The 56,164-nt window shown below is 53.8% G+C and overlaps 4 protein-coding genes across 5 annotated transcripts; 1 reads left to right on the forward strand and 3 right to left on the reverse strand.

Annotated features, from left to right (window-relative positions):
• Window positions 1-9,730: 9,730 nt before the first annotated feature.
• On the reverse strand, window positions 9,731-17,306 carry CD320 (CD320 molecule). Its single transcript, XM_016934928.4, has 6 exons — window positions 17,288-17,306; window positions 15,836-16,099; window positions 12,654-12,779; window positions 11,459-11,692; window positions 10,381-10,584; window positions 9,731-10,209 (listed from the first exon to the last, which is right to left on the reverse strand). Exons 1-6 carry the CDS (start codon window positions 17,304-17,306, stop codon window positions 10,067-10,069), a joined length of 990 nt encoding a protein of 329 aa, XP_016790417.3. The 3' UTR covers window positions 9,731-10,066.
• A 1,894-nt stretch (window positions 17,307-19,200) lies between these two features.
• Window positions 19,201-29,067, reverse strand: NDUFA7 (NADH:ubiquinone oxidoreductase subunit A7; the record flags this gene model as incomplete). Its single annotated transcript, NM_001079926.1, is given in 4 exon segments — window positions 19,201-19,291; window positions 24,205-24,354; window positions 28,554-28,603; window positions 29,005-29,067. Coding segments are annotated over 4 exon segments (354 nt in total), but the record flags the coding sequence as incomplete, so codon positions are not given.
• Window positions 29,068-29,184: 117 nt separating this feature from the next.
• RPS28 (ribosomal protein S28) lies at window positions 29,185-30,095 on the forward strand. The gene is made up of 4 exons (XM_003953343.5): window positions 29,185-29,266; window positions 29,353-29,400; window positions 29,652-29,790; window positions 29,971-30,095. The coding sequence occupies exons 1-3, from the start codon at window positions 29,228-29,230 to the stop codon at window positions 29,772-29,774; spliced, it is 210 nt and encodes a 69-aa protein (XP_003953392.1). The 5' UTR covers window positions 29,185-29,227; the 3' UTR covers window positions 29,775-29,790; window positions 29,971-30,095.
• Window positions 30,096-30,282: 187 nt separating this feature from the next.
• Window positions 30,283-51,017, reverse strand: KANK3 (KN motif and ankyrin repeat domains 3). 2 transcript variants are annotated; one of them, XM_513032.6, is made up of 11 exons: window positions 50,970-51,017; window positions 45,575-45,636; window positions 42,205-43,497; window positions 42,025-42,124; window positions 41,615-41,821; window positions 41,429-41,513; window positions 40,719-40,935; window positions 32,652-32,797; window positions 32,331-32,531; window positions 32,150-32,248; window positions 30,283-30,621 (listed from the first exon to the last, which is right to left on the reverse strand). In XM_513032.6, the coding sequence occupies exons 2-11, from the start codon at window positions 45,606-45,608 to the stop codon at window positions 30,538-30,540; spliced, it is 2,466 nt and encodes an 821-aa protein (XP_513032.2). In that variant the 5' UTR covers window positions 45,609-45,636; window positions 50,970-51,017; the 3' UTR covers window positions 30,283-30,537. The 2 variants fall into 2 exon arrangements, with proteins under 2 accessions (XP_513032.2, XP_009432825.1); XM_009434550.4 differs by lacking the exon at window positions 50,970-51,017 and adding an exon at window positions 50,796-50,962.
• Between the last annotated feature and the right edge of the window lie 5,147 nt (window positions 51,018-56,164).

Raw genomic sequence — 56,164 nt, forward strand, 5'->3', positions numbered from 1 at the left:
CACCGCACCCGGCCCAGAGCTGGTTTCTCCTGAGCCCCCTTGCTTTGTCTTACAGAGCCGCGGCCGCCTCCTGTGTGCCCTCACATGCTCTCTTCTCTGCATGCACCCTTTGTATTTCTTAGTGTCCATATTTCTTCTTCTTGTAGGGACACCAGGCAGATTGGATGAGGACCCGATGTAGCAGTGTATCCAGAATTGGTGGGGTCTTGGTCTCACTGACTTCAAGAATGAAGCCACAGACCCTCGCGGTGAATGTTACAGTTCTTAAAGGCAGCGTGTCCACAGTTTGTTCCTTCTGATGTTCGGATGTGTTCGTAGTTTCCTCCTTCTGGTGGGTTCGTGGTGTTTCCAGCTCAGGAGTGTAGCTACAGACCTTTGCAGTGAGTGTTACAGCTCATAAGGGCAGTGTGGACCCAAACAGCGAGCAGCAGTAAGATTTATTGCAAAGAGAAAAATAACAAAACAACCACAGCGGGAAAGACAACCCAAGTTGCTACTGCTAGCTGGGGCAGCCTGCTTTTATTCCCTTATCTGGCCCCACCCACATCCTGCTGATTGGTCCATTTTACAGAGAGCTGACTGGTCTGTTTTACAGAGAGCTGATTGGCCCATTTTGACAGGGTGCTGATTGGTGTGTTTACAATCCCTGAGCTAGACACAAAAGTTCTCCAAGTCCCCACAGAGCACTGATTGGTGCATTTATAAACCTTGAGCTAGACACAGGGTGCCGACTGGTGTATTTACAAACCTTGAGCTAGACACAGAGTGCTGATTGGTGTATTTACAATCCCTTAGCCAGACATAAAGGTTCTCCAAGTCCCCACCAGATTAGCTAGATACAGAGTGCTGATTGGTGCAATTACAAACCCTGAGCTAGACACAGGGTGCTGATTGATGCATTTACAATCCCTCAGCTAGACATAAAGGCTCTCCAAGTCCCCACTAGACTCAGGAGCCCAGCTGGCTTCAGGCAGTAGAACCCGCAGGGGGTCAGAGGTAGAGCTGCCCACCAGTCCCTTGCCACACGCCTGGACTCCTCAGCCCTCTTGGCTTGGGCAGTCGATGGGACCAGGCGTCGTGGAGCAGTGGGTGGCGCTCATGAGGGAGGCTCGGGCGGAGCAGGAGCCCAGGGCGGGGGGAAGGCTCAGGCATGGGGGGCTGCAGGTCCTGAGCCCTGCCCAGCTGGGAGGCAGCTGAGGCCCCGCGAGAATTCGAGTGCAGCACTGGCGGGCCGGCACTGCTGGGGGACCCGGCACACCCTCCACAGCTGCTGGCCCGGGTGCTAAGCCCCTCAACTGCCTGGGGCCGGTGGCACCGGCTGGCCGCTCTGAGTGCGGGGGCCCACGCCCACCCGGAACTTGCGCTGTCCCACGAGCCCCTTGCGCACAGCCCCGGTTCCCACCCGCGCCTCTCCCTCCACACCTTCAGCAAGCAGAAGGAGCTGGCTCCAGCCTCGGCCAGCCCAGAGAGGGGCTCCCACAGTGCGGTGGTGGGCTGAAGAGCTCCTCAAGCGTGGCCAGAGTGGACGTGGAGGCCCAGGAGGCACCGAGAGCAAGCGAGGGCTGCCAGCACGCTGTCACCTCTCAGCAGCTTCTTTTTTTTTTTTTTTTTTTTTTGAGACAGGGCCTTGCTTTGTCTCCCAGGCTGGAGTGTAGTGGTGCTAACAGCTCAGTGCAGCCTCCTGGAATCAAGCAATCTTCCCACCTCAGCCTCCTGAATAGCTGGGACCATGGGTGCACACCACCAAGTCCTGCTAATTAAAAAAATTCTTTTCTTTTCTTCTTTTTTTTTTTTGAGACGGAGTTTCCCTCTTGTTGCCCAGGCTGGAGTGCAATGGTACAATCTCGGCTCACTGCAACCTCCGCCTCTCAGATTCAAGCAAGTCTCCTGCCTCAGCCTCCCAAGTAGCTGGGATTACAGGCATGTGTCACCATGCCCAACTAATTTTGTATTTTTAGTAGAGACGGGTTTCACTATGTTGGTCAAGCTGGTCTTGAACTCCCGACCTCAGGGGATCCACCTGCCTCAGCCTCCCAAAGTGCTGGGATTACAGGCGTGAGCCACCACGCTTAGGCTTTTTTTTTTTTTTTTTTTTTTTGAAACAGACTCTCACTCTGTTGCCCAGGCTGGAGTGCAGTGGTGGGATCTTTGGCTCACTACAACCTCTGCCTCCTGTTCTCAAGTATTTCTCGTGCCTCAGCCTCCTGAGTAGCTGGGATTCAAGTGTGCACCACCACACCGAGCTAATTTTTTGTATTTTTAGTAGAGGCAGGCTCTCCCTATGTTGCCCAGGCTGGTTTCAAACTGCTGGCCTTGTGCAATCCACCCACCTCAGCCTCCTGAAGTTCTGGGATGACAAGTGTGAGCCACCACACCTGGCCTTAATCACCCCTTTAAAGACCCTGTATCTGGCCTGGCATGGTGGCTCACGCCTGTAATCCCAGCACTTTGGGAGGCCAAGGTGGGTGGATCACCTGAGGTCAAGAGTTCGAGACTAGCCTGGCCAACATAGTGAAACTCTGTCTCTACTAAAAATACAAAAATTAGCCAGGCATGGTGGTGCACGCCTGTAATCCCAGCTACTTGGGAGGCTGAGGCAGGAGAATCACTTGAACCTGGGAGGCGGAGATTGCAGTGAGCCAAGATCATGTCACTGCACTCCAGCCTGGGCGACAGAGTGAGACACCCTCTCAGAAAAGACCCTGTATTCAAATACAGTCACATTGTGTGGAGATGAGGACTTCAACACAGAAATTCCTATGCCTCGGCTGGACACAGTGGCTCACGCCTGTAATCCCAGCACTTTGGGAGGCCGAGGCGGGCAGATCACGAGGTCAGGAAATCAAGACCATCCTGGCCAACACGGTGAAACCCCGTCTCTACTAAAAATACAAAAATTAGCTGGGCGTGGTGGTGAGCGCCTGTAATCCCAGCTACTTGGGAGGCTGAGGCAGGAAAATGACTTGAACCCGGGAGGCGGAGGTTGCAGTGAGCCGAGATCACGCCACTGTACTCCAGCCTGGTGGCAGAGCAAGACTCTGTCTCAAAAAAAAAAAAAAAGAAATTAACCGCTGCTCACAGCTGTGCTAGCTTACAGGAACAAAGGCCAAGTGCCAATAACCACAAATGAGCCACAAGATGAGAGCTGACCTCAGCAGTGCTCCATAGGCCTGATTCCTCACTCCACTGGCATAATAAAATCTCCACAGCCAGGGTGCACTGGCTCTCAGCTGTCATCCAAGCACTTTGGGAGGGTGAGAAAGGCGGCTGGTCTCGAACTCCTGACTTCAAGTGATCCCCCACACCTCAGCCTCCCAAAGTGCTGAGATTACAGGCGTAAGCCACCACGCCCGGACTATAACATCCATTCTTTTAGGGAGCCCCAGAACCTGTGAAATTAATCTCTGCTCTGGCCGGGCGTGGTGGCTCACACCTGTAATCCCAGCACTTTGGGAGGCTGAGGCAGGTGGATCACGAGGTCAGGACATCGAGACCAGCCTGGCCAACATGGTGAAACCTGGTGTCTACTAAAGATACAAAAAACTAGCCAGGCATAGTGGTGTGTGCCTGTAATCCTAGCTATTTAGGAGGCTGAGGCAGGAGAAATGCTTGAACCTGGGAGGCAGAGGTTGCAGTGAGCCGAGATCACACCATTGCACTCCAGCCTGGGCAACAGGGCGAGACTCTGTCTCAAAAAAAAAGAAATTAACCCCTGCTTACAGCTGTGCTAGCTTACAGGCATGAAGGCCGGATGCCATTAACCACAACTGAGCCACAAGATGAGAGCTGACCTCAGCAGTGCTCCATCTGCCTGAATCCTCACTCCATGGGCAGAGTAAAATCTCCACAGCCAGGGCACAATGGCTCCAAGCTGTCATCCCAGCATTTTGGGAGTGTGAAGAGGGAGGACTGCTTAAGTCAGAGAGTTCAAGACCACCCTGGGCAACATGGTAAGACCCTCTCTTGGCCTGTAATCCCAGCACTTCAGGAGGCCAAGGTGGGCAGATCACGAGGTCAGGAGTTTGAGAGCACCCTGGCCAACATGGTGAAACCCTGTCTCTACTAAAAATACAAAAAAAAAAAATTAGCCGGGTGTGGTGGCACGCGCCTGTACTACTCAGGAGGCTGAGGCAGGAGAATTGCTTGAACCCGAGAGGCAGAAGTTGCAGTGAGCTGAGATTGTGCCACTGCACTTCAGCCTGAGCGACACAGCGAGACTCAGTCTCAGAAAAAAAAAAAAAGACCCTCTCTCTACAAAAAATAATGTAAAAATTAGCTGGGCGTGGTGATGCATGCCTGTAGTCCCACCTACTTGGGAAGCTGAGGCAGGAGGATTGCTTGAGCCCAGAAGGTCGAGGCTGCAGTGAGCTACGATCACACCACTGTACTTCAGCCTGAGCAACAGAGTGAGGTGCTGTTTCAAAAAAAAAAAGAAAAAAAAGCTGGGTGCGGTGGGTCACACCTATAATCCCAGCTACTCAGAAGGCTAAGGCAGGAGAATTGCTTGAACCTGGGAGGCGGAGGTGGCAGTGAGCTGAGATCGCCCCACTGCAGTCCAGCCTGGGTGACTGATTGAGACTGTCTCAAAAAAAGAAAAACCAAAAAAAAAAAAAGTCTTCAGTGGGGAGAGGTGCACTTTGCTAAGCACATATAATGCCAGGTACAAAAGAAAAGAAAGGCTGAACACTTCAGTGCCCCCTAGAAAGCCCCACCTCTTTCCAGGAATCCCCGCCCCCAGTCTGCATCTACATGCCCTAGGAAACTTTAAAACTCCCCTCATCACACCTGCAGGGAGTAGGCACTTTGAACAGGAGTTCCTCCCTTTCTCCATTCATTGATTGACGAATAAAGTTTCTATCTTGCTTTACTGAACCTGGTCTTGTTCTGTTGGTGCAAATGGCAACCCGCAGAGAAAGGACTCATTAGTCTCAAACAATCCCCTTAAGAGTGGGTAACAGCGGACACCATGGCTCACACCTGTGATCCCAGTGCTTTGGGAGGCTAGGGTGGGAGGATCTCTTGAGCTGAGGAGTGAAGAGACCAGCCTGGGCAACGTAGAAAGACCTCATCTCAAAAAAAAAAAAAAAAAAGGCAGGGGGGAGGGGGGGCAGGCGTGGTATCTCACGCCTGTAACCCCTGCACTTTGGGAGTCCAAGGCAGGCAAATCACCATAGGTCGGGAGTTTGAGACCAGCCTGACCAACATGGAGAAGACCCGTCTCTACTAAAAATACAAAAAATTAGCCAGGCATGATGGCGCATGCCTGTAATCCCAGCTACTCGGGAGGCTGAGGCAGGAGAATCACTTGAACACAGGAGGCAAAGTTTGCCGAGATGGAGCCATTGCACTCCAGCCTGGGCAACAAGAGGGAAACGCCACCAAAAAAAAAAAAAAAAAAAAAGGCGAGGGGGAGGAGACTTAAAAAAAAGAAAAAGAAAAACAGTTTTTTTTGGCCAGGCACTGTGGCTCACGCCTGCAATCCCAGTACTTTGGAAGGCTGAGGTGAGCGGATTGCCTGAGGTCAGGAGTTCGAGACCAGTCTGGCCAAAATGGTGAAACCCCGTGTCTACCACAAATAGAAAAAAAATTCGCCTGATGTGTTAGTGCAGGCCTGTAGTCCCAGGTACTCAGGAGGCTGAGACGGGAGAATCGCTTGAACTCGGGAGGCAGAGGTTGCAGTGAGCGGAGATTGCACCACTGCACTCCAGCCAGGGAGACAGAGCAAGGCTCCGTCTCAAAAATAAATAAATAAATAAATAAATAATGTTTTTGAGACAGTCTCAAAAGGGTGTTCAGGCCCTTATGTGTTCCCCCCACTCACACACACACACACACGCACACAGGATCTGGGCTGACCTGGACTCCACTGAACCCACAGAATACAGCATCGGCAACATTGACCCAGCAGTCTCCCTGCTTTGTGTGTTGGGGAACCCCAAGTCACCGTGGCAGGAGTGTGGCCACCTTGCTCAGGAGTCCACGTGGAGAGGCCACATGGAGAGGTCAGCTATCCCAGACATGACAGACCTTCTGGATGGGACATCCAGCCAGCCCGGCCCCCAGATGATGGCAGCCACTGTCACATGGAACAAATGAACCCCCAGTGAGCCTGGTCAGCCCAGAGCCAGGAGAGAGGATGCGACAACAGGTGTTTGGAGCCAGTGGGCATGGGGCGGTTTGCTCCACTGAGAACAAGAATGCATGACAGTCAGGACGGTCCAGAGCCTAGAGGTCCACTTAGGTGGCATGTGGCACCCACACCAGCCTCACAGCCGGGCACACATATCCCTGACATACCCTGTTGTCCGCCGAGGCTGACTCGTGACAGAGAAAACGTTAGAGAAAAAACCTGGCTGGATGCAGTGGCTCCCACCTGTAATCCCAACGCTGTGGGGGGCCGAGGTGGGAGGATTCCTTGAGATCAGGTGTTGCAGGCCAGCCTGGGCAACATAGCCCAACCCTGACTTTACAAAAATAAAAAATTAGCTGGGTGTGATACATGTGCCTGTAATCCCAAAACTCGGGAGACTGAGGCAGGAGGATTTTTTCTTTTTTTTGAGATGGAGTCTCGCTCTTGTCACCCAGGCTGGAGTGCAATGGCAGGATCTTGGCTCACTGCAACCTCTGCCTCCCGGGTTCAAGCAATTCTCTTGCCTCAGCCTCCCAAGTAGCTGGGATTACAGGCGCCCGCCACAACACCCGGCTAATATTTCTATTTTTAGTAGAGAGGCGGTTTCACCATGTTGGCCAGGCTGGTCTCGAACTCCTCACCTCAGGTGATCCGCCCACCTCGGCCTCCCAAAGTGCTGGGATTACAGGCATGAGCCACCGTGCCCAGCCCAGGCGGATCTCTTGATCCCAGGAGTTCAAGGCTGCAGTGAGCTGTGATCACACTACTGCACTCCAACCTGGGCAACAGGTCCATCTGAGTCCATCTCTAACGGTCCCAGGGAGGTCACTCCCCTGCAAGGAGGCTACTGTGCCCCCCAACATCCCATTCAGAGATTCAGAAGCTGAGGATAAGGGAGGAACTTTGCCCTGTCACCCAGAAGTCAGGGTGTGAATTAACTTTACCGGTCACCAACCTTTTTGGCACCAGGGACTGGTTTCATGGAAGACAATTTTTCCACGGACCAGGGGTGGGGATGGTTTCAGGATGATTCAAGTACATTACTTGTTTTTGTTTGTTTTTTGAGACAGTCTTGCTGTGACACCCAGGCTGGAATGCAGTGGCCTGATCACAGCTCACTGCAGCCTGGACCTCCCCAGGCTCAAGCAATCCTCCTACTTCAGCCTCCCAAGTAGCTGAGACTACAAGTGCACACCACCACCCACAGCTAGTTAAAAAAAAAATGTATAGGCCGGGCACAGTGGTTCACGCCTGTAATCCCAGCACTTTAGGAGGCCGAGGCGGGCCGATCACCTGAGGTCGGGAGTTCAAGACCAGCCTGACCAACATGGAGAAACCCCTTCTCTACTAAAAATACAAAATTAGCCAGGCGGGGTGGCACATGCCTGTAATCCCAGCAACAAGAGCGAAACTCTGTCTCAAAAAAAAAAAAAAAAAAAAAAAAAAAAATTGCAGAGATCCCTGATGCCCAGGATGAATAATAAAACCTTTTTTTTCTTTTTTGAGACAGAGTCTCACTCTGTCACCCAGGCTGGAGTACAATGGCATGATCTCGGCTCACTGCAATTTCCACCTCCCAGGTTCAAGCGATTCTCCTGCCTCAGCCTCCAGAGTAGCTAGGATTACAGGCGTGCCCCACCACCCTGCCCCCCACAGGCTAATTTTTGTATGTTTAGTAGAGATGGGATTTCACCATGTTGGCCAGGCTGCTCTCGAATTCCTGGTCTCATGTGATCCACCCACCTCAGCCTAAAAGCTACATTTTAAAATAAGGTAGAGGGATTACAGGCACCCGCCACCATGCCTGGCTAATTTGTTAATTTTTTTGTAGTGACAGAGTCTCTCTATATTGCCCAGGCTGGTCCCAAACTCCTGGGCTCAAGCAATTCTACTGCCTCACCCTCCAAAAGTGCTGAGATAACAGGCATGAGCCACGGCACCCAGCCTCTATCTTGAGCCTCTCTCTCTTTTTTTGAGACAATCTCTGTCGCCCAGGCTGGAGTGCCGTGGCGCAATCTCGGCTCACTGCAACCTCCGCCTTCCGGGTTCAAGCGATTCTCCTGCCTCACCCTCCCAAGTAGCTGGGATTACAGGCGCCCGCCACCACGTCCAGCTAGTTTTTAATATTTTTGGTAGAGACAGGGTTTCGCCATGTTGGCCAGGCTGGTCTGGAACTCCTGACCTCAGGTGATCTGCCTGCCTCGACCTCCCAAAGTGCTGAGATTACAGGCATGCGCCACCACGCCCGGCCGAGCCTCTCTCTTAAACCAGGAGGTCAAGGCTGCAGTGAGCTGGGATCATGCCACTGCACTCTAACCTGGGCAACAGAGCAAGACTCCAGTCTCAAAAAATAAATAAAATGAAACGAAATACAGGCCAGGCTTGGTGCTTCATGCCTGCAAACCCAGCACTTTGGGAAGCCAGAGAGGGAGGATCACTGGAGCCTAGGTATTCAAAACTAGGCTGGGCAACATAGTGGGACCTTGTCTCTACAATTTTTTATTTTTTTATTTTTGAGACTAAGTCTCACTCTCTCGTCCCAGCTGGAGTGCAATGGCACAATCTCAGCTCACTGCAACCTCTGCTTCCCACGTTCAAGCGATTCTCCTGTCTCAGCCTCCCAAGTAGCTGGAATTAGACATGTGCCACCACACTTGGCTAATTTTTTGTATTTTTAGTAGAGATGAGGTTTCACTATGTTGGCCGGGCTGGTCTCAAACTCCTGACCTCAGGTGATCCACCCACCTCAGCCTCCTAAAGTGCTGGGATTACAGGCGTGAGCCACCACGCCCAGCCCTACAAAAATAATTTTTTAAAAATTAGACTCAGTGGAGCAGGCCCCATAGTCCCAGCTACTCAGGAGGCTGAGGTGGGAGGATTGCTAGAGCCTGGGAAGTCAAAGCTGCAGTGAGCTATGATCACCCACTGCACTCCAGCCTGGGCAAAAGAGCGAGACCCTGTTTCTTTCCCTTTTTTTTTGTTGCCCAGGCTGGAGTGCAGTGGTGCAGTCGCGGCTCACTGCAACCTCTGGGTTCATGCCATTCTCCTGTTTCAGCCTCCCGAGTAGCTGGGATTACAGACGCCTGCCACCACACCCAACCAATTTTTTGTATTTTTGGTAGAGACAGGGTTTCACCATGTTGGCCAGGCTGGTCTCGAACTCCAGACCTCAGGTGATCCACCCACCTCTCGGCCTCCCAAAGTGCTGGGATTACAGGTGTGAGCCACTGTGCCCGGCCAAAACACAGTCTCTAAAAACATAATTAAAAAATAATTAAAACAGGGTGAGTCTGAGACCATCCCAGGAAACCTGGCTTCCACTGCACTGAGGAGGAAGCCACAGTGGGTGGGGGTCCCCAGACCTGGGAATGGGAAGACACTGCCCAAGCTCTGCTCTTCTTCCAAGAATCCTGATGTTAACGCAGACTCCCCACCCCAGCCCTGCTGCCCCTGCTCCCAAAAAGCAAGCAGCACAGTAGCTGCACACAGGGCTGGGTGTCCACGTCCCACCTTCTCTGGGCTGGGCTCTCATGGAGGAGGGGCTGCAGCAGAGACCCCAGGCTGCCCAGGCCAAGGGAGACAGAGACCCAGAGGCAGGCGGAGGATGTGAAGCAACTTTAATTGCCACCCTCAGACGGAGCAGCAGGAGTGTCTTAAGCACGGGGCCGTTCTACCCCCTGGGAGCTGCCTGGGGCCAGCCCCTCAGTTCTGGCTGTGGCAGGTTCCCCATCCTAGCTCCCCGGATCGCCATAGGGAGTGTCCAGGGACCCTCAATCTCCAGGGCCACTTCTGCAGGAGCTCGGGTTCGAGGTTCCACGTGGCCAGAAGAGCTCAGGTCTCTGACGGCTGGTGTGCCCGGGTACCCATCCACATCACTGCTCTCCTCCTGCCCGGCTACGCCCAGGGCTGGGTGACGGTGGTGGCAAGTGCTTGTCCTCAGGGCAGCGAGGTCTTCTGTTCTGACAGCAGCAGGGACTCCTTCATGGCCACCAGTAACCCCAGCGGGCGGAGGCGCTCCTGGGCTCGGAGCCAGGACAAAAGGAGGAGGGTGGCGGTGACCAGGCTTGCACTGAGCACCGCTGTGGGGAACAGATGGACAGAGGAGTAAGGAAGAGGAAGGCAAGAGCCCCCACACCCACCAAGCTCCATACACATGGGGATGGGAGTTCTGCAGCTCATCCCTCCCCACCCACCTCCCCTGAATCCCCGGAGCTCTAAGCCCCCAGCATGGGAGGGTAAGTCCCTCTTACCAGCAGCTGCAATAACCCCATAGGCAGTTGGGCTTCCAGACTGGTCTCCGGCAGAGGAGGACGTGGCATTCCCAACAGAGGGGACACTTTCCAGGGTCACAGGGGGCCCCATGGTTGTGGCATTCCTGAGAGAGGTGACACTCTCCAGGGTCACAGGGGGCCCCATGGTTGTGGCATCCCCTTCCGGGAGGATCTCATTGGTTCCTGCAATAAGCCCAGGCGTTCAGTAGTTGAGGAGAGAGCACTGAAGGCATGAGGGGGCCAGATGCCCAGGGGAGCCCTTGGGGTTTATCCTCAACCAACCAGGCTGGGTGAAGCTGACTGCTGCCTGTAATTATGTCTTTTTTTTTTTTTTTTGGAGAGGGAATCTGGCTCTGCCACCCAGGCTGGAGTGCAGTGGCGCAATATTGGCTCAGTGAAACCTCTGCCTCCTGAGTTCAAACAATTCTCCTGTCTTAGCCTCCTGAGTAGCTGGGACTACAGGTGCGCGCCACCACGCCTGGCTAACTTTTGTATTTTTAGTAGAGACGGGATTTCGCCATGTTGGCCAGACTGGTCTCGAACACCTCACCTCAGGTGATCCGCCTGCCTCGGCCTCCCAAAGTGCTAGGATTACAGGCGTGAGCCACCGTGCCCGGCCTTTTTTAAATTTTTTTGAGACAGAGTTTTGCTGTCACCCAGACTGGTGTGCAGTGGCCCAATCTCAGCTCACTGCAACCTCTGCCTCCCAGGTTCAAGCGGTTCTCCTGACTCAGCCTCCTGAGTAGCTCGGATTACAGGTGTGTGCCACCATGCCCAGCAAATTTTTTTGTACTTTTAGAAGAGACAGGGTTTCGCAGTGTTTGCCAGCCAGGTCTCGAAATCCTGACCTCAGATGATCCGCCCACCTCAGCCTCCCAAAGTGCTGGGATTACAGGCGTGAGCCACCGGGCCCGGCCCCTAATGATGTCTTGATTCCCCTACAGGGATAAAGGCACAGGCAAAGGCATGTGTCCAAGCCCCCAGCCTGGCCACGCCACAGCAGGCAGTGGGTGTCCCCATCTACCCACGAGTCCACCCCAGCCCCGCAGGTGTGTACCACAGCCGAGCTCGTCGCTGGAGTCGGGACAGTCTGGGTGGCCGTCGCAGCGCCACGTGAGTGGAATGCAGTCATCGCTCAGCGTGCAACGGAGCTCGCCTGCTGGGCAGGCCAGGCGGCTGCAGTTGCGCAGTTTCTTGTCGGTTCCCCCAGAGCAGTCACTGACGCCGGTGCAGGGGCAGGGGAGGCCAGGGGGCGGTGGGCATTGCCCTTTCTGGGTACACGGCTCAATCCCTGGGGCACAGGGTTGGTCAGGTCCCAAATGCCCACCCAAGAAGGCCCAGGTACTCCCTGAAACCCCATCCCCTGCAAGCCCCACCCTCTAAGAACAGCTGAGCCCAAAAAATGCTCCCTTCCTAAGGCTCCGCCCCCTGCAACTGTTAACTCCACTTTCTAAGGACAGGCCTCCCTGCAAGCTCTTCCCCTGAGACCCCACTAGCTCTACCTTCCTACAAGCCCACTTTATTCTATTTGTTTGTTTGTTTCTTTATTTTTTCTTTTGAGACGGAGTCTCCCTTTGCCGCCCAGGCTGCAGTGCAGTGGCACAATCTCGACTCACTGAAACTTCTGCCTCCCAGGGTCAAGTGATTCTCCTGCCTTAGCCTCCCGACTAGCTGGGATTACAGGGGCCTGCCACCACATCCAGCTAACTTTTGTATTTTTAGTAGAGACAGGGTTTCACTGTGTTGGCCAGTCTGGTCTCGAACGCCTGACCTCAAGTGATCCGCCTGCCTTGGCCTCCCAAAGTGCTGGGATTACATGTGTGAGCCACCGCACCTGGCTACCTGGCTCCCTCCCTCTCTCCCTTCCCTCCCTCCCTCTTTCTTTCCTTTCTTTACTCCTTTCTTTCATTTTTTTTTTTTTCTTTTTCTTTTTTTTCCTGAGACAGTCTTACTCTGTTGCCCAGGCTGGAGTGCACTGGCACAATCCTAGCTCACTGCAGCGTCAACCTCCCAGGATCAAGTGATCGATCCTCCCACCCTAGCCTCCCAAAGTGCTGGGATTACAGGCGTGAGCCACTGCGCCCAGCCCAAGCCCATCTTAGACCCCGCTTCTTATGACCCACAGACCCAAGTCGCACCCATCCCTGTGGCCCTGCCTTTCCCACAAGCTCCACCTCCGCGTGCCTGGCCCCTGACATCCCATCCTCAGGCCCCGCCCCCTGTAAGCCCCGCCCAGGGGCGTGGCCACTCACGGCACTCCTCCTCATCGCTGCCATCGCTGCAGTCCAAGTCCCTGTCGCAGCGCCAGGTGAGGGGCACGCATAAGCCACTGGTGCGGCACTGGAACTTGGTGGGTGGGCACGAGCCTGAGCTGGGGCCTGCGAGATGGATGCAAATGAGGCCTGGGAAGCTGGAGGCTGGACCTTTCTCCAAGAGCACAGTAGTCACTGGCTGTGACCCGCAGGAGACAGGCGAAGTCCTGGGATGTAGGAACCACACTGGCGGCTGCTTGTTACTGAGCCCCTAGTACGAGTGGGGTTCAGAGTGTAGCAGTTCCTGGGCTCAAGAGCCCCACTGGGCAGGTGCTACTGCACTCCCCAGGTTACAGAGAAAGGGAACTAAGAGGAGGCCATAGAGCTGGGGCAGAGGCTGGGTGCAGTGGCTCACGCCTGTAATCTCAGCACTTTGGCAGGCCGAGGCAGGTGGATCACTTGAGGTCACGAGTTCGAGACCAGCCTGGCCTACATGGTGAAACCCCGTCTCTATTAAAAATACAAAAATTAGCCAGGCGTGGTGGTCCACGCCTGTAATGCCAGCTACTCGGGAGGCTGAAGCATGAGAATCGCTTAAACCTGGGAGATGGAGGTTGCAATGAACCGAAATCATACTGCTGCACTCCAGCCTGGGCGACAGAACGAGACTCCGTTGCCACAAAAAAAAAAAAAAAAAAAAGAGCTGGTAGCAGAGTTGGGGTTCGAACTCAGGTCTCGCTGATCCCAGAGTCTTCACCAGGCTCCTCATAGCGAGATGATCTGCCAGGGAGACCTCCAAACTCAGTGGTTAAAGAGACTGAGGGATGGGCCATTTTTCCACATGCCCTGGGTCAGGCTCCCGGGCTCAGGTTAGCAGGGAGGGTCTATCTCCTCTGCGTAGCAAAAGGGAAACTGAGGCAGTGGGTGGGAAACTGAGGCAGTGGGTGGGAAACTGAGGCAGTGGGTGGGAAACTGAGGCAGTGGGTGGGAAACTGAGGCACTAGGTAGAAAATCTGCTCAGTCACCAAGTCCTGTTGCCCCGCCTCCTGAATTCCTCCCAGACCTATCACTTTCCCCATCCTAAATGTGTCAGCTCCTCACCAGAGCCCCAGGCCCCAGGCCCCAAGGTCCATTAGGACACCAGAGACTTGCCTTTCCCTCTCTCCTCTCTACACCCTGTGTTTTCCCCTCAATTTTTAGATCTCAGCTGATTTCCTGGGAGGGTTCTCATGTCCCTCTTGGAGACCTAGGAAGCACTGCCTCCCATGTCTAACAACTGTCCTTAAAGCCTTGGTCATGCCTGTCCACCCACAAACTGGACATTCCGTGGAGGTCAGGGCTGTGACCTGGCCGCCTAAACCCAGGGCAGTGCCTGATTATAAGTGGACACAGGTCACATAAGGGTCCAAGCTGGGTCCAGAGAAGATCCCAGCTGTCCTAGATTCTGAGCAGGGAAGCTCAGCTGCTTGCCGACCTGGAGGGGCATGGAGGGGCCTGCAACCTGGGCCAAAGGACAGAGGAAGGGAGTGGCCTTTACGGCTTCCTCCTGGGTGCGGCCAGGGGAGGTGGCAAATCCGCCACCCTGGCTTAGCTTCACTCTGCCAAGGCCTTTAACCTCTTCCACCTTTACCCACCAGCCATGAGCCTCCAACCCCCCACTCCCCACTGCCAGCCCCTCCTCGGCCTTCAGGCCTAATTGCACCTACTTGCCACAGGGTCCCTGAGCTCTATGGATCCCGGAAGAGCTGTGGACAAACCGGTACCTCCTTCCTTCCCCGCCCCCGGGGGATCTGGCAGCCTCCAGGTGTGGCTCTCCACCCAGGCGCAGACTTCCACAGCCCTGACACCTCTGACCTCCCTTCGCTGGACTGCGGGAGTGTGTATCCCTCTGCAAAGTGGACAGTAGAGCACAGCAGTCCCTGCCTCATAGGGTGTAAGCCTGACAGGAGTTACAGTGACCAGTGACTTTCCCTCCTGGCCTCAGTTTCCTCACCTGTAAACGGGGTATGCTGGGAATCCCTACCTCAACATCCTGAGAAAAAAGAGACTGTGTATAGAATTTTGTCCTGTAATCCCAGCACTTTGGGAGGCTGAGGCGGGCAGAACACTTGAGGTCAGGAGTTCGAGACCAGCCTGGCCAACATGGTGAAACCCCATCTCTACTAAAAATACAAAAATTAGCCGGGCATGGTGACGGTGCCTGTAGTCCCAAGCTACTCGGGAGGCTGAGGCATGAGCACTGCTTAAACCCGGGAGGCGGAGGGTGCAGTGAGCCAAGATTGCACTGCACTCCAGCCAGGGCGACAGAGGGAGACTCAAAAAAAAAAAAAAAAAACACTTTTGTACTTGGTTAACGTGAACGCTGCCTCCTTAAAAAACAAAACAAAACAAAACCAGGAACATTTAGCGTGAATGTCAGGGACTTTGGGATGAGTCCAGGGACCTAGAAGTGCGGAATGCACAAAGGAGCTGGGAAAGTGTGTGAGCCTGAGCCCAGAGCTGCAAGTTGGGAGTGCCTGAGTGCACAGAGAGGCCACTCCAACCCTCCAGCTGCCTCTAGGGGTATCAGAGAGGGAGCCCGTCCCCACTGGCCACCAATACCTCTTAGGCCAGGGCGAACACGTCCACGGAGGTATATTCAACTTGTGACCCCAGTCTCTGCGAGAGCCTGGAGTAGCATGGGGGGGAGAGACCTCGCGTTCTCTAAGGATGGAGGACAAAGGAGGAGAGACTGGGAGGGCAGGGACGGTTGCGGAACGGTCACAAGGCCTGGGCGCGAGGGTTTGGAAGGCAAAGGTGCGAGAGGCACCAGGTGACCCGTCCTGCGTGATTAGCGGTCGGACAATCTGAGCCTGCTAAGAGCTTTCCTGACCACGCTGGTATGAAGGGCGGCTTGGAGGTGACAATGGGGGACGACAGGGCACAGCAGGTGTGGAGACGGTGTGCAGGGCCGGAGCAAAACCGTTAAAGGCAGGTGGAGACACCCTCCTCCCCTCCCCCAGCATGGGGTCTTCCTAGCACCAGTGCGCGCCTTCCCAAAAGCGATGAAGTCCAAGTCCACGTGCTGGGGGAGTGTCATGAACTGACGTGCGGTGCAGCCAGTGGCTAGGCGTTGTCGGTGCGCGGGCGGCGGGGCGAAGCCTCGCGAGGGGTGGGAGCCCGCGCTGCGGGGGGTCACTCACCTGCGGCCTGGGCAGAGGTCGGGGTGGAAAGCGGGCTCGCGGCGGCCTCCAAGCCTAGTCCGAGGCCGAGCAGCAGCAGCAGCGCCAGGCCCAGAGCCCCTGTTCGCCACGCTCCAACCCGCGCCATCCAACCGCCGCTCAAGCTGTCCCCACAGCGGCGCCGGCCACGCGCTGTCCAGACCGCTCTCTTATCCCTGCGCACGCGCACGCGCACGCGCGGGGTTGGGGCGGGGCCCAAGCCCCTGAGTTCTGCGGCGCCCGCGGCTACGCGTACCGTAAATGTCAGAATAGCAGGGAAAAGAGAATTAGAGGCCCGTCCCCACTTTCCCCAGTGACCAGATCAGTTGAAAGGTATGGAGCCCGCTTGAAGTTAGAAACTTCTGGGGATGGGAAGGAATTTGTTGGTGTTCATTTGCATTATTTCCCGTTCCAAATGAGGACTGCTGCAAATGTTACTGCCTCGTGATCTTCTTTAATATGGCAGCCACGCCCCTCAGGCACTCCCCATTTCCTCCCTCATCCCACTGCTTTTGTGGCGCCGACAGGCAATTTATTTTATTTACTTATTCTGGTTTATTGTCCGAGTCCCCATAGAATGCTAGCTACTGGAGGGCAGGGATCTTCTGTTGCTCACTGCTTTATTCTCAGGATCTGACACATAGTGCTTGACTCATAGTAGGCTCTTAGTAAACATTTGGTGAGTAAATGAATAAATGAAACGTCCATTCTCGGAGTCGGATTGCTTGGGGAGAAAAAAGGAAAGGAAATCAATTAATTAATTAAATTTAATAATAAAGGCCGGGCGCGGTGGGTCACGCGTGTGATCCCAGCATTTTGGGAAGCAGAGGCGGGCAGATCGCTTGAGCCCAGGAGTTCGAGATCAGCCTGGGCAACACAGCAAGTCCCCGCCCGCCTCAAGAAAAAAGAAAATTAGCTGGGCATGGTGGCTCTAATTTATAGTCCCAGCTACTCAGGAGGCTGAGGTGGGAGAATCACTTGGGGCTGCACTCCAGCGTGGGTGACAGTGAGACCGCATTTCTTAGAAAAGTTGGCCGGCGCGGTGGCTCACGCCTGTAACCCCAGCACTTTGGGAGGCCGAGGCAGGCGGATCACGAGGTCAGGAGTTCTAAACCAGCCTGGCCAACATAGTAAAACTCCCGTCTCTACCAAAAATACAAAAATTAGCCGGGTGTGGTAACATGCTCCTGTAGTCCCAGCTACTAGGGAGGCTGAGATGGGAGAATCGCTTGAACCCAGGAGGCGGAGGTTGCAGTGCGCCGAGACCACATCATTGAACTCCAGCCTGGGTGACAGAGTGAGACTCTGTCTCAAAAAAAAAAAAGTTGTGGTCATAAAACTTGGTTCAGATGCCGTCAGTGGCATGCCTAGCCTAGGGTCTTGCCCTCCTTGTGGCCTCTGCACACCCTGCCTAGTCTTTCCTTCCCTCCTGACCTTTCTGAATCTGATTCATCCTTTTACCCCAAGCAGAATCCCACCTTCTCCAGGAAGGTGTTAGCCTTTGTAGGACCCACTCTGGGACACTTGTACCTGCTGCCTGCAGCCGTGGCCTTTCCCCTTCCAGAGGGCAGGGCGGTCTCAGCACCCTCTTGGTCCACAACTGATCTTTTTTAGCTGCTGAAGGGTCCGGGGCTGTGCCCTGGGGAAGCCATGATACTCCCCTGCGTAGGGTCACTGGGTGGCTCCTGCAGCCAGACTTGGACACCCTCCCTTTGCAGATTTCTGTCTCCTCCCCAGGAACCAGCTGCCTTCCTTCTGGGGCGAATTCATTCTTATCCCACAGCCCCAGCATAATGGGATCTGGCTCAGGGAGGCCTTTCCTGATCTGCCCTAGGTTTGCCTTCCCTGTGAGCAGCCCTTACTGTCCTCTGCCTTCCCCGTTGAGCTGCAGGGTGACCATGGTCAAGCAGGAGCCTCAGTGGGAAGGTGCTGAGGAAGGTTCATGTGAGAAGTGGCTGTGGGAGCCCTCAAGAGATGGAAGTTAGGCCAGGCGCAGTGGCTCATGCCTGTAATCCCAACACTTCGGGAGGCAGAGGTGGGCGGATCACTTGAGGTCAGGAGTTTGAGACCAGCCTGGCCAACATGGCGAAACTCCGTCTCTACTAAAAATACAAAAATTAGCTGGGCTTGTGGCAGGCGCCTGTAATCCCAGCTACTCGGGAGGCTGAGGCAAGAGAATCACTTGAACCCAGGAGGCAGAGGTTATAGTGAGCCGTGATCGCGCCATTGTACTCTAGCCTGGGCAACAAGAGCGAAACTCTGTCTCAAAAAAAAAAAAAAGAAGTGAGAAGTCTGTGGCTGGCCTACTGAGTGTCCGCACATACACCCCTTACCCCACCCGACTGGTCTTCACAATCAATGCTCCCCAACAGCCAGCGGTCCTGGGAGTCCAACCTCCCAGAAGGATCACCCACTCCCACCACTCTCAAGGTCAGAGCCTGGCCTTTGGGGGAAAGGGCAGTGCTGTCTCCAGGGCCTCTGCACCCAGGGACAGTGTCTGTCCCATGCCTGGAGTGCCAACAGAGTTGGGAGACTCAGCACTGACTTCACCCCAAAATCCAAGTAAGCTGGGTATTGCTTAAAATCAGGGGCCAGGCGTGGTGGCTCACACCTGTAATCCCAACACTTTGGGAGGCCAAGGCGGGCGGATCACCTGAGGTCAGGAATTTGAGACCAGCCTGGCCATCTCTACAAAAAAAAAAAAAAAAATTAGCGGGTATGGTGGTGCACACTCGTAGTCCCAGCTACTCGGGAGGCTGAGGCAGGAGAATTGCTTGAGCCCAGGAGGCAGAGGTTGCAGTGACCTGAGATCGTGCCATTGCGCTCCAGCCTGGGTGACAAGTGCGAAACTCTGGCTCCTACAGCCAGATTTCTATCTCCTCCCCAGGAACCAGCTGCCTTCCTTCTGGAGCTAACTCATTCTCATCCCATAGCCCCAGCATAATGGTTTCTGGCTCAGGGAGGCCTTTCCTGATCTGCCCTAGGTCTGCCTTCCCTGTAAGCAGCCCTCACTGTCCTTTGCCTTCCCCGTTGAGCTACAGGGTGACCAAGGTCAAGCAGAGGCCTCAGTGGGAAGGTCTAAAAAATAAAAATAAAATCAGGCCAGGTGTGGTGGCTCATGCCTGTAATCCCAGCACTTTGGGAGGTCAAGGCAGGAGGATCGCTTGAGGCCAGGAGTTCAAGATCAGCCTGGGAAACATGGTGAGACTCTGTCTCTATTTTTTTATTTTTTAAAGTAAAACTAGAAGTGATACCTGAGCTCTATGTATTTGTCATAAATTAGGTCACATTCTCCCTGGAGGAAATCCAAGGAGGCAAAGTAGTCGGGTGGCCGTGAGGGTGCAGTGTCACAGGTAAGGCTGGTCCGAGGACAGCTCCCACCTCTTTATGGGAGGAGCTGGAGTCACCGCCTTCTTCTCAGTGGCTGCTACAGCAGAGCTGGAGAAGGGAAAGACTTCAGTGAGGGTTTCCAAAGAACAGTGTGGAAAGATCTGAGGGAGCCCACACCTGCCCCAGGACAAACACACCCACAGGGACTTTCTGGACCTGCAGGACAGACAGCAGGGTGTTCCAGAAGGCCAACCCCTCCAACGCAGCCCCTCAGAGGATCAGCCAACGCCAGGTGGGAGCTGGCAAGCCCCCTCTCTCCCCTGAGCCCTGTATGAACCCCCTGCTGTGGCCCCCAGGCCCAGAACCCACTGTGGAGAGCTGGGCTCCTCCCTTCCCACTTTTGGTCTCCAGCGTACACAAGGCCCCCACCCCCATTCCTGCTGCCCCTCAAAACAGGATGCTGGCAAAAGGGCCAAGCGATCAGGTGACAATGGCCTCCAGCTATTCCTGCCTCGGACTGGGCAAGAACTGCATGGCAGGCGCTACTGTGTGGGCGCAGAGCCAGGAAGATGGGGCACCGCCCTCAGGAAGACTCAGGCTGGTGGGGCTGAGAATCCATGTGCAAATGGCAACTGCGAAACGCATCTCTGGCCCAGAGCTGGCCAAGAGGGAGCCCCCAGGAGACCCTGTGCCGGCAAGTCCAGGACGAGCACCGTCCCCTCTCACCCCACCCACCTGAGCCTGTGGAGCTCACACACCTCACAGCCTAAGCAAGAAAGGAAGCAGGAGGGTGGGGTGATGGAGGAGGCGCCCCAGGGGTGGAGGCACAGGACCTCCCAGGAGCCTCAAGGAAATGGAAAAGGCAGAAGTGGCCTCCCTGGGAAATGCACACATCTCTGGGGGCATGGCAAGGGGCTGTGTGGGAACAAGGTATCTTGCCACACTCTGGTGCTGGACTCCAGTGAATCAGAAGGTGACAACAAGGACCACTCCACTGAGTTCCTTCTTTTTGAGACAGACTCTTGCTCTGTCACCCAGGCTGGTGTGCAGTGGCACAATCTCAGTTCACTGCAACCTCGGCCTCCCAGGCTTGAGTGATTCTCTTGCCTCAGCCTCCCAAGTAACTGGGATTATAGGTGTGCGCCATCACTCCCGGCTAATTTTTGTATTTTCTTTCTTGTTTATTATTTATGAGACAGGGTCTCACTTTGTCACCCAGGCTGGACTGCCGTGGCGCAATCTCAGCTCAGTAAAGCTTCCTCGACCTCCCAGGTTCAAGAGATCCTTCTGCCTCAGCCCTTCAAGTAGCTGGGCCTACGGGTGCACACCACCACACCCGGCTAATTTTTGCATTTTTTGTAGAGATGGGGTTTCCCCATGCTGCTCAGGCTGGTCTTGAACTTCTGGGCTCAAGCGATCCACCCGCCTCGGCCTCCCAAAGTGCTGGGATTACAGGCGAGAGCCACAGCGCCCCTAACTTTTGTATTTCAGTAGAGGCAGGGTTTCGCCCTGTTGGCCAGGCTGGTGTCGATCTCCTGACCCCTAGTGATCCGCTCACCTCGGCCTCCCAAAGTGCTGGGATTACAGGCGTGAGCTACCATGCCCAGCCTAAAAAATTTCTAATAGAGACGGGGTCTCGCTGTGTTACTCAAACAAGTCTAGAACTCAAGCAATCCTCACACCTCAGCTTCCCGAGTCACTGGGATTACAGGCACACACCACTGCACCTGGCCTATTCACAGAGTTCTTTTTTTTTTTTTTGAGACAGAGTCTCACTCTGTCACCCAGGCTGGAGTGCAGTGGCGCGATCTCAGTGAGCTGCAAGCTCTGCCTCCTGGGTTCACACCATTCTCCTGCCTCAGCCTCCCGAATAGCTGGGACTACAGGCGCCCGCCACCACACCTGGCTAATTTTTTGTATTTTTAGTACAGACAGGGTTTCAACATGTTAGCCACAATGGTCTCGATCTCCTGACCTGGTGATCCGCCCTCCTTGGCCTCCCAAAGTGCTGGGATTACAGGCGTGAGCCACCGCACCCAGCCCTCACAGAGTTTTAAGTACAGAGCAGGCCCTGCCTGACCTCATCACCTCCCGGATCTCAGCACACTGGCAAGTCTAGCATCCCTATTTTATATGTGAAGAAACCAAGGCTCAAGAAGGCTGAGGGACTGCCCACACTGTGAGCTGGCTGTAGAGCCCAGACCCCAACAGGAGTCCAGGTAAACTGGTTTGAAATCCTGCTTCTGCTTACTGCTGCCTGTGCGGCCCAGGCCAGTCACTTGGCTTCTGTGAGCCTCGATTTCCTCTTCTGCAAGAGGGGCCATCACCATCTAACTGGTGGAGTTATTAGGAGGTAGGCAGGACACTGACTCTGTGCCAGGCTCCAAGAGTTTACAAATATTAATTATGAGGACTAACCCTCGTAACAGCTTTCTGAAGTAGATACTATTAGAGTCCCCATTTAATTAAGAGAAGACACTTGAAACCAGGGACCAAACTACTTTTTGAGAGGAGCCCAAGGTTTATACAATTCTGTCTCTGAGAAGAATACATGGCTGGGCATAGTGGCTCACACCTGTAATTCCAGCACTTTGGGAGGCCGAGGCCAGAGGATCACATGAGGTCAGGAGTTCAAGACCAGCCTGACCAACATGGTGAAACCCCATCTCTACTAAAAATACAAAATTAGCCTGGCATGGTGGCATGCGCCTGTAATCCCAGCTACTTGGGAGGCTGAGGCAGGAGAATCGCTTGATCCTAGGAGGTGGAGGTTGCAGTGAGCCGAAATCGCACCACTGCACTCCAGCCTGTGCAATAAGAGTGAGACTGTCTCAAAATAAATAAATAAAATAAGAATTCATAATTATATCAACAGTAATGTCTCAGTTTTTCACAGGACCCTTGGAGGGACCCCAGAACTTCATCTGTTTTGTAGGATGCAGAGTCCTGGCTGAGGCGCTAACTTCTACCCTCCCCTGGGTTGGACTAAATGAGCTCTTGCTGAGCATGGTGACTCTCACTTGTAGTCCCAGCTACTCGGGAGGCCAAGGCAGGAGGATCGCTTGAGCCCAGGAGTTTGAGAACGGCCTGGGCAACAAAGCAAGACCCCATCTCTACAAAACATTTAAAAATTAACCCAGCATGGAGGCCGGGCATGGTGGCTCACGCCTGTAATCCCAGCACTTTGGGAGGCCAACGTGGGCAGATCACGAGGTCAGGAGATCAAGACCATCCTGGCTAACACGGTGAAACCCCATCTCTACTAAAAATACAAAAACTTAGCCAGGTGTAGTGGTGGGCACTTGTAGTCCTAGCTACTAGGCAGGCTGAGGCAGGAGAATGGCGTGAACCCCTGGGAGGCAGAGCTTGCAGTGAGCCGAGATCACACCACTGCACTCCAGCCTGGTGTGGGGATAAGAAAGAGAAATCAGATTGTTAATGTGTCTGTATAGAAAGTAGACATAAGAGACTCCATTTTAATCTGTAATCTTACCCCCAACCCTGTGCTCCCTGAGACATGTGCTGTGTCAACTCAGAGTTAAATGGATTAAGGGCGGTGCAGGATGTGCTTTGTTAAACAGAAGCTGGAAGGCAGCATGCTCCTTAAGAGTCGTCACCAAAGAGTCGTCACCACTCCCTAATCTCAAGTACCCAGGGACACAAAACACCGCAGAAGGCCGCAGGGTTCCCTGCCTAGGAAAGCCAGGCATTGTCCAAGGTTTCTCCCCATGTGATAGCCTGAGATGTGGCCTCGTGGGAAAGGAAAGACCTGACCGTCCCCCAGCCCGACACCCGTAAAGGGTCTGTGATGAGGAGGATTAGTAAAAGAGGAAGGAATGCCCCGTTGCAGTTGAGACAAGAGGAAGGCATCTGTCTCCTGCCTGTCCCTGGGCAATGGAATGTCTCGGTGTAAAACCCGATTGTATATTCCATCTACTGAGATAGGGGAAAACCGCCTTAGGCCTGAAGGTGGGACATGCGGGCAGCAATACTGCTCCTTAAGGCATTGAGATGTTTACGTGTATATGTATCTAAAGCACAGCACTTAATTCTTTACATTGTTTATGATGCAGAGACTTTTGTTCACGTGTTTACCTGCTGACCTTCTCTCCACTATTATCCTCTGATCCTGCCACATCCCCCTCTCACACATCACACCCAATAATGATGAATAAATACTAAGGGAACTCAAGAGGCCGGGTGGATCCTCCGTATGCTGAGCGCTGGTCCCCTGGTCACCCGATTTCTTTCTCTATACTTTGTCTGTGTCTCTTTCTTTTCCAAGTCTCTCATTCCACCTAATGAGGAACACCCACAGGTGTGGAGGGGCAACCCACCCCTTCAGCCTGGGCGATGCAGGGAGACTCCGTCTCAAAACAAAAACAAAAACAAAACAGGCCAGGCACGGTGGGTCACGCCTGTAATCCTAGCACTTTGGGAGGCCAAGTCAGGTGGATCACAAGGTCAGTTCAAGACCAGCCTGGCCAAGATGGTGAAACCCTGCCTCTACTGAAAATACAAAAATTAGCCGGGTGTAGTGGTGGGCACTTGTAACCCCAGCTACTTGAGAGGCTGAGGCAGAGAATCGCTTGAACCCGGGAGGTGGAGATTGCAGTGAGCCGAGATCACACCACTGCACTCCAGCCTGGGTGACAGAGTGAGACTCCGTCTCAAAAAAAAAAAAAAAAAAAAAATTGACCCAGCATGGTGGCACTAATCTGTAACACCAATTACTGGGGAGGCCAAGGAAGGAGGGGAGGATCACTTCAGCCTAGGCGTTCAAGGCTGCAGTGAGTGATGATCGCGCCATTGCACTTCATCCTGGGCAACAGAGCAAGACTCTTGTCTCTAAAAACGAGTAAATGAGCTCTCGGACAAAAAGCTCCCAGCAGCACAGTTCCTGACGCAACTGATGCTTACTAAGTAGGATCTTGACAAGCACCCTTTCCACAAGTTGGGAGACAGAGTGGGTTGCAGGAGGGGGCATGGGGGCTGTGGTGAGCAGCGCTGGAGATCCTCACCTCTCTGCTGGCTTGCCTGACACCAGCGCCTTCTGCGACGACATGATGATGGAAGGGGGCACAGATTCCCGGCGGCCATCACGAGTGCAATAGTAATTGTTGGAGAGCTTGTGGCTAGGACCCACAGGGAGCTTGGGAGGAGGCTGAGTTCTGAGGGGAAAAAAGATGAGCACTGAAGCAAAGAGACAGTCACTGTCATGGCCCCGCTGTGGGCCCCTGTCACCTCAGTCACAAAATGTGGGATCTACAGCCAGCCACTGGGATAAGCCACAGGCTGGGGGTGTCCCTTGGTACACTGGCAGGGACATATGCCTGGGGAGGGGTCCTGGGGCCAGAAGCAGATGGTGGACCCTGCTCTGGATGTGAAGATGCCACCCCCAGGGACCCCACCTGTCCCGAATGTGGAGGGTACAAAGGACCCTTTCTGAGGCTCCCAAGGCCCGGGACATGTCCCCATGCCCCCCACCCCACGGCTGAGCTTGGCAGCCAGCCTCACCTGACTTTGTCCACTCTGAGTGGCTTTTTCCCCTAAGGCCAGGCTCTGGACGCCCTGCGTTTCCTGTTATCTCAGGAAGTCTCTGGAGAACCCTGCTAGGATCAAGGCCCATTATTCAAGAACACCTTAGCCTTGGAGCCTGTCAAGATCTCTGCATTTCCTGCCACCATGTGGACAGGCAACTCCTCTCTGGAGCCCAGAGAGGGGTGAACAGAGCTCGGTCTTGGCTTGAACTAAACCCTGGGCTGGATTTACCTGGAAGCCTGAGGCCTTAAAAGAAATGCTCAAAACAAGGATGGGCAGGGTGGCTCATGCCTGCAATCCCAGCACTTTGGGAGGCCAAGGTGGGTGGATCACTTGAAGTCAGGTATTCGAAACCAGCCTGGCCAACACTGCAAACCCCATCTCTACTAAAATACAAAAATTGGCCAAGCATGGTGGTGGGAGGCAGAGGTTGCAGTGAGCTGAGATCATACCACTACACTCCAGCCTGGGCGACAGAGCGAGACTCCTCAAAAAAAAAAAAAGCTCAAAACAAAAGACGGGCTTTCCACAGAGAGGGAGCAGAGAAGATGGCAAAAACCGTAAGTTGATCTGTTTCCACTTAGCCATGTTTCTAAGTCACTTTTTTGTCTGGGAACTGTTTCCCGGAATTTAATTTTTTTCTGAGGCAGTGATCATATGCACTGCAGCCTGGATGATATATGCAATCATATGATCGCTTGAGGTATGATCATAGCTCACTGCAGCCTCAACCTCCTGGGCTCAAACAATGCTCCCGCCTCAGCCTCTCAAGTAGCTGGAACTACAGGCGCACACTACCACATCTTGCTAAAAACAATTTTTCTATTGTTTTTGTGGAGTCGGGGGTCTTGCTATGTTGCCCAGGTTGATGTCGAATTCCTGGCCTTAAGTTATCCTCTCACCTTGGCCTCCCAAAGTGCTGGGATTACAGGCGTGAGCCACCACTCCTGGCCTTTTTCTTAAAACAAGTGTTAGTCACTGTATTTTTTAAAAATAAGAAACATAAAGTAAAAAATGTTTAATATTAAAAGCAATATATTATGTGAAAGACTTTGCTTAAGGAGGCTGGATGTGGTGGCTCATACCTTGGGAGGCCAAGGTGGAAGGATTGCTTGAGGCCAGGAGTGTTTTTTTTTTTGTTTTTTTTTTTGAGATGGAGTCTCGCTCTGTCGCCCAGGCTAGAGTGCTGTGGTGCGATCTCGGCTCACTGCAACCTCCGCCTCCCAGGTTCAAGCGATTTTCCTGCCTCAGCCTCCCAGGTAGCTGGGAATACAGGCGTGCGCCATCATGCTGGCTAATTTTTGTATTTTTAGTAGAGATGGGTTTTCACTATGTTGGCCAGGCTGGTCTCAAACTTCTGACCTTGTGATCCACCTGCCTCGGCCTCCCAAAGTGCTGGGATTACAGGCATGAGCCACCATGCCCAGTCAGAGGTCAGGAGTTTAAGACCAGCTTGGGCAACATGGTAAGACCTTGTCTCTATACAAAAATTTAAAAATTAGCCAGGCACGGTAACATGTGCCTGTAATCCCAGCTACTTGGTAGGCTGGACCAGGAAGATCACTTAGGCCTGGAAGTTCAAGGCTGCAGTGAGCTATGATTGTGCCACTGCACTCCAGCCTGGGTCACAGAAACCCAGTCTTACAAAAAAAAAAAAAAAAAAGGCCAGGCGCGGTGGCTCACGCCTGTAATCCCAGCACTTTGGGAGGCCGAGGTGGGCAGATCACGAGGTCAAGAGATCAGACCATCCTGGCAAACATGGTGAAACCTCGTCACTACTAAAAATACAAAAATTAGCTGGGTGTGGTGGCGCACGCCTGTAGCCCCAGCTACTCGGGAGGCTGAGGCAGGAGAATCACTTGAACCCGGGAGGCGGAGATTGCAGTGATCTGAGATCCGCCACTGCACTCCAGCTTGGCGACAGAATGAGACTCTGTCTCAAAAAAAAAAAAAAAAAAAAGACCAATAAAACATCCAGATGAATCACTAGAGGGTGCCGTCATCCTAAAAAAGTCAAAACTTTCACAAAGCCATTTCCTCAACTGGCCCACAACTACCCTGATAGAAAGCCAACTGGGGGGGTCGGGGGGTGGTGGGGAGAGAGCATCAGGAAGAATAGCTAATGGATGCTGGGCTTAATACCTAAGTGATAGGTTGATCTTTGATCTTTGCAGCAAACTACCATGGCACGTTTACCTTTGTAACAAAACTGCAAATGTACCCCAGAACTTAACCTTAAAGTTGAAAACAAGCCGGGTGCAGTGGCTCACACCTGTAATCCCAGCACTTTGGGAGGCCGAGGCGGGCGGATTATGAGGTCAGGAGTTCGAGACCAGACTGGCCAACATGGTGAAACCCCGTTTCTACTAAAAATACAAAAAATTAGTCAGGCGTGGTGGCACATGCCTGTAATCCCAGCTACTTGGGAGGCTGAGGCAGGAGAATCGCTTGAACCCGGGAGATGGAGATTGCAGTGAGCTGAGATTTTACCATTGCACTCCAGCCTGGGCAATAAGAGCAAAACTCCGTCTCAAAAAAAAAAAAAAAAGTTGAAAACAAAGTTTGATACTTCTAATATTTGGAATTAGTCACAACATATAGGCATTTACATAAATTTCATTATTTTAATGCTATTTTTCTTCCTTTCATTATAATCCTCAATGACTGCCTTACCTCTGCCTACCCTTTGACTTCACAGATTATACCATTATCCCTTTCCCTCAATGGGTTCCATCCATACTGGCCTCCTTCCACTCAGGCTCTGTCCAGCCTGACACTCTTAGCCCTTCCTATTCCCTCTGCTCAGAATGTTTTTTCTCTTTTTTTTTATTTTTTTGAGACAGAGTGTTGTTCTGTCACCCAGGCTGGAGTGCAGTGGTGCGATCTCAGCTCACTGCAATATCCACCTCCTGTGTTCAAGCGATTCTCCTGCCTCAACCTCCCGAGTAGCTGGGACTACCCGCGCGCGCCACCACGCCCGGCTAATTTTTGTATTTCTAGTAGAGAGGGGGTTTTACTGTGTTTCACTGTGTTGGCCAGGCTGGTCTCAAACTCCTGACCTCGTGATCTGCCTGCCTCGGCCTCCCCAAGTGCTGGGATCACAAGCGTGAGCCACCGCGCCCGGTCAGAATGTTTTTTCAATAATTATTCTTTGAATGGGTCCTTCCCATCATTCAGGGGTCTCAACTGTCAATTTCCAAAGAAAGATCTTTCCCAATCATCTGACTTTACGTAGCCACCCTCCAGCTTCCACTTATTTTGTTTTGTCTTCAAAGCATTCCAGAACAATACTACCTGCTGTGTTTGTTTCCCTACTATGCTTCTCCCTAGAATGTGGCGTCCATGAAAGAATGTGGATAAGAACTTTCCTGGTTCACAAAGTTAAACCCAAGGCTGAGGTCATACATGACAGGGGCTTGTAAATATCAACTAATATTTTAATATAAATGAGTCTGAAATCAGGACACTTCTGGGTTCAAGTCCCCGCTGCCACTTTTTAGCTTCTGAGTGACTTGAGGCAAATGATTTCGCCTCTCTGGACCTCTTTTTTCATCTGTAGCTTGGGAATAACACTGACTAACATGGCCACGCTGAGCACTGCAAATCTAGCCTGATTGCCAGTCAGAATGCACGCCCGGCCTCGCTGTTTCAGGAGGGCTGTCCTCCGGAGTTCAGCAAGGTTAAAGGCAAACCTCTGCCTCCACAGCCTGGCAGGGGACTGGTGGCAGGATGTCAGCCCTGCGTTTCAGGGGTCTAAAGGAACACAGATTTCGTTTTTGGTGGAGAAAGGACAGAGCCAGAGGCTGGGCAGCGAGCGGGGCCTGCTCACCGCTTGGAGATCTCCTGGTAGCGCAGCTGCAGCTTCCCCTGCAGGTCATGCTGTGGGAAGAGGAGAGGAGAGGTCGGCCTGCAAGGCACCCCAGGAGAGAGGAAAGGAGAGGGCAAGGGACCAGGGATGGCCCGGGGATGCGCATTTTAAGGGAAGGCAGGGGATGAACACTCGGGGAAACGGATGTGGGTCCTGCAGGTGAAGAGCAAAGCCAGAGTCCGGGCCCACAGATCCAAGGCTAAGAAGGTCGGGGAATGGGGAAATCCCAGGCCTGAGTGGTTCCCAGGCCAGGAGAGGGTCCCGGGCTGAAGGGGTCACGAGCTGGGGGTTCCCAGGGAGATTCGGGGAGAGCGAAGGGTCCCGGCTTAGGAGGGAGGTGAGGAGCAGGAGCGGGTCCCGGACACACGGAGCCCGAAGCCCCCCATGGTGCAGCCCTGTCCGCCCCGCGCACCCCGGACGCCCAGTTCCGCAGCCGCTGGATGAGACGGGTGGCGGACGCCATCTTCCGTCCGCGATACTGAAGGGCGCAGCCGGTGACGTCTCCACCGCTGGGGCTGCTGGGAAAGACGCGGCGTGGTATCGCGAGACGGGAGTGGGCGGTGCTAGAACGTCCTATAAAGGCTCTCCCCGAAGCACGTGACTCCTCTCCGCCAGACCGCCGCCGCGCCGCCATCATGGACACCAGCCGTGTGCAGCCTATCAAGCTGGCCAGGGTGAGGTGGGGGCCCGAATTTGGGGGCAGGGGGAGGGATTAGAGGAGCCAAACGGGCCGGGTCTGAACCCAGCTTCTTTCCTCCAGGTCACCAAGGTCCTGGGCAGGACCGGTTCTCAGGGACAGTGCACGCAGGTAATCGGGTGGGGGCATTTGGCCGACTGCCGGGGACCTAAACCCTGATGTGACCTCTACCCTGCCCTAACCCCTGCCAGCCGGAATCCGGGAGCCGATTCTCATTTCATCACAGGGTTCTGATGGTTCCCTTTAACGATCTGTGTTCTGGCCCCGACACGTTCTCTGAATTCATATCTGCTTCCCACTCCGCGGTGCCTTTCCGCGGCCCGCCCTAACTTCTTCCTCCACTCTCCGGTGGGGACCCGTAGGTGCGCGTGGAATTCATGGACGACACGAGCCGATCCATCATCCGCAATGTAAAAGGCCCCGTGCGCGAGGGCGACGTGCTCACCCTTTTGGAGTCAGAGCGAGAAGCCCGGAGGTTACGCTGAGCTTGGCTGCTCGCTGGTGGGTGCAAAGAGGACACCCCTTTGATAGACCTTTGGTTGGTGGTAGGGAGGCTTCGTTAAGCCCAGGGTGAGAGGGTTTGGGAGGCAGAGTCTACATACAGAGACTGACAAGAGGGAGGCGGGAGTTTGCCAATTGCTGCGGGGCCTGTCAACATCTCATGTTTGGGTCTGTTTACAGGGTCTTGGATGTCGGGTTCGACCACTTGGCCGATGGGAATGGTCTGTCACAATCTGCTCCTTTTTTTTGTCCGCCACACGGAATTGAGATGCTCCTTTAAATAAAGCGTTTGTGTTTCAAGTTAACTCAGGTTCTTGTCTGGGTTATGCGACTAGGGTTTCTCCAGGTTTCTTGAGTGGCTCCCAGGCGGTCACCGATCCTCCGCACTCTGGAAATCCTGGCCGTGCGGTCTTGCCAAACGAAGCTTTTCCTTTTTGAGGCGGGGGGTCGTGTTTGTATATTGCACCCTCTACCCCAAACAAAACACAAGCGTAGTAGGAATGTTTTATTAGCAAAGAAGTTTCAGAGAGTGGGTGGATCAGGGCTCTATCACTTGGTCCCCACCTCACCTTGGTGGGGCCAGGGTGAGCCCCTTCCTGCCACAGTCACCCCAACTGAAATTGCCTTTCTCTTCGGCCAGTGTTAGCCTCTGAGCAGAGGACCCTGGACCCTTCTGTGCGCCAAAGGCTGAGGTGACTGACGAGGAGATCTCCCCACAGCTAGGTGTAGTGAGCCAGACGAGGCAGCTTACTGAACCTGGGGGTTCTCTCCATTGTCACTGCATTCTCCTTCACCAGGTGTGGCTGTCTGGGAGCCAGGGGGTGACTCGCTCTGGAGAGAGGGGAAAAGAGGGGGGCCTGCTGCAATCTCCTTGAGGCAGGAAACGTGGGATTCAGCCCCAGCCTCACTTAGTGGAGGTTCTTTTACCATGGACCCAGGCTGCCTGGTTTGTATCCAACCTCTGCCCCTTCTGACCTGGAAGAGGCGCTTGACCTTCCTCCCACATCCCTTCCAGTGGGGTGAGTACAGGTGTTCCTCAGTTTACAATGGGTTACATCCCGGTGAGTACATCATAGGTTGAAAGTATTGCAAGTTGAAAGGTGTTTAATACACCTAATCTCCCAAACATCACAGCTTAGCATGGTCCATCTTAAGCTTGTTCAGAACGCCTTAGCCTGTAGTTGGGGAAACTCGTCTAACACGAAGCCTGTTTTAATAAAGTATTGAATGTCTCATGTAATTTATTGAATACTCTGCTGAAGTGTGGTTTTTGCTAAGCACACATTGCTTTTATGCTATCATGAAGTCAAAAAATTGTAAGTTGTGCCAGGCGCGATGGCTCACAGCTGTTGTAATCCCAGCTACTTGGGAGGCTGAGGCAGGAGAATTTCTTGAACCTGGGAGGTGGAGGTTGCAGTGAACTGAGATTGTGCCACTGCACTCCAGCGTGGGTGACAGAGCGAGACTCTTGTCTTCAAATGAAAAAAAAAAAAATTAGCTGGGCATGGTAGCACGTGCCTGTAGTCCCAGCTACTCGAGAGGCTGAGGCAGAAGAATCGCTTGAACCCCAGAGGTGGAGGTTGCAGTGAGCTGCAGTCGCCCCACTGCACTCTAGCCTCGGTGACAGAGAAAGACTCCATCTCAAAAATAAATTAAAAATGGTAAGTGGAGCCATGGTAAATTGGGGTCAACCTGTACAGGATGAGTGGGCTGATTAGATAACTTGGATTATGAAAGTGCTGAAACATCCTGGCACTTGGCCATCAGAGTATAGTGGTGTTGGGGGTTAATGTGTTCTGCAAACTCACCCAGTCTCCAGTTCTGAAGCTCTGGACCCCCTTCCCCACCCTGCCTGATGCCAAAGGGCTCCTTTTTCCTTTGATAAGAGCCTCCCTGGCAGTAGGTAACAGGAGCCCAGGGGCATGCATGAAAGGTCTTAGCTAGGTCTCTGTGACCTTAGGTTACTTCCCCCCTTGAGGCCTCAGTCTCATGACCTGGGGTAGTGTCAACCTCACTGGGGTTTTGCTGCTTTCACATCAAATCCCAGCCCCTGCCAGGCGCTCTGGTTTCACACCTGTAATCCCAGCACTTGAGGATGCTGAGGCAGAAGGATCCCTTGAGCTCAGGAGTTTGAGGCTGCAGTGAGCTCTGATCACACCACTACACCCCAACCCGGGTTACAGAGTGAGACCCTGTCTCCCAGAAAAGAAAAGCAGCCACATAGGAGAATCCAGACACTGGTTCTGCACCCCTGGTGCCACCTTTGGGGAGCAGAAAGGGAGGCTCAGGGCATATTTACTATCCTCTGCAAACTGAATTTGCAGCTGGGAAGGTTTGTTTCTTCCAGAGCTGTGCTCACCTGGGTGTCGGGCTGGCCCGAGCTCAGGTGGGCATGTAGCAGAGCGGCCACCTCATCCTGCTCAGCCTCCAGGGCGATGGCCAGGGCACTGGTGCCCTCCTGTGGAACGTTAGGGACAGTCAGATCCCTGAGCCAAGCCATGGGCACCCCCCAAGATGCCAGCCCCATTGTGGGGTCTTACATTGTCCAGGATGGCAGGGTCACAGCCTGGCTGGGTGAGCAGCAGCCGCACGGTGTCCAGGCGCCCATACTCACTGGCACACATCAGTGCTGTGGCCCCATCCGCATCCTGCGCATTCACATCAGCCCCACACGCCAGTAGGGTTGCCACCATGTCCTGTCGGCCATGGCTGATGGCCAGCATGAGGGCTGTCTGCCCCGTCTGGGGAGTGGGGAGGAAGAGGGAACAGGCTGGGGTAGGCTCAGGGAAGGGAGGTCACAGGTTGACTCCCAAAGTGGAAGTGACTCCTGGCTGAGAGCCACAGTGGGGGCGCCCATGCACCTGACTGGCCTTGGCATTGACATCGCCCATGCAGAAGAGTCTCTGGACCACAGCCATGTCCTCCTCTTCCTGCCTCACAGAGGTGAGTGCAGCCAGCATGAGGGCCGAGTAGCCGGCTCGGTTCTGGCGGTTGACCTCGCAGGCCCCTGGGAGAGAAAAGGGGGCCGTCCACGGAGATGCCAACACCGTGGCCCGACTTGATCCACTCACCTCCCTGCAAGCCTCGGGCACAGCACCTGCATACGGGGTGGTCTCAACGTTCTCCCCACAATAGCTACCTGGTTCCTCCCTCACTAGGGTGTTGCTCAAATACCATCGGCTCAGTGAAGGACCTTCCTGTTTCATCTTTTTTTTTTTTTTGAGACATAGTCTCGCTCTGTCACCCAGGCTGGAGTGCAGTGGTGCGATCTCAGCTCACTGCAATCTCCACCGCCGGAGTAGCTGAACTACAGCATGTGCCACCACGCCCAGCTAATTTTTGCATTATTTAGTAGAGACAGGGTTTCACCATGTTGGCCAGGCTAGTCTCGAACTCCTGACCTCAAGTGATCCACCCACTGTAGCCTCCCAAAGTGCTGGAATTAGAGGCATGAGCCACTGGCCCAGTGGCTATTTCAAATCAAGTCCCTATTTCAAATCAGGCAGGGACTTGGTTTTGTTTGCTGCTGTATCCCTCAGTACTTAGAACAATACTTGGCACATAGTAGATGCTCAGTTAAACATTTGTTGACTGAATAATAAAAGGATATGTTTATTTTCATGGCCACCACCTGCCAAGCCACCATCGTTGCTCCCCTAAAGAACAGTGCCAGCCTCCACCCTTCTCTCTGAATCCACTCCAGGTTCCACACAGCAGCCAGGAGCAACTATTTATTTATTTAGAGATGGAGTCTCATTCTCTCATCCAGGCTGGAGTGCAGTGGCACGATCTCAGCTCACTGCAACCTCTGCCTCCCAGGTTTAAGTGATTCTTCTGCTTTGGCCACTTGAGTAGCTGGGATTACAGGCATGCACCACCACGCCCAGCTAATTTTTGTATTTTTAGTAGAGAGACGGTTTCACCATGTTGGTCAGGCTGGTCTCGAACTCCGACCTCATGATTCGCTTGCCTCGGCTTCCCAAAGTGCTGGGATTACAGGTGTGAGCCACCGCGCCTGGCCAGGAGCAACAATTCAAAATGAATTTGGCTGCCGGGACACTGGCTCACATCTGTAATCCCAGCACTTTGAGAGGCCGAGGTGGTTGATCACTTGAGGTCAGGAGTTCGAGACCAGCCTGGCCAACATGGTGAACCCCATCTCTACTAAAAACACAAAAAATAGCCAGGCGTGGTGGCAGGCACCTGTAATCTCAGCTACTCAGGAGGCTGAGGCAGGATAATCACTTGAACCTGGGAGCTGCAGTGAGCCAAGATCACGCCACTGCACTCCAGCCTGGGTAACACAGTGAGACCCTGTCTCAAACAAACAAACAAAAACACCTGCCAACACTTTGATTTCAGACTTCTGGCCACCTGTTGTAAAAAAAAAAAAAAAAAAAAAAAAAAAAAAAAAAAAGCCAGGTGCAGTGGCTCACGCCTGTAATCCCAGCACTTTGGGAGGCTGAGGCGGGCGGATCATGAGGTCAGGAGATTGAGATCATCCTGGCTAACTCGGTGAAACCCCGTCTCTACTAAAAATACAAAAAAAAAAAATTAGTCGGGTGTGGTGGTGGCTGCCTGTAGTCCCAGCTACTCGGGAGGCTGAGGCAGAAGAATGGCATGAACCCGGGGGACGGAGCTTGCAGTGAGCCGAGATTGCGCCACTGCACTCCAGCCCGGGTGACACAGCTAGACTCCATCTCTCACAAAAAAAAAAAAACCTGCCAACACCTTGATTTCAGAAGTCTGGCCACCTGTTGTTTGAAGCAGCTCACAGTGATACTTTGATGGCAGCCCTAGGAAGCAAAACAGCCTGGTCAACACTGCCTATCCTGAATGAAACACAAATGTGAGCTCAGTTTCCTCTGGGATCAGTTCTGTTACCATCCTGGTCCCTGTTCCTCACAGTGCCTGTTTGGATGATATTTCCTGGAGTGGCTGTTTTAATCCCTGTCTCCTGCCATTCTGAAGGCTCTGAGGATTGAGGTAGTTTAAGGAAATGAATGAGAAGCTTGGGGAAAGGAGCAGGATCGGGGTCATGAGATGGATAACCTAGTGAGGAAGGAGAGCTGAGATGAGGGACTGAGGAGTAAAGGGTTAAGTCAAATGACAGCAAAAATGGAGGCCAGGCATGGTGACTAATGCCTGTACACCCAAATGCTTAGGGAGGCCAAGGCAGGAGGATCACTTGAGGCCAGGAGTCTGAGGCCAGCCTGAGCAACATAGGAAGACCCCCCATCTCTTAAAAAATTTGGCCAGACGCGGTGGCTCACGTCTGTAATCCCAGCACTTTGGGAGGCCAAGGCAGGCAGATCACAAGGTCAAGAGATCAAGACCATCCTGGCCAACATGGTGAAACAACGTCTCTACCAAAAATACAAAAAATTAGCCAGGCGTGGTGGTGTGTGCCTGTAGTCCCAGCTACTTGAGAGGCTGAGGCAGGAGAATCACTTGAACATGGGAGACAGAGGTTGCAGTGAGCCGATATCACACCACTGCACTCCAGCCTGGTGACAGAGCGACACTCTGCTCCCCGCCAAAAAAAAAAATTAGCTGAGTGTGGTGGTTCGTGCCTGTGGTCCCAAATACTCAGGAGGCTGAGGTGGAAGGATCGCTTGAGCCTGGGAGGTTGAGGCTGCATCACGCCACTACACCCCAGCCTGGAACAAAGCTGTCTGTAAAAAGGGGTTGGGGTGACGTTCCCTGTTTGGGTGGCATGCTGTGTGGGTGTCCATGCCTTCCACTAAGACACCATGTAAGGCATCAGGTGGTCAGGGAGGAGCACCCAGAAATAACCAGAGTGGGGTCCTTGCAGGCTAGCCAAGGACCCACCTATCTTCCTGCTCCCTCTCCCTTTTCTCTTGCAGCTACCTTGACCTTGCTTAACTAAAGAATCACCCTGGCTAGGCACAGTGGCTTACGCCTATAATTCCAGAACATTGGAGGCCGAGGCAGGAGGATCACTTGAGCTCTGGAGTTCGAGAACAGCCTGGACAACAGAGCGAGACCTCATCTCTACTAAAAATACAAAAATTAGCCGGGTGTGGTGGAGAACGCCTGTAGTCCCCGCTACTTGGGAGACTGAGGAGGGAGGATCAATTAGGCCCAGGAGTTGGAGATCAGCCTGAGCAACATGGTGAAACCCCATGCCTACAAAAAAATTTAAAAAGAATCACGCTTTGTTGACTTCATCCCCTGGTTGTCTTCTGCTACGGCCCTTATTAGCATTTGAAATTATTTCACGTTTTTACCTGATAATCGTCTCTCTCCACTCTTCGCTCACTACCCCCACCACACACACACACACACACACACACACACACACACACTCAAAACTACACATTCCTGAAAGTTCTGTGGGAGCAGGCATTTATTCAACACTTGACGGTTTGCTGTGGGTTTGTCAGGCAGGCAGGTAGGGTCGGGTGAGAGAGGGGTATGGAGAAGAGTCCACAACAGGCTGAAGGAGGATGACAGAGGCAAAGAGACAAGGGGTGGGGGCCGTGAAACGGAGAGGGAGCAGTGGGTAATTGTCCCCGCAAGGTCCAAGGATTACTGGAGTTGGGGAATGGGAGCCTGTGAGCCGAGAAGCTGGGAGGTGAGGGTCGGGAAGTGGGGAGCTGAGAAGTGAGATTCTGTAAGGGGCACAACTATTAGGGACATCAAGGTCTGGGGCTGACGTTATACCTGTAAAGCTGATGTGGGGCAGAGTCAAGGTCAAGGAAGGAGAGCAGCCAGGAGGTTGCAGGGATCATGGGGGAGGATGTTGAAATTGACAAGTGGGCCGAGCGCGGTGGCTCACGCCTGTAGTCCCAGCACTTTGGGAGGCTGAGGTGGGCGGATCACGAGGTCAGGAGATCGAGACCATCCTGGCTAACACGGTGAAACCCCATCTCTACTAAAAATACAAAAAAAATTAGCCGGGCGTGGTGGCGGACACCTGTAGTCCCAGCTGCTGGGGAGGCTGAGGAAGGAGAATGGCATGAACCCGGGAGGCAGACCTTGCAGTGAGCCGAGATGGCGCCACTGCACTCCAGCCTGGGTGACAGAGCGAGACTCCATCTCAAAAAAAAAAAAAAAAAAAAAAGGAAATTGACAAGTGCCGGCCGGGTGCGGTTGCTCACTCCTATAATCCCAATACTTTGGGAGGCTGAGGCGGGCAGATCACCTGAGGTCAGGAGTTAAAGACCAGCGGCCAACATGGTGAAACCCCGTCTCTACTGAAAATACAAAAATTAGCTGGGCATGATGGCGCTTGCCAGTAATCCCAGCTACTCGGGAGGCTGAGGCAGGAGAATCACTCGAACCCGGGAGGCAGAGGTTGCAGTGAGCTGAGATCTGAGATCACACCACTGCACTCCAGCAGGCAACAGAGCAAGACTCGGCCTCAAAAAAAAAAAAAAAAGACTAACTATAGAATGCTCTGGAAATGCAATCTTGAGATAAGGAGGAACTGACTGGAACAGCCTAGGCTCTGTTCCTGTCCCCATCTAGAAACAGGTTGTCCTTTAATGCATTAGCCCAGCAATTCCTGTTCCCCAGGGTATAAAACCTAGAGTGGGCCGCTTTCCAGGGTCCCTCACCTGCCGTGCAAGTGGGGCACCTGCAGACCAGATTCCATCCACCTTGGGCAGCCTTCCTGAGCCTTGGGGGATTGGCTCACTGTCAATCTTAGGCTTCTGCTGTCCCTTGCTGCCTATCTGTAAATAAGGAACCTGCTTCGTGTAACTTGTTATGTGAATGAGTATTCTACCTTACCAGACTCAGGCAGGTAGGAAAAGCACATTCCTAGGTGCAATGGACTGAAGGGGTAACCAGTGCACAGTGGACCTGCTTTGCAGCAAGGATTAGGCTGGAGGGAGAGAGGGAGAACTGGCCAGGAGCTAAAGTTCAAGAAAGGAGGAGCTACTTGAGGTCAGAGGTAGAAGCCAGAGAGGCAGAGTGAGGAGGGGCCTAGGCAGTGACAAGATGCTCCAAGGTAGGGTTTGAGAAGGAAGAGGCGGAAAGATCTGGAAGTGGAGAAGAAGAGCAAAGTGCACACCCACGTACCTCCAGACTCTGGATTCCAGGGGATGAAAGAGGAAACAGCCCCTGAATGCAGGGGCGTTAGTGTATATGACAGCAAGCAAGTATAGGCAGAGGGGAGATGAGTGAGAACCAGGGGAAGGTCTGGAGAGGTGGAGCCAAATGGGAATTAGAGGCTGGGCACACTGGCTCACGCCTATAATACCAGCACTTTAGGAGGCCTAGGCAGGAGGATCACTTGAGGTCAGGAGTTCAAGACCAGACTGGCCAACATGGTGAAACCCATCTCTACTAAAAATGTAAAAATTGTCTGGGCGCGGTGGCTCACACCTGTAATCCCAGCACTTTGGGAGGCTGAGGCAGGCGGATTACCTGAGGTCGGGAGTTCGAGACCAGCCTAACCAACATGGAGAAACCCTGTCTGTACTAAAAATACAAAATTAGCTGGGTGTGGTGGTGCATGCCTATAATCCCAGCTACTTGGGAGGCTGAGGCAGGAGAATCACTTGAATCTGGGAGGCGGAGGTTGCAGTGAGCCGAGATTGTGCCATTGCACTGTAGCTGGGGCAAAAAGAGCGAAACTCCATCTCAAAAAAAAAAAAAATACAAAAATACAAAAATTAGCTGGGTGTGGTACACGTGCCTGTAATCCCAGCTACTCAGGAGGCTGAGATATAAGAATCACCTGAACCCAGGAGGTGGAGGTTGCAGTGAGCTGATATTGCACCACTGCAGTCCAGCCTGGGCAACAGAGCAAGATCTGTTCAAAAAAACAAACAAGGCCGGGCAAAGTGGCTAATGCTTGTAATCCCAGCACTTTGGGAGGCCGAGGCAGGCAGATCAGTTGAGGTAAGCAGTTTGAGCCTGGCCAACATGTTGAAACCCCGTCTTTACTAAAAGTACAAAAATTAGCCGGGCATGGTGGCGGGCGCCTGTAGTCCCAGCTACTCGGGAGGCTGAGGCAGGAGAATGGCGTGAACCCGGGAGGCGTAGGTTGCAGTGAGCAGAGAGATCATGCCACTGCACTCCAGCCTGGGCGACAGAGCGAGACTCCATATCAAAACAACAACAACAAAAAAGGGGTGGGGGGGGATTCAAATGTAGGAGATAAAGGGGCCAAGGAGCCTGGGGCCTCTTGCAGTGACCAACGACGCCTACTTCCTTGCCTCAGCCCCAGCCCCCTTTAAGGCATGAGATGCCCAAAAAATTCACTTAGATTCATTCACTGTCCCCTGTCTCCTACAATGCCCCAGCTTCCAGAGCAGCTATATCCTTTCCTAGGTCATAAAGACCTGCAGGGATGGGAGGGATCTGCGTGTTTAGGGGGTTGGGGGCAGGCAGTGGGACCCGCCTCAACCTGCAGTTAGTACCAGAGGTGCCCAAAGGCTGACTCAGAGGTTTCTGAACCTGCAGAAGGGTACCTGGAGGGAGGGGGCTCCTGGTGGACAGCGATTTGTTTACCACCCACCAGACCCTTTGTGCCCAGTTTATCGGGGCAAGCAGCTGGAGGTGGGTGGGGCACAGTGCCCCATCCCAGGAGGAGTCAGAGCCCTGCCTGGTGAGTACCTCCCCTCCAGGCTGGACACTGGGGCTCAGGAACTCGGTGAGTGCTCCAGCTGGAGATTCAGGGACAGAGCACATGCTGGCCATTTACTGATCTCGTACTACCTGTATTATCATAGGTACCCAGGGAGGGAGGCCTTGCCAACCCCATTTCACAAGCAAGATTAAATAATGCCCCTAAACTGAGGTTTACCTAAGTCCAGAACTGTGTATTCCCTCCAGCTGCAAAGTAGGAGGAGCCTCAGGGCAGAACTAGGGGTATGGTGGGGCCAAAAGGCCTCTTTTTTTTTTTTTTTTTTTGAGATGGAGTCTTGCATTGTGGCCCAGGCTGGAGTGCAGTGGTGCTCACTCTTGGCTTACTGCAACCTCTGCCTCCTGGGTTCAAGTGATCCTCGCACCTCAGCCTCCCGAATAGCTGGGATTACAGGTTCCCACCACCATGCCCAGCTAGTTTCTGTTTTTTTGTTTTGTTTTGTTTTTGTTTCTGAGACTGAGCCTCACTCTGTCGCCCAGGCTGGAGTGCAGTAGCACGATCTCAGCTCACTGCAACCTCTGCCTCCCAGGTTCAAGCAATTCTCGTGCCTCAGCCTCCTGAGTAGCTGGAATTACAGGCATGTGCCACCACACCCAGCTAATTTTTGTATTTTTAGTAGAGATGGGGTTTTGCCATGTTGGCCAGGCCGGTCTCGAACTCCTGACCTCAAGTGATCTGCCCACCTCGGCCTCCCAAAGTGCTGGGGTTAAAGGCATGAGCCACCATGCCTGGCTCAGAGGGCAGAAGGCCTTTGGGAACCCAGACAGGAAGAGGTTTAAAACCCAAGGAGGTTGGCTGGGTGCAGTGGCTCAGGCCTGTAATCCCAGCACTTTGGGAGGCCGGGGCAGGCAGATCACGAGGTCAGGAGATCAAGACCATCCTGGCCAACATGGTGAAACCCCGTCTCCACTAAAAATACAAAAATTAGCTGGGCATGGTGGCACACATCTGCAGTCCCAGCTACTCGGGAGGCTGAGGCAGGAGAATCGCTTGAACCTGGGAGGCGGAGGTTGCAGTGAGCCGAGATCGCACCACTGCACTCCTGCCTGGTGACAGTGTGAAACTCCGTCTCAAATATAAAAAAATAAAGAAAAGAAAATATAAAATAAAATATAAAATAAAATAAAATATAAAATAAAATAAAATATAAAATAAAATAAAATAAAATAAACTCAAGGAGGAGTGGTGCCCTGTGCTGGACAGCCATTCTCTGCTTTCCTCTCCAGAGTCTTTGAGCCTAGGTCAGCCCCTGCCCTCTCCCCCCACCCATTTCCTGGTGTCCCACCCACCCTCCCTTGGCTCTGACCCGTATCCAGGAGCAGGCTTGCGATGGCCAGGTTCCCGTGGGACACACTGTAGTGCAGGGCCGTGTTCCCGTTGCCATCCGCCAGGTTCACCACGTGCGCCAGCAGTTCGGGTCCCAGGCGCCTCACCCCTTCCAGCATCCTGGCCACGGGCTCCGCCTGAGAGCGCCGCTGGCTGGACACTCGAAACCACTCCTGGGCCACGAGGCGCACTGCGCCCTGCAAGGGATAGGGGCCAAGATAACATCGGCGATGGTCCACGGCGGCGCCGTGGTGGGGGAGCTGGGGAGGGGCGGGACTGGGAAGAGACCCATTTGGCGTTTCCAGGCAAGTAAGGAAGGTCACTCCTCGTCCAGGTGGGGAGCCATGCGAACCCAGATGGAGGGCCGGGGCCACACCCCTATCGGAGGGCAAACACGGGGGAAGGGGGTCCTTTCCTTCCAGGGAAGAATTTGCGGGAGAACATGGAACGGGGAAAGGCAATGAACGCTTGCCCTTGGGGAGTCCGGGAGTGGGGCTGGGGCCGGGCCTTTCTGGGGCAACCAAGGAAAGATCGGCGCTGTCCTGGGAAGGAGATCCCTTCGGAGAGCCCGGGGTCAGGCGAGGTGCCTGGCGGGAAGGGATGGAACCCGGTGCGCTCCCCTAAGTGGGCGTCAGAGGTCCTTGGAGGCTCCCACGCCACTCCCTGGTGCTGCGCTCCCGGGGCACTCACGCCGTCGCGGGCTACTCCGCGGGGCCGGCTCAGCTGCCGCTGCAGCGCTACGCACGCCTCCCTCAGACGCGGGCTCAGCTCGCACCTGCAGAGGAGGCCAGGAGAGGCTCAGGATGGATCGGGGACAGCGCCGACCAGGAGGAGGGCAGCCGCCTCCTCTCCAAACAACTAGAGAGCGCCGCTCACCTCCCCTGTGCCACCTGCTGAGGCTCTGCCTCCGCCTCGGGCTCAGGGTCCCGGATGTCCCCGCCGCTGGGAGGGCCAGGGGTGCCCGAGTCGGATCCCCCGCCGCTGTCATCCCCGGAGCCCGAGGAGCTACCCGGGGGCTCGGCGCCACCGTTCTCGCTGTCGCCATCGCTGTCGCTGGCGTCCTCGCTGGAGGAGCTCTCGTACCTGGGGGCAGGGTGGGAGGCGTCTGCTAAACCTCCCCTGTGGGCTCGTTCTGGAGTCCTGCGATGTGGGTGTGGCCGTTCCCATTTAACGATGAGGAAACTGAGGATTGCCCAGACCACGCTGCCAGCAGAGGGGCAGAGCTGGGGTTCCAACCCCAGTCTATGTCCCGGCAGAAGCTGCCACAGGAGGGGAAAGGCGCTCACTCTCCGTTGAGGACCCCAACAAACTGCAGGCTCTTGGGTCCGGAGCTGGGTTGGGCACCAGGTGTGCCGTCTCTCTTCTTCATGATGGATTTGAGGATGCCTGGCGGGGATGAGATGAGGGCACTGAGTTCGAGTCCGGCGCCGAGTAAGCCAGGGCCCAGCGACGGGGTCGGGACTCACCCGCGGGCGCCACAGCCCTGTCTCCGTCCATGGATCCGGGCAAGCTCTCCTGAGTCAAGGAGGGCGCCTCCGCCGGGGGCTCGGTCTGCGCGGCCTTTTCGGCACAGCTCCACGGGGTCTGGGTGGTGGCCTCGCGTAGCTGGGCCCGGGCCCCCGCCGCTGCCTCCTCCGCAGCCTCGCGGGCTTCCTCCAGCTCCCGCAACCGGCCCCGCAGAAGCTCACTCACCCCGCGCTGGTGCTCCAGGCTGGCGCGCAGCAGTTCCAGTTCGCGCTCGGCGGCCGCAGGCAGCCCCAGCAGCGCCTCGGTCACCCACGCGTCCGCCTCAACGGTCTCGGGGGCAGCATCCACGCCGGCCTCCCGGGTCTCCGGCACGGCCTGGGCACCCGCTTCTCGGGTCTCGGGCACGGCCTCGGCGGCCACCTCCCGGTTCTGGGGCGTCCCATCGAGACTCCCGACCACCCCGTCGAGGACCTGGAGCGCGCCCTCGCTGCGCCCTGCAGCCAGGCCGTCTGGGCCGTCAGCCCGGGGGCTGGCCCTGGCACGGCCGCCGCGCTCGGAGGTGACCAGGCGCTCGGTGAGCCGCCGCAGCTGGGCGAGCTTGTCCGGGCGCGTCTCAGCCTCCCCGTCCGGCTCGGGCTGCGCGCGCCCGGCCAGCAGCCGCGTCTTCTCGGCGCGCAGCGCGCGCACCTGCTCCTGCAGCTCGGGCAGCGTTCGCGCCTGGTCCTCGAGCTCGCGCAGGCGCCGCAGCGCCGCGGCCATCTGCTCGCGCACCAGCTGCAGTTGGGCAGGGCCGGGCGAGGCAGGGGCAAGATTAGGGGCGGGGCTGCTGCGGCCGGACCCGCGCGGGCTGCGCGGGACCCCGCGGCCGGGGCTGGGCGCGCGCTCGTGTGTCTGCGCCAGCTCCAGCCGCCGGCTGGTCTCCCGGAGCGTGTGCTCGACGCGCGGGTTGCGCACGGGCGCGCGCGGCGACAGCGGCTGCATCAGGAGCCCCGAGGGCGCGCCCTGGGAGAGTATGCCCGGTGCTCCACCGTCGTCGCTGGCCAGGGACTCGCTGGATGTCCAGGCGCCTGGGCTACGTGCGCCCGCGAGGCCGGGCCGGGGCGCGCGGGGACGGCGCGAGGTCGGGGGTCCCGGGGCGCGGCGGGCAGCGGGGCCACGCTCCAGCTCCTCTATGTACTTGAGGAAGTCCAGGTCCAGGTGGAAGCCGTAGGGCGTCTCCACCGAGTAGGGCGAGCTCGGGCTGCGTGCGCCCCCGGCGGCGGGGACCGGGCACAGGCGGGGGCCGCCCAGGTCTGGAGGCACGACGGGGGCACGGGGAGGGCGCATCAGAACGGGGAAACCCGGGAGATACTAAACAAACCGAGCGTGTCCCCCACCCATGCCCACGCTTCACACCTATCTGTACCCAAGTATTCACTCAATCGCGTGTTTAATGAGCACCTACTCTGTGCTAAGCACGTTTCTAGGCCCTGGGGACACAGCAGTGAGCAAGACAAACATCCCTGTCCTCCTGTAGAAAGCAGATATGCATCCTTCCAAACGATGCCTACGGCAATGATAATAATAACAGGGAATAAACGGAGGAGGCCCGATTTAGCGTTTGGTTGCCAGGGAAGCTTTCCTGTGTAGGGGACTTTCCTGTGGAGTGGAGCCCTGGCCCGGCGTGGTGGTTCGCGCCGGTAGTCGCAGCATTTTGGGAGGCCGGCACAGGCGGATCACCTGAGGTCAGGAGTTCCAGACCAGCCTGGCCAACATGGTGAAACCCAGTCTCTGCTAAAAATACGAAAATTAGCTGGGCGGTAGTGGCGCGCGCCTGTAATCCCAGCTACTCCGGAAGCTGAGGCAGGAGAATCACTTGATCCTGGTAGGCGGAGTTTGAGGTGAGCCGAGATCGTACCACTGCACTCCAGCCTGGGCGACAGAAAAGAACCTCTCAAAAAAAAAAAAAAAGTAGCCCTGGCCGGGCGCAGTGGCTCACGCCTCTAATCTCAACACTTTGGGAGGCCGAGGCGGGTGGATCGCTAGAGCTTAGGAGTTCGAGACAAACCTGGGCAACAAAGTGAGACCCCATCTCCAAAAAAAAAAAAAAAAAAAAAAAAAAAAAAAAAATATATATATATATATATATATATATATATATATATATATACACACATAGCTGTGCATAATGGTGAGCGCCTGTAGTCTCAGCTAGTCGGGAGGCTGAGGTGGGAGGATCACTTGAGCCGGGGAGGCAGAGGTTGCAGTGAGCCGAGATTGCACCACTGCACTCCAGACTGGGTGACAGAGTGAGACCCTGTCTCAAAAAAAAAAAAAAAAAAAAGGTTGGCGAGGGGAAGTCCTGCACGATGAGGAGGAAGCAGCTGGGAAAAGGTTTCTAGAAGAAAACAGCCCATGGAAATACCCTGGGGTAGGAGGGAGGAGGGTCAGCTGGAGTCACAGCGAGGTGGAGACCAGGGTGTCCTGAGCAGAGTAAAGAAGGCAGGGGGAAGAGGAATGGAGGCACAGGGGCCACACTTCCCTGGTTTGAGGGCTACCTGGGGTGGCAGGGGGTATAGTCCACTTGCGATTAGTGCCATAGGTGGGGTTTTTTTTGTTTTGTTTTTTTCTCTTTTTTGAGACAGAGTCTTGCTCTGTTGCCCAGACTGGAGTGCTGTAGTGCGATCTTGGCTCATTGCAGCCTCTGCCTCCCAGGTTCAAGCAATTCTCCTGCCTCAGCCTCCTGAGTAGCTGGGACTACAGGCACTCGCCACCATGCCTGGCTAATTTTTTTTTTTTTTTTTTTTTTTTTTTTTTTTTGAGACGCAGTCTCACTGTCGCCCAAGCTGGAGTGCAGTGGTGCAATCTCTGCTCACTGCAAGCTCCGCCTCCCGGGTTCAAGCCATTCTCCTGCCTCAGCCTCCCGAGTAGCTGGGACTACAGGGGCACCACTATGCCCGGCTAATTTTTTGTATTTTTAGTAGAGATGGGGTTTCACCGTGTTAGCCAGGATGGTCTTGAACTCCTGACCTCGTGATCTGCCCGCCTCGGCCTCCCAAAGAGCTGGGATTACAGGCATGAGTCACCACACCCAGCCGTGCCTGGCTTATTTTTGTACTTTTAGTAGAGACAGGGTTTCACCATGTTGCCCAGGCTGGTCTCGAACTCCTGATCTCAAGTGATCCGCCCACCGTGGCCTCCCAAAGTGCTGGGATTACAGGCATGAGCCACCGCACCCGGCCATGATTGATGCCATAGGTGGTTTAAAGCAGGCTCATGACATTGGAGAGGACCCTCTGGCCACTGTAGGGCTGCGTCCACACACAAGGGCATCAAGCGTTTCTCTGTGCACGCGCACACACACACACATCTCTCTTTTTGCGCACTCACCGGGCAGGTTCTGATTCAGGGCAAACTTGGCCATGTTTCCTGCAGCAGCTGTCAGAGGCACCCTGCAAAAGGGGTGAAGGTGGGGCTGGGTGCTGTCCCTCTGGCTGGAGCCTCTGGGGCCTGCCTTTGAGTCTAAGCAAACAGGACCCAAGAGCTCTCCTCCACCCAGCCACCTCCCTCCACACATGGCCTCTCCTTCCTCTTCCCTAAAGAAACCTTGAAACTTTTTTTTTTTTTTTTTTGGGACAGAGTCTCGCTCTGTCACCCAGGCTGGAGTGCAATGCCACAATCTCGGCTCATTGCAGCCTCCCCCTCCCGGGTTCAAGTGAATCTCCTGCCTCAGCCTCCCAAGTGGCTGGGATTACAGGTGCCCACTACCACGCCTGGCTAATTTTTGTATTTTTGGTAGAGATGAGGTTTCACCATGTTGACCAGGCTGGTCTCGAACTCCTGACCTCAAGTTATCCGCCTGCCTCGACCTCCCAAAGTACTGGGATTATAGGCATGAGCCACCGTGCCTAGCCGACCTTGAAACTTTGGATGGAATGAATGATCCCCAGGTGTCAGATGTCAGCCTGCTGGGCAGGAGGAAGCAGGAAAGACATCAAGCAAAAAGAAGAAGGTGACCAAGAAAACAAGGGTAGCTGGAAGTTGGGGAGGCATTCCAGACCTGCTGGGTTTTCTGATAATCTCTGGGGAAAATTAGAAATGGACGCTCTATGTAGTGGACTATGAGCCTTTAGGAAAGAAAGATCAGAGTTGGAAGCCCTTCACAGGATCATTAAAAACTCATCTGGGCCGGGCGCAGTGGCTCACGCCTGTAATCCCAGCACTTTGGGAGGCCGAGGTGGACGGATCATGAAGTCAGGAGATCGAGACCATCCTGGTTAACACGGTGAAACCCCATCTCTACTAAAAATATAAAAAAGTAGCCGGGCGTGGTGGCAGGCGCCTGTAGTCCCAGCTACTTGGGAGGCTGAGGCAGGAGAATGGCGTGAACCCGGGAGGCGGAGCTTGCAGTGAGCTGAGGTGATGCCACTGCACTCCAGCCTGGCGACAGAGCGAGATTCCGTCTCAAAAAAAAAAAAAAACTGTAATTGTGCGTCCAAATTTTTACCAAGGTCAGTTGTGAAACTCTTGCAGGAATGATGGGGAATTGCGGGCTGGATGCACCAAAGATCCAAATCAACAAACCAATGGATACTTGTCTCCCTGGAATGTCGCTAGTGGAGTGTCACAGGCTTGATCCTTGGCTTGTAAGAGTTTGTAATGCAAACACAAAACACCTGGGTTGTCAGAGCTGTGACTATTCATGGGGCTGCCTGGGAAAGTGACTGTTTGGATGACATGATGGAGGCTGTAAGAAAGTGAGGAAGATTGGGCCACATATAATAATGTGATATTTAACAAGGACAAATATTGAATCCAGAACTTTGGTTCAAAAAGCACAGGGTGAAATCTCAGCACTCTGGGAAGCCAAAGCAGAAGGATCGCTTGAGCCTAGGAGTCAAGACCCACCTGGGCAACATAGCGAGACCCTATCTCTTTTTGTTTTTTTTTTTTTTTGAGACAGAATTTCCCTCTTGTTGCCCAGGCTAGAGTGCAGTGGCACAATCTCGGCTCACTGCAACCTCTGCCTCCCAGGTTCAAGTGATTCTCCTGCCTCAGCCTCCTGAGTAGCTGGGATTGCAGCCACTGCTACTACACCTGGCTAATTTTTTGTATTTTTAGTAGAGATAGGGTTTCATCATGTTGGCCAGGCTGGTCTCGAACTCCTGACCTCAGGTGATCCACCCACCTCGGCCTCCCAAAGCACTGGGATTACAGGCATGAGCCAAGGTGCCTGGCCACTATCTCTTTTGTTTGTTTGTTTTTAAATAGCGAAACCACCGAGCACAGTGGCTCACGAGCCATTGCTCTCCAGCCTGGGCAACAAGAGCGAAGCTCTGTCTCTAAATAAATAAATAAAATAGCGAAACCCCATCTCTACAAAAAACAGAAAAATTAGCTGGATGTGTTGGCATGCACCTGTAGTCCCAGCTACTCAAGAAGCTGAGGCAGGAGTATCTCTTGAGTCCAGGAGATGCAGGCTGCAGTGAGCTATGATCATGCCACTGCATTCCAGCCTGGGTGACAGAGCAAGACCTTGTCTCAAAAAAAAAAAAAAAAAGAAAAGAAAAGAAAAGCACAGGAACACGGAGTGGGAAAGATGGGCTTTGGAAAGCCCACATGGAAAACCTTCAGGGAGGGGAAAGTGCCTACGGTGTGCCCTGCCTGATTAAATGTAATCGCCATAGCTGGACACAATGGTGCATGCCTGTAGTCCCAGCTACTCAGGAGGCTGAGGCAGGAGAATCGCTTGAACCCGGGAGGCAGAGGTTGCAGTGAGCTGAGATCATGCCATTGCACTCCAGCCTGGGGGACAGAGCCAGACTCCGTCTCAAAAAAAAAAAACCATATATATATATATACACACACACAGCCCCCATACAACACTTTGCATACTGCAAAGTAGTATTATTATTCATATTTTACAGATGGAGAAACTGAGGCACAGAACAATTAAATCAGTTGCCTGTGGGAAGCACCCTCAGATTGGGCTCTGCCCATCTGTGGAACCCTTGTCAGCAGGTCCCTGCCACAGCTTCTGACTGCCCTTTACCTGTCCAGTCCTCCACTGACAGGCATCTGCCAAACCCACTTCATCCTCTCCCTGGGCCACTGCCCGTCTGTGCTAACCACATGGCAACACTCCCAGCCACCCCTTCTGGCTCCTCAAATCCCTGGTGACCACCTGTGTGCCTGATACTATGAAGCACTGAGCACCCACCAGCCCTCCTGACTCATTACCCTACTCCACTGCTGGGGAAACCCTAACTCCATTTCCCACCTCTGTCTGGCCAAGGTCCCTGACCTCTCCCTTCCCACTCCAAGGCCAGGCAGGGGGCCTCTTCCAGTCCCCAAGCAGCTGTTTCCCGTCCCTTCACACCGGCTGCAAGGGGTGGGTCTACAGGCCAGCGGGTCATCGCAGAGGACAGCCAATGCCGTTCGTCACTTGTTTTCAGGAAATTGCCAGGGAAGAACTGGGTTGTGGAAAAAGTCCAGATCAAGGGTTGGGGGGTCTCGGTCTGCTTCTCACACAGCTGGCTGTATGACGCAACGGGGTCAGCGTCCTCCTCCGGTGACCTGGTCACACCCAAATCCCAGGCCCTGGGATCTCAGAAGACAGCTGTGGGCCATTCCTAAGACCTAAACTAGCTGAAGCAGTTGGATCCAGAGGCTGGGCTAAGAAAGGAATGGATCCCTCCAGAATGTCAAATAATAACAACACTTTTGATATTTACTATGGGCCAGCCTCTAGTGTAAGGAATTTATGGATATTTACTTTTTTTTTTTTTTTTTTTTTTTTTTAGAGGCAATGTCTCACTCACTCTGTCACCCAGGCTGGAGTCAGTGGCTCGATCATAGCTCACTGTGGCCTTGAACCCCTGAGCTCAAGTGATCCACCTCAGCCTCCCAAATAGCTGAGACTACAGGAATGGACCTCTACACCTGGCTAATTCAGGCTAATATTTTAAATTTTTTGGCTTTTTGTTTTAGATGGAGTCATGCTCTGTCGCCCAGGCTGGAGTGCAGTGGCACAATCTCAGCTCACTGCAATCTCCGCCTCCCGGGTTCAAGTGATTCTCCTGCCTCAGCCTCCCAAGTAGCTGGGATTACAGGTGTGCACCACCATGCCTGGCTAATTTTTGTATTTTTAGTAGAGACGGAGTTTCACCATGTTGGCCAGGCTGGTCTCAAACCAGGCATGAGCCGTGCCCGGCCTAATTTTATTTTTTGTAGATACAGGTGTCTTGCTATGTTGCCCAGGCTGGCCTCCAACTCCTGGGCTCAAGCAATCTTCCCAGTTCAGCCTCCCAGAGTGCTGGGATTACAGGCATGAGCTACTGCACCTGACCTTGACTTATTTTTTAAAATCCTAGCTAAATCCACTGAGGTTGGATTTCCTATGATCATTGTCCCTTCCCCTATTGTACAGATGGAGAAACTGAGACACAGAACAGTTTAGTGTCCTGCCTGGGTCCTGTCATAAACAGGCAGAGGCAGGTTTTAAACCCAGGCAGGTCTTCCAGAGTCCTTGCTTTGGCCACTACACTTGAATGCTTTCTTTTATTTTTATTTTTGAGACGGAGTCTCTGTCACCCAGGCTGGAGTGCAGTGGCAGGATCTCGGCTCACTGCAACCTCTGAGCCCAGGGTTCAAGCGACTCTCCTGCCTCAGCATCCTGAGTAGCTGGGATTACAGGCACTTGCCACCACAGCTGGCTAATTTTTGAATTTTTAGTAGAGACGGGTTTCATCATGTTGGTCAGTCTGGTCTCAAACTTCTGACCTCAAGAGATCAGCCCTACTCGACCTCCCAAAGTGCTGGGATAACAGGCATGAACCACCAAGGAGCCTCAGGGGGCTTGTCCCTCCCAGCCTACACCTGTGTCAGACTCTGATTGGGGGCGGAGGTGCCCACCACCTCTGCGGCTTCAGGGGCTGGGGCCTCACTAAAGTGGGGCGTTTAGCTATCTTCCCTCTCCTCCGCTCCCTGCCCTGACTGTCACAGCTAGATCCGGATTCTGTGCCTGAGACCCCCTCATTAGGCCGTCAGAGCCGACGCCATACGCCCCCTCTCCCGCCCCAGGGACTATTTTGGGACGCAGAGCTGTGATCACCAAACCGGAGTGGTGGGGGCTACGGCAGGCCAGTGAGGATCCCAGTCCTGGGGAGAGGGCGCCTTCCAGGAGGCCCTGAGTACTGGCAGCCCCTGATGTCTGCTGGGACTCTCAGACTCTTGAGGTGGGTGGGTGGGGGACTGGTGGCGGCAGGAAGGTGGGTGTTAAAGTCATCATCACCCGTCCACCCCCAGGTCGTCCTAGCCGCACAGAGACAGAGCAGTTTCCTACAGGAAGCGCCGCCGGGCGGTTCCATCCGCTACCCATTGTCTGCGGGTCCGGGGGCCGTGCGTCCCTCCCCAAAACACCATTTCCGTGTCACGCTCCCACACCCAGCCCAGCGCGAGGGGCTGGCTGGGGTCCCCCAGGCCGTCCCTGGAAAGGGTCCCAGGGCCGGTTGTGGCATTAGGGAGCGAACGAGCCCCGCAGTGAGCTCCCGAAGGGCGAGAGGGGGGCAAGCCCACGCCTCCAGAGCCCCCCACTCTGCTCGCTACCCACCTGGGACTTCCAATGTGGGAGGGGTCCCGGCCAGAGGACACGACGCCCGCCCCGTCGCAGCGGGCAGAGCCCTCAGTGGGGCTGGAAACGCAGCGCAGCGCCGGGTCCCGGTGCGTCCCCGAATCCACCCACCCAGGGGTCCCCCATCCGTGTCCCCGCAAGCTGGCAATTTACCTGAAGCCGCAGCCCCAGCCGCGCCCGCACCCGAGCCCGCCCCCTCGAAGTCCGGGGACTGATTATCAAGGCCTTCGCCCTAACTGACGGCCACGCCAGCCAACCAGCACCCGAGGCTCTCCAAGCCGCCCAATGGGACGGTGGGGTGGGACAGGCAGGCGGGGCCTGGAATGTAGGGGTGGTGACTGAGGGCGGGCCCTGGAGTGACGGTCGCCGAGCGCTGGCTGGCGGCATTTCTGCACCAGCAGAGGTCAAGTCTCTGCCCAGCGCCGGGCCAAGGAGCTTGGATTTGATCCACAGGCACGAGGGAGCCATGGGAGAACTATGAGTAGAAGAGTAACCCGGTGGGATTTCTATAACTGGCACTTATTTCGCAGTGCCTGGGTGAAGTATCAGGTCCCGGATCTTCCCCACCTCAGGGCCTCTGCACATGCTGTTCCACCTACCTGAAATGCTTTCCCTTGCACCTGTACACGTAGGTACTTTTTGAGCCTCCCCTACTGTTTTTTGTTTTGTTTTGTTTTTGTTTTTTGAGACGGAGTCCCAGGCTGGAGTGCAGTGACACTCACTGCAACCTCCGCCTCCTGGGTTCAAGCAATTCTCCTGCCTCAGCCTCCCGAGTAGCTGGGATTACAGACACACACCACCACGTCCAGCTAATTTTTGTATTTTTAGTAGAGATGGGGTTTCACCATGTTGGCCGGGCTGGTCTGGAACTCCTGACCTCAAGTGATCCGCCCGCCTCAGCCTCCCAAAGTGTTGGGATTACAGGCGTGAGCCACCGCGCCCAGCCTTCCCTACTTTCTGAGGTTCAGCTTTTGTGTTGCTGCCCCCTAAATGCCTGACATAGCCCCTCCCCAGTTAGTATTTTTCTCATCACTCTATTGTATTAACCTAATAGCTACTTTTACTATCTGAAAAAAAAAAAAAGCAGACTCTGTTATTGCCAGGCGCAGTGACTCACGCCTGTAAATCCAGTATTTAGGGAGGCATAGATGGGAGGATAGCTTGAGCCAGGAGTTGAGACCAGCCTGGGCAACATAGCAAGACCTAGTTCTCAAAACAAAACAAAACAAAACAACAAAACAAAAAGACAAAAACAAAACACTCAGTTATTTATTTGGTTTATTTTTTAATTTAATTTAATTTTTTTTGAGACAGAGTCTCGCTCTGTCCCAGGCTGGAGTGCAGTGGTGCGATCTTGGCTCACTGCAACCTCTGCCTCCTGGGGTTCACGCGATTCTCCTGCCTCAGCCTTCTAAGTAGCTGGGATTACAGGCACACACCACCACGCCCAGCTAATTTTTGTGTTTTTAGTAGAGACAGGGTTTCACCATGTTGCCCAGGCTGGTCTCGAACTCCTGACCTCAGGTGATCCACCCACCTCAGCCTCCCAAAGTGCTGGGATTACAGGCGTGAGCCACCATGCCTGGCTGGTTATTTATTGGTTTACCTGCTTGCCATCTCACTAAAGTGTCAGCACCAAGGCCAGGTGGGGTGGCTCATGCCTGTAATCCTAGCACCTCCTGAGGCTGAGGTGGGAGGATCTTTTGAGCCCAGCAGCTCAAGACCAGCCTGGGCAACAGAGTGAGACTCTGTCTCTACAAAAAAAAAATACAAAAAATTAATCAGACATGGTGGTGCACGCCTGTAATCCCAGCTCCTTGGGTGGCTGAGGCAGGAGAATCACTTGAACCTGGGAGGCAGAGGTTCCATTTCTGCCACTGCACTCCAGCCTGGGTGACAGATTGAGACTCCGTCTCTAAATTAAGTGTCAGCACCATGGGAACAGGAAACTGGTTTTGATAACTGCTTTATCCAGTGACCCTAGTACACAGTAGATGCTTAATAAATGTTTGCTGAAATAATGATTTTTTTTTCTTTTTTGAATCAGGGTCTCATTCTGTTGCCCAGGCTAGAGTGCTGTGGCACAATATCTCAGCTCACTACAAACTCCGCCTCCCAGGTTAAAGAGATCCTCCTGCCTCAGCCTCCCAAGTAGCTGGGATTACAAGTGTGTGCTACGCCCAGCTAATTTTTTTTTATTTTTAGTAGAGACGGGCTTTTACTACTTTGCCCAGGCTGGTCTTCAACTCCTTGGCTCAAGCAATCCACCTGCCTTGGCCTCACAAAGTGCTGGGATCACAGGCATAAGCCACAGCACCTGGCCAGAATATAGTAATATTTTAAAATGTATTTTAACATCTGATACTTTTTAAAAAAAAACAAAATTCCTGGGCTATTTTAATTGGTTGATTCTTTCAGTTAAAACTGTGGAATTGGCCGGGCGCGGTGGCTCACGCCTGTAATCCCAGCACTTTGGGAGGCCGAGGCGGGCGGATCACGAGGTCAGGAGATCGAGACCATCCTAGCTAACATGGTGAAATCCCGTCTCTACTAAAAATAGAAAAAATTAGCTGGGCGTGGTGGCGGGCGCCTGTAGTCCCAGCTACTCGGGAGGCTGAGGCAGGAGAATGGCGTGAACCCAGGAGGCGGAGCTTGCAGTGAGCTGAGATCGGGCCACTGCACTCCAGCCTGGGCAAAAGAGCAAGACTCCGTCTCAAAAAAAAAAAAAAAACTGTGGAATTCTGTCGCGTTTCCCCACAGAAACTCCATTGGAATTTTCTTCTTTGTTCCTTTGAGACAGAGTTTACTCTGTTGCCGATGCTGGAGTTCTGTGGCAAGACCCATGGCTCACTGCAGCCTTGAACTCCCAGGCTCAAGCAATCCTCCCACCTCAACCTCCCGAGTAGCTGGGACTACAGGCATGTGCTACCACGTCCAGCAGGTTTCTTATTTTTGTAAGGACAGGGTCTCTCTCTGTTGCCCAGGCTGGTCGCAAATTCCTGGGTTCAAGTGATTCTCCTGCCTCAGCCTCCCTAAATAGTGGCATAACAGGCATGAGCCGCTGCACTTGGCCTCCATTGGAATGTTTAAAATATATGTATATATATATATATATATTTTTTTTTTTTGAGACGGAGTCTTGCTCTGTTGCCCAGGCTGGAGTACAGTGGTGTGATCTCCACTCACTGCAAGATCCGCCTCCCGGGTTCACGCCATTCTCCTGCCTCAGCCTCCTGAATAGCTGGGACTATAGGCACCCACCACCACACCTGGCTAAGTTTTTGTATTTTTAGTAGAGACGGGGTTTCACCGTGTTAGCCAGGATGGTCTTGATCTCCTGACCTCGTGATCCGCCTGCCTCGGCCTCCCAAAGTGCTGGGATTACAGGCGTGAGCCACCGCACCCAGCCCTAAAATATTTTTATTGTGGCCGGGCGCGGTGGCTCACACCTGTAATCCCAGCACTTTGGGGGCCGAGGCAGGCAGATCACCTGACATCGGGAGTTCGAGACCAGCTTGACCAACATGGAGAAACTCTGTCTCTACTAAAAACACAAAATTATCCCAGCGTAGTGGTGCATGCCTGTAACCACAGCTACTTGGGAGGCTGAGGCAGGAGAATCACTTGAACCTGGGAGGCAGAGGTTGCAGTGAGCCGAGAGTGAGCCATTGCATTCCAGCCTGGGCAACGAGAGTGAAACTCTGTCTCAAAAAAAAAAAAAAAAATATATATATATATATATAATATAAATATATATAATATATATATAATTGTAAAATAAAGCATCCATAGATGCACACACACAGCCAGATTCAAGAAACCACATAAAACAAATGTATACTCTTTCCCTAAGTGGCCTGAGGTAATCTGGGAAAATGGTTTGCTATTCACTTGACCCAGAGAACCCCACAAAATCATGCAAATCAAGAGGTTCAAATCTTCATGTTCACTTTGAGAACACTCATGAAACTGCCCAGGCCATCAAGGGTATGTATATATGAAAATCCACGAAGTATCTGAAAGATGTCACTTTACAGAAACAGTGTGTACCATTCCAACATTACAATGGTGGAGTTGGCAGGTGTGCCCAGGCCAAGCAGTGGGGCTGGACACAAAGTCAGTGGCCCAGAAAAAGTGCTGAGTTTTTGCTGTACATGCTTTAAAATGCAGAGAGTGGCCGGGCGTGGTGGCTCACACATGTAATCCCAACACTTTGGGAGGCTGAGGTGGGCGGATCACCTGAGGTCAGGAGTTTGAGACCAGCCTGGCCAACACGGTGAAACCCCATCTCTACTAAAAATACAAAAATTAGCTGGGTGTGGTGGCGCGTGCCTGTAGTCCCAGCTACTAGGGAGGCTGAGGCAGGAGAATTGCTTGAACCCGGGAGGCGGAGGTTGCAAAGCCGAGATTGTGCCACTGCACTCCAGCCTGGGCAGTAGAGCGAGACTCCGTCTCAAAAAAAAAAAAAAAATGCAGAGAGTAATGCTGAACTTAAGGGTTAGATGTAGATTCTCTGGTCATTGAGCATATCCAAGTGAACAAAGTACCTAAGATGCGTCGCCAGACCTACGGAGCTCCGGTCGGATTAACCCATGAATGAGTTCTCCCTGCCACACTGAGATGATTCTTACTGAAAAGGAACAGATTGTTCCTAAGCCAGAGGAGGAGGTTGCCCAAAAGAAAAAGATATCCCAAGGCCGGGCGCAGTGGCTCACGCCTGTAATCCCAGCATTTTGGGAGGCCGAGGCGGGTGGATCACCTGAGGTCGGGAGGTCGAGACCAGCCTGACCAACACGGAGAAACCCCATTTCTACTTAAAATATAAAATTAGCCAAGCGTGGTGGCGCATGCATGTAATCCCAGCTACTCAGGAGGAGGCTGAGGCAGGAGAATCGTTTGAACCTGGGTGGCAGAGGTTGCGGTGAGCCGAGATCGCACCATTGCACTCCAGCCTGAGCAACAAGAGTGAAACTCCATCTCGGAAAAAAAAAAAAGAAAGAAAAAGATATCCCAGAAGAAACTGAAGAAACAAAAACTTATGGCATGGGAGTAAATTCAGCATTAAAATAAATGCAATTAAAAGTAAAAAACAAAAACAAAAAACAAAACAAAACAAACCAACAACAACAACAACAAAAAACCCACAAATGTATAGTTTAAGGAGTTCCTCCAGGGGGTAGTTCTCAACCAGATTTTGCCCCATGGAAAAATGTTTGACAATATCTAGGAGCACTTTTGGGTAATGAGGAGGCGGGTGTTTTTGGCACCTAGAGGGCGGAGGCCAGGACTGTAGCTAACCACCCTGCAATGCACAGGCCATCCCCAAGGACCAAGAATTATGTGGCCTG

Source organism: Pan troglodytes, chromosome 20, assembly GCF_028858775.2.
Source record: "Pan troglodytes isolate AG18354 chromosome 20, NHGRI_mPanTro3-v2.0_pri, whole genome shotgun sequence".
Taxonomy (NCBI): Eukaryota; Metazoa; Chordata; class Mammalia; order Primates; family Hominidae; genus Pan; species Pan troglodytes.

Bases quoted from the DNA above. Each gene is read 5' to 3' on its own strand.
- CD320 (XM_016934928.4), bottom strand. The intron at 11,693-12,653 runs GTGAGTGGCCAC...CCTGTGCCCCAG, and splicing joins CAGCGATGAGGAGGAGTGCC to GGATTGAGCCGTGTACCCAG. The intron at 10,585-11,458 runs GTACACACCTGC...GGCTTATTGCAG, and splicing joins CAGCGACGAGCTCGGCTGTG to GAACCAATGAGATCCTCCCG.
- RPS28 (XM_003953343.5), top strand. From the start codon at position 29,228: ATGGACACCAGCCGTGTGCAGCCTATCAAGCTGGCCAGG. The intron at 29,267-29,352 runs GTGAGGTGGGGG...TCTTTCCTCCAG, and splicing joins AGCCTATCAAGCTGGCCAGG to GTCACCAAGGTCCTGGGCAG. The intron at 29,401-29,651 runs GTAATCGGGTGG...GGGGACCCGTAG, and splicing joins CTCAGGGACAGTGCACGCAG to GTGCGCGTGGAATTCATGGA.
- KANK3 (XM_513032.6), bottom strand. From the start codon at position 45,608: ATGGCCAAGTTTGCCCTGAATCAGAACCTGCCCG. The intron at 41,822-42,024 runs GTGAGCGCCTTT...CCCTGCCCCCAG, and splicing joins GTTGGGGTCCTCAACGGAGA to GTACGAGAGCTCCTCCAGCG. The intron at 30,622-32,149 runs GTGAGCACAGCT...CCCTCTCTCCAG, and splicing joins CGGGCCAGCCCGACACCCAG to AGCGAGTCACCCCCTGGCTC.